Raw genomic sequence first — 72,089 nt, forward strand, 5'->3', positions numbered from 1 at the left:
CTTGAGCATACACATTGCAGCCTGTTAAAGGTAGGGAAAGAATAACCACGTAGCCCAGATACTGTACAAGAAGGGCCTTGATTGCAGAATTGATAACCCGAAAATTTGTATTAGAGATCGACACCCTGGACATTTAAGGAAAAAGTTCTCAAATAGGAAAAACTTTGTACTAACATGTGGTAGAACAATCGTTATCTCAGTTATAGAAACTCGCATGGATCCTGATTTTGGTTGGGGTACGTTTCTTCACAACGTTTTATTGTTTCAGAGTTGTTTAATACTAGAACGATAGAAACCTTATATCTAAGCACCTTAGCGTTATGAATAATAAGCCATCAACAACCATGAGAGTTAGGTATTCTATAGGACCAGCAAATGGTAAGCTGGCAGAGATAGAGGAATAATTTAAGGTGGTACTTTAAGATTAACAGGTGGGTCATTTGGAGATGACCTCATGTTAACCAAACTTGGGAGTTTTAATGTAGTAGTTGAGAAGGATTAGTTACCTACGTACAGGCATATGCTATTTGAGAAGATTGATAAAATTTTCACAGCAGTATAATAAGATTAGTTGGAATGAACCCTAAGATTAACCTACCACCCATCAATTTGGGAAATTGGATGCAATAGTTGGGATGAACTTTGGGATTAACCTAATACTCATCAGGTTAGGAAGCTTTAATGAAATAGTTGGAACGAACTGACTTTCAAGGATGAAGGCGGAATTTATTTATAATGAGGAAAATTTATTCGTATACCTCGCAAGAATGGTGAAACTGTTATGGGAAGGGATGTAGCCAAAAACTGAACCTTATTAGTTACATGAAAACAACTCGAAATCCCACAATGGAAATGTGAAAAAAATTCATCACTAGCTAACAGAGACGGTAGGCGGTTAGGACATCCTCTGGGTTATTATTGACCATCTCGCCAAAACTGCTCACTTTCTAGCCATAAAAGAACTCGATACAATGGACAAACTTGCACAACGATACTTAAAGGAAATCGTATTCCGTCACTTCAGTAATTCAAATTCTATATTATTGATTACCCAAGAATCTTATTTGATACTAATTCTTACACGACTCTAAACCCTCACTTACTCCTAGAGATTCCTTATTCGATGATAACCACACTATCATCCTTCTTACTTCGATATTAGTCATAACAGTTCGAAATTTTCATACAATCAATGAGTGGTTAACTCTCATCCTCATACTCTCCCATTCGTATCTCACTCATAAGCAACAACTTCATACTTAAGCATTTTTGGTCAAGGGATTTATGCCCTACTAATAGTTGTCAATCTCGTCTAAATTCAATGGTTTTTATTACCTCAAATATCACTCGAAATTTTCAAAAGTCTTTTACTCGATTCTCATCAATCTTTTCCAACTTCTAATCTCCGAAATATGAAAAGTTTTGTTTGCCGAAATTTTGCACATATTATTTTACTGTGCTACCCTCTCAAAGCTTTATAAAAATAAATTTATTTTATCTGCCATTCATGCAAATTTTAAAATCGTATCCGTTATGTAAAATAAAGTAAATGATTACTTATTTTTGACAAATACATATGAAACTTTACTTTCACTTTTACAAATCAAATCTTTTATTCAGAAGATATTATACTTTGAACGGTACGTGTTGTATATAACTCTAATTTACTAAGAACTTCATTTTTTCTCTTACATTGTCACCATAAACAATTTCTATAAAACTTTTGTTGCTTATTATACAAAACTTTTCGTGTTATTCGTATCCAAGTCATCCTAAAGGCTTTATAACTGTCGAAATCGAAAGATTCATGTGTATGTGATAAAGGCACTGACTACCACGTCATGAAAGGCCTTCGGGCATCCGCTAACACTTAAACCATTCAAAACTATTACGTTACCCCCTGGATTTATTTCACCACACCTCTTGGAATAATGCTCTTTCTTACATGGCTCTATGACCTGACTCATTCCAAGGGATTCTCATTTAGTGGTATTAATACCATCATTATTCCGGCTTTAATACTAGTCATAACCTGTTTGGCACTTTGCAAATTCAAGAAGCAATTAACCTCTCATCCTTGTGCTCTATCCTTCGTACCTCACTTTTTAGCAACGGCTTCGCACGCAAATATTTTTGGCCCAAAGACTTGTGTCCTGATAATTACCAAAACTACATTTATGTCATTAGTTTTCATTACCTAGTAACTGGTCACCTTAGGATTCCAAGCTTTTTCACTCAATCTTTTTCAACTCGTAACCTTTGAGATACGAAAAACTATGTTTATCAAAATTTTTACACATTATTTATTTGTGTAGTCCTTACAAGATTTACAGACAATGAAAGTACTAAAAACATTTCTGTCACTTATACGATTTATAAGATCATATATGTATAAATTTATACTTACTTATTTTGATACTAAGATATATCTTCAAAATATTTAAAGACCGCTTCTTTACAGAGTTATTCAACTTAAGTCAAATAGTTTTGTGCAAAATGGTACACGTTGTACCTACTTCTTAATTACTAGGAACTTCGTTCCGTTTATGTTGTCACAACAAATGGTTAAAGGTTTTGTTTTTCAAAACTCCATTGGTTGATTTTATTAAAGGTTTTCATATTAGACTACACCATGTATGGATCACACTTTTTCTCGCCCGCTGTTAGAGATGAAACTTACTATTAAGATCTTTGTTAAAAACTCTTGAGCCACTTTGGATGGCAGTTTTATAAAATTTGTTAGAAAATCTTTGCACCCATAAAATGTTCTTTCTAAAGCTAGACATGACAAAAACGCGGACCGATAAATCAGTTTTCTGAGGTACACTCATTGGTCATCTTATTATAGGAAAGGTGCTAGGTGGGTTACTGTTCTCAATACTTCACGGTTAAACGCAACACCCTCGTAAACATCATCTCTATGAATCAGTATGTTGAGATACAAGAATCATTTTGGAGATTATTTTCACTCAGAATAAACCATTCTTTAGGACCAAGAGTTCACGTATCTTCTCATCCGCTTGTCCCCTTAAGTACGCAGATAAATTCAGAACGAACCACACGAAGAGTTCACTCTCACGCCTTTCGTGCGACTTTCTTTTGGAAATGCAATATAAGATACTTGAGAACCTAGGAATCTCGTTATCCCTTTTGGGAAGAGACTACTTAAAACATCTACGTCACTCAGATGGATACTCTATATATTTCTTCCCTCATTGGTTGCAACTGTATGTTGCTCTAGTTAACGTTAACCCTAACTTCAACATGTAATTGAAAGGATGAAGTTACATTGCGGAACTGTGTTTTCATTTGATCCAAGGATAGGTTCACCTGCAGTATGGTAAACTAGGTGATATCCCTCATTGTTCGTTCAGACAGTTCTGAAGACACTATGAATATTTATGGCTTGCAAGTCCGATTGGTCACATTTAGCTAAAATTTCAATTCACTTATTCAAATGAAACGTTCTTAAGTAGTGGATTCCTTATGCCTATGGTCTCCTTCCGAAATCAAGGGGTTAGTAAAATCCGTGGCTAACACTATCCAGACATCCAATCGCATGGTTGTGATCACCATGTTTTCCATTCTACCTGTAAGCTTTGTATTACGACATAAACGCTCGATGTTTTAAATGAGTTTAGAAACATTCATGATGAATTTCACGCATCTAGCTCACCAAAGATGCCTGTAAGGCTAAACACACCATCTTTCCTTTGTGGATATTCATTCAGATGACATACTCATGTTAGTCAGAAACGAAATCGATTTGTTGATCTCTTAGGACAAGAGACTTAGTTAATGGCATGTACCCATCCATACTTTTATACACAGAAATACCTTTCAAGGTAAATAACACACTTCTGAGCCACGAGTCTCACGGAACTTTGATACACCCTTCTTATTCGAATACGGTACCATTGTTTGGTCACTCCTCAAAATTTCGGGACGAAATTTTCTTTAACAGGTGGGTAATGTAACGACCCTAGATTTTCCAACATTTATTTATTAATAATTATTATTATTAATACTTGTGATTAAACGAATGCATGTTATTACATTTACATGTTGCCATGATTGCCCGTACTTGACTTTAATTGCCCGAAACGTCTTTGTGACACACGAAACTTTCACGAATAATATTTTTAGAATATTATTTACATTCATGATTAAGTTTTATTAATCATTTTGACTAACTAAGGTTTCTAGTTAGTTACTTGGGCTTTAATTGGATTAACTTGTTAATTACTTGAACTTGGGCCTTGATTAATGTTAATGGACCTAAGAGGCCCACCCTACTTCTTTAATGGACTTAATTACCCCATCTTAATGTGTAAGTATCATTTAAGTTACAACTAGATGGATTGAATTCAAATAGAATCTAGTTACTTGTTCATTCCCATGTAAACACACCATATAACCAACTTTTAAGGCTTTACATACAAGAACCTTATGGACAATCTTCTCTTCCTTTCCCCTTGATCATGGCCGACGGTTTGGCACTCCTTGGGGAGTGTTGTAGCTTTCAAATTTTGTTACTTACTTACTAGTTTCATTCACTTTCTCACACACACAATTTACTTCTCACTTTTCTCTCAACTTTTACTCTCATCTTTTCTCTAAATTCTTGTAAGTAACCAAGATTTTTCTCTCCTCTTTTTCCTTGAAAAACCGTCACCTAAACACCATAATCATCATCAATTGTTTGTTTGTTACTTGTTATTGTTTATGGTTTACTTACTTACTAGTTGTTAGTTGTTTACTTACATGTTACAAGAAATCAAACTCTTTACTTTAATTCTTCATTTTATCTTGTTCATAACAAGAACACACAAGAACCTAACTTACTAGTTATGTTCTACATTTAATTTCTTAAAAGATTGTAAGTTCATGTGTTAATTAAAATCATACTTGAAGTTCTTGAAGTAAACTTAAAGTTTACTTTACTTAAAGATCAAACCTTGGTTGAATCTTTAAAAGTATGAACAAACCATGAACCTTTTACTTGTTTACTTAGTTTATCACTTCATTTTATGCACTTTAATTTCTTGTTTGTTGGTTGTGATTGGTCAAATGTTACTAGTTAACTTTGATCTCATTAATCTTGAACTAAAAGTAACTTTAAAAGTTCAAGAACATGTAAATAAAACTTTTTAATTATAACTTTGTACACTTATGTTAGATCTAGACTTTTGAGTCTTGGATCTTCAAGATCTAACTAAGAACTATGTTCTACTACTTAAGATCTTGATTTCTTAAGTTTACTTCAAGTTTATAACTTGTTATTACTTTTACATTTCATGTATGTGCTAAATCTAAGACTTTGATGAAACTTTGGTTCATCAAAACACTTGCAACACTTAAGTGAGTTGTGCTTCATGTCTTAGACTTGCACTTGGGTTATGATGGTCGAACCATGGTAAAGATGATGTAAACACATCAAAGAGTTGTACATTTGAAGCTATATGCATAAAGGATGATAATCATGATGAACATCAAGCACCAAGACCACCGGAACTCACTTTTAACTTCCTGTTTTCTGTTTACAGCCCTCTGTCCTACTGTTTCTATAATAGACCAATAGACCTGGGCTACTGAGACCTTTATTTTCAAATAGATCTTTTCGAGTAGATAATTTTTCATATAAGACTCGTCTTAATCCGAGTTACGGTTTTGGATTTATGGCCCTCCGATCGTCACTATGTCCTTTTAACGTTGTGCAGAAATTTCTGACCTACTTGCACTTAGACCGTCGCCACGGTCAAACGAAGACGAGTTTGCTTCTGTAAATTTTACCACACTTAAAGGACTCATATATGGAGCCATTTCCACTGGTCTCATCTTAATTCAGTAAGGGTATACGCCGTGGCGACTGACTGAAGTCAGCCTTTGTTTTAAACTACTTTCATAAACGAAACTTACTTTACGCCTTTTGTTTGATGATGAATGATGATGACCCTTAAGACCTTATTTACATACTTTTAAACCTATTAAGATGATTTACTGACTTAGTACTATTTGCCTTAGGTTGAGGACTTTCCGGACCTACGTACTTGCTTATTTCCCGACTCGACTTTACCGCTACTTTATCATTGTGAGTTATAGCATTCCCTTTTTACTTTAACTTATTTTGAGAACTGAGAATACATACGGATTTTATGTTTTACATACTAGGCACGAGTACTTAAACTTATATATGTGTGAGTTATACAACGGGATAAACATTCCCTTTAGCTCGGTAACGTTTAATCATTGGTTTTTGAACCGTGAACGCGAATCTTAGATATGGATCCATAGGGTTTGACATCCCCACTCGAGCTAGTCGCGCTAGCATTTAACGAGTGTTTAATACTTTGTAAACATACGCACTTGCCAAGTGTACTTTCAGGGGGTATAAACGTTAAGTTAGTTACCGAGTGCCCACGGTTGAGCATATACTTAAACATACTGATTTGGGTTACTGTTTTGAAACGCTCTTTGTAGCACTGAAATCTCGTGGCCTACGTTACATACTGTTATACTTAAACTATAGCTCACCAACCTTTGTGTTGACATTTTTAAGCATGTTTTTCTCAGGTGCTTGAGGTTAGCTTCCGCTGTGTACTAGTCGTGCTGTAGACACCCGTTGCTTTGAGTTGTCGTCGCATGAACTACTTTATCCTGCATTCATACTTTACTAGTTTTGAACTATGACTTGTAATGACCGTTGTGGTCACATACACTTATTATTTGCTTCTACTTAGTGAAGCATGTTTTTGGATTGTAAAACAATTGGCGTTAGTTATGACGTCACCTTTTATTGATGAATGCAAACTCTTTTTGAAAACGCATATAGTACTTAACCTTGTAATGATCCTGTTGTTGATGGTCCGTACATGATGATTTAGTACGGGGCATCACACTCTAACCATAGCATGCCAATGAGTAGCATTTGGATTACTAGTAAACCTACTCAGTTTTTCCATTATGAAAGCAATATCGGGGCGTGTGCTTGTCATAACATACATCAAACATCCAATTTCTCGAGAGTATTCAAGCTGTGATACAGCTTTACCCGAATGGGGCATAAGCTTCACAGTTATGTCAATGGGAGTATTCAAGGGAGAACATTGATCACACTTAAACCATTTCAGAATCTTCTCAGTATAATGAGATTGTGTGATCGTGATACCTCTATCATCCCTTTAATCCTTATACCTAGGATTACATCCGCCACTCCCATGTCCTTCATGGAGATCTTAAAAGATAAAAACTCCTTTGTTCTATCAACTTGATCTTGGTCAATACCAAAGATCAACATGTCATCTACGTATGAGCAAACGGTCACACCTTTTCTGGATTGTTCGAATTTTCTATATACACATCTATCAGATTGATTTAGTACAAAACCATTAGACAACACCACATCATCAAACTTCTGATGCCACTGCTTAGGAGCTTGTTTTAGCCCGTACAATGATTTAACCAACTTGCACACCTTATGCTCTTGACTTGGCATAACAAACCCTTCTGGTTGTCTCATATACACTTCCTCTTCCAAAATCACCATTCAAGAATGCTGCTTTGACATCCATTTGATGGATCACTAGATCATACGTAGCAGCAAGTGGTATTAACAATCTAATAGTAGTGATACGAGCAACAAGAGCATATGTATCGAAATAATCAATACCCTCCTTTTGTTTAAACCCTTGGAAAACCAATCTAGCTTTAAACTTATCAATTATGCCATCGACTTTCATCTTCTTCTTGAAGATCCACTTATTTCCCAAAGGTTTGCATCCAGGTGGTAAATCTGTTAATACCCAAGTATTATTCTCCAAAATAGAACTCATCTCGTCTTCAATTGCTTCTTTCCAAAAAGCAACGTCACGAGATTTCATAGCCTCGTCAAAGGTTCTAGGATCATCGTCTATACTATAACAGTAAGAAAATTGTGATTTAACACAATCTCTCGATCCTTCAACTAGGTAAAGTTGAAAATCAGAACCATACGACTTGGGTGTACTAGTCCTAGAGCCCCTACGAGGTTCTAGTGACTCACTTGGAATTTCTTCCAAGTTAACTCCTTGTGTAGTCTCATTTGAATGAGAAATCACGTCCCTTGGTCTAGGTATTGATGTAAAGCGGGATTCATCAAATATTGCATCTCTTGATTCTATAACGGTGTTAATCGAAATAAAATCATTAGGTTCTATCACATAAAACCTATAAGCTTTGAAATGCTCAGCATATCCAATAAAGATGCAATTAATAACTCTTTCACCCAAAGTTTTCCTTTTGGGTTCGGTTAGTCTTACAATCGCTCGACATCCCCAAACTCGTAAATAATGCAAGTTTGGTTGTTTCTTGTACCAAAGTTCATAAGGAGTCATGATTCCTTTGTTATTAGGAACTCTATTCAAAATGTAGCAAGCCGTTAACATGGCTTCTCCCCGAAAACCGTCACTCAAACCTGAGTAGGACATCATAGAATTAACTATTTCCTTGAGAGACCTATTTTTCCTCTCTGCTACATCATTTTGTTGTGGTGTATAAGGAGCCGTAGTTTGATGGATTATCCCTACAGACTAGAAATAGATCGGATCATAATACTCACCACCTCTATCAGTGTGCAAAGTTTTAATTAAACTATTTTGTTGTAATTCCACTTCAGTCTTATAGATTTTAAATTTGTCTAAGGCCTCATCTTTAGTATGCAAAAGATAAACATAACAGAACCTAGACGCATCATCTATAAACGTGATTACATACTTCTTATTACATAAAGAAGGTGTAGCATGAAAATCACAAAGATCACTATGAATTAGTTCTAAATTCAAAGATTTCCTGTTTATGGTATTAAAAGGATGTCTCGTAATTTTATTCAACACACATGTATTACATTTGTCAATACACTTTTCAAAAGTAGGTATTAAATTCACTTTAGACATGTTTTTCATTCTTCTTTGATGTACATGTCCTAGTCGAGCATGCCATAAACTATAATCATTTGAATTAGAACTAATCATGCAAGCAGAATTATCAACAACAGGAACATTCTTAAGATTCAACATAAACATACCATTATTATAGTATCCAAGTCCAATAAACATGCCACCCTTCGACAAGATATACTTGTCGGATTCAAATACTTGTTTATAACCACACTTATTTAATATAGGATTGGAAATCAAATTCTTTCTCAACCCAGGAACATACACAACATTATTTAAAGTAATTTTCTTATCAGAACTAAATTGTAAAACAACATCTCCACGATCAAGGACAGGAGTGACTGATTCGTTCCCCATGTGAAGCACATCATCATCAGATTAAAATTTCTTAAACCAACAACGATCTTTACATGCATGACATGTGGCCCCGGAATCAATCCACCATGCTATGTTATCATCCTGCATATAAAATGCTTCAGAAATATGTGATACATAATTCTGAGCAGAATTTATAATACAATCAAAATTCTGACCTTGGTTAGAAACTTGGTCCTTAGACCCGTTTCCCGAACCCGAACCACTTACTCCATCCTTGTTCTTTCCGACACGACATTTTTTTATTAAAGTAACCAGTTTTGCTACAAATCCAACAAGATTTCTTATCCTTCTTGTTTGAACCATCGTTGTTCCCTTGAAACTTACATTTCTTTCCATTGAACTTTTTGTTGTTTTTGTTCCCATGTTTACCATCCTCAATCATGTTAACAGAGGATTATGCAACATCCTTTTCTTTAGTCTTACCATCCTCTTGAACCGTATTGATTCCTCAATACGTAGGGTGTCTCCCAATTCAGTCAAGGACAATTCTTCTTTCCTATGTTTCTACATGTGTTTGAAAGTCTGCCATGATGGTGGCAATTTATCTATAATTGAAGACACTGAAATGGATTCATCCATTTTCAGATTGTGTTGTGTAAACTGTCCTCAAATTCGAAGAATTTCGTGGAACTGTTCCATAACAGGCCTTGAATCTACCATTTTGTAATTATTGAAATTACTCACAAGAAACTTCTTACTAGAAACATCTTCGGTGATGTATTTAGATTCAAGTGAATTCTATAGTTCCTTAGCAGTTTCTACAGATTGGTAAACATCAAAAAGAGAATCAGACATACCATTTAGAATGTGACCACGACATATGAAATCATCATTATCCCACTTGTCTCTTCTCCTGATTTGATCCAGAGTTGCATCATCAGTAAGTTCTGGCATGAGGGTGGATAGAACATGAACAACCTTCAACGTTGTTAACAGAAATCGCATCTTCTGTTGCCATCTTCGAAAATTAACCCCTTCATATTTTTCCAGTTTTGCAAACTGCCTTGTCATCTCTTTCACCATTTTCCCAGACATGATTACAAACTAAATACTTATAGATTTGTTAGAAATCGGGTATAAATTGACTACCAGATTCGTTCTTGAATCGTGTAATCACTGTCTCTATAAAGTATTTCGACCCTACGATTGCCTTGGCTGCATGAAATCTTTACAGGGATAAGACAAGAATGCAATCAGTGTTTTTGGAAATGAAATCACTGATCAAATTGTTAGAGAATTTTTTTCTTTTTGTTTGTTGATGAATGCAGAATAATTGATAAAACGTCCAAAATTTGTTATGTAAAACAGTTAGACAAATGAAAGGATGTATCCCTTCATTTTAGGTGGGAAAAACTGTTATACCGAAAAGGATGTATCCCGCCAGGGGCGCTTCCCCTTGGACCCCGCAAGGGGGCGCATCCGCCTTGACCCCCGCATTTTGCGCGACAGTTAGCAGCCAACTCTTACGGGCGTGTATTCCACACTCTCCGAACTCGTTGTTAAGTATAACTAGCTAACACCTGCATTCAAGTAAATCGCAAGTAACTAAAATGCACTTTGGATGACACTAAAATCACCAACAAATTTAAAATCAATAAACCTTCAATTAGTTATAAAATATGTGTAGAAAAGGTACGATTACATTAAAACTAGCTAAGGTTTTTTCTATTCTAAGTTAACTATTTTTACTCATTTTGTACACCGTCAAACCAAATCTATAATCTTCTGAATCATTTCTTTGGTCAATCAAAAAATACTTCGAGTAAAATTTAAAAATAAAGACTTTTTGAGTATATCATAATTTCAACTACTAGAGTATCATTTGATAGATTTTTTAATATGAGTAAGCATGTTAACGAATAAGATATTTTATGTTCAGATCGACAATTCAAAGTGTGTAGGATCGTGTAAACAGGATTAAACGATCTAATCTTCAATATCGAGTGCGGAATAACTTGATATTTGGTTTATACCAAAAGCAATCAAACAAACAATGATCTTATGTTATTAATCGATTTTAAGATGGTTAAGATCAATCTACAAGAATGCTAGACGACCAGGGATTCGGTTATGACACTTAGAGAGGTTTAGGATACGTAACCGTAACAATGAACCCGAATTGGCCTCTATATCAATCAGCACGTGCAACTGTGTGGTTGCAGGTTGCAACCGTGCGGTTGCCCAATGGACCCGTACGGATGCATTCTGCATCTGTATGGTTGCACTCCAGGTGTGTAAACTAAACATTAAAGCATATTAACTCGTAGACTATTACACGCCGTCTACCATAATGAACTCGGGGACTAACATTATGCACCAACAAACTACCCCAGGACCCAGTTCATTATCTTAACCAATAAAATCGATATTCACCTGCAATAGACAAACAAACAAGCATTCTATCGTATCAAATAACAAATAACTCATACATTTACGTCACGTTATTACAACCAAATCAAAATTTTAAAAAAATAAACGTTCAAGTCCTGAGTTCCAAAGTTTACTATCTAAAGTAAGACATTAAGTGCAAAGATTATATGCATAACAAGTGCGAACGACCCTGTTGAACTGAATGGCCTGTTCCATGTTGTGCAATTTGTGAAAAATCGGGTGTCGTCGCAACACCTTGATATCCACCCTGCAAAGATTCCTGATCCACCTCGGATCAGTAATCCTAATCTGGTCCAAGGTATCACCAGATTCCAGCAAAATCACAGCTTCCTCAGTTCTCCCATCATAATACCACCATTTGAATCTTTTACCAAAATTCTGTGGCATCTTGCGAACTGGATCATACCTCATCGTCTTCGCACGCTTATATTTCACCACTTTAATCCTCCTTCCAGTTTCTTGTTAAACTCGATATGATATCTTTTGAAACTGAGGAGCCAACACTGACCATCCATACTTGAATTCCTTCTTAATCTTAAATTGCATCCACTGACCCCATCCATCAGACTCATGATAAAGCAGTGGCAGTGTAGCTAATTCCATCATTTCAAATTGTGGGAGAGACTTCATGTCCACATCATACTTAAAGTAATCAACTTCATTCTCCCTTCGAACAGTAAAACAATTAAGATCCTTCAAATACGCCCAGCTGAGAATCTTACCACCAGTAACATTACCAGTTCAATCATAAAACAACTTATACTTTGGTTCCAACGGCAATTTCTTGAACCAGGACTTAGTGGATTTTTGATATTCTCTCCATTCATGATTCTTCTACTTAATAACAGTTTCAAGATTCTCACTGTCCTTATTTACACCGGAAGACTCACCCTCCTCGGTAGTTCGCTTCTCATCAACTTTAAAATTCAAAACATTATCACTCTGTTGTTTAAATAGATCTGTAAACTCTGGTAAGTCTTCCTCATCAACACTATCCACAGTTTCTTCATCATCAGAAGCATCTTCAATGATAACTTCTTCAGCACTGTCATCACCAGTATGTCTGTTTTCACGTGTACCAGTTGTATTTGGTGTTTTCTCTGCAGCAATTAATTGTTCCAACTCTATACCAAACATCTTTGCAATCTCCTCTTCACTCATAGTATGTACAATTTCTCCCTTTTTGACATCATAGTTAAGTGAGCTAATCACTGTACCTTGATTGTCCAGAAAATAAGTTAACATATGAATATCAACAGATAGAGGTTTAGGAAAATACACCTCTTGAATTTGACTTACTTGCTCAGGACCATCAGAAGACGAATCCGAGGAGAATTAACTTTCGGTAGAGACTAGATCATCACCAATATGTTCAGGCTTTTGACGTATAATACTGTCATGAGGATCCGCCACCAATCTATTCTTAAACCTACGCTCACGACGATCCAAGCACCTGATCCTCTTAGCCTATTGTTCAGTTAGTTTCTTAAGCTCAGCAGCCTCTTTCTTCGATTTCTTAAGTTCACTGGTAAACGAATTTACCTTAGCTTCTAAATTAACCACCAGCTTATTCTTCTCCTTGGTCTTAGCTTTCATAGTTGCCCGAAGACTTACCAAGGTAGAATTAGGAACAGTGAGAGATGTAGAGTTGCCTGCCTCAGTAGTAATAGCCGGTGGTGGTGGTGCTTGTTGAGTTTGTTTCTGAGTTGGTTGTACAGAAGGTGCCTGAGAGGGTTGAGTAGGCTGAACCTCAGGTCTTTGCGTTGATGATTGAGTATCTGCAGTAGCAGCAGCAGCAGACGAACACACATCAGTCCTCTTCTTGAACCTTGTCCTTTTAGGTTTCCTTAACGGTTCATCATCCGCAACTTCCCTTCATTTCAAAGATAATAAAATATCACCACCCTCAGTTACATCAACTTCATCCTCCAAACTATAGTTGTCCATATCTTCTCTAGTTCGAGCTGACTGAGAACCAGCTTCTTGAACTTCTTCTTCTTCCTCTGATTCAGTTGACACCAGAGCAATATCCTCTTTACCGGAATCGCAATCATCATTTCTCCACATCCTCAGGTTTTGGGCCACATAGTGGACCTTGAGTAAATGTCCAAACAACAGACGGTTTGGTAGAGAGGTCTTTCCTTTATAGAACATCATTCTCCTCACAGCCTTATCTGTCATGATATTCAGCTTGATACAATCCGAGCCCTCCTTAACAACCTCGTTGTGTTGAGAATCAATGATGAGCTGCAGAAATTGAGGATACAGCAGATATGGATCAGATTTCAACTTATTGTTCTCCACCATGTAGTCAAAGATCACACCAGAAAAATTCAATGGCAGGTTCAGAATCAAAGCCACCATCACTGACTTCATGACAGAGTTTAGTTCATCATGTCCTTCTCTCCACGAGCTCAGACAGTGAATGATAACATGAGCTAAGTAACGGAAAGTCGAACAAAAACCAGACTTCAGCACCTTAGACTTGGTTAAATCCCCATTATACCTGCACCTTTGGAGACAACCTTTAACCAATCCCATATTCAACCTCGTTTTCATCTCAGACGAGTCACCAAAATTCCATAACCTCCTTATATGCCCTTCAGTAACAACGATGGGCTTCCCTTGAACTGTACTGTTAATAACATCAATCCGACGATCACCATCCATCATTTTAGACAGCTTAGAATTTTTCCAGAACTCACGCTGGTGTGAGATGTAGGAAGGCACATCATACGAGATAGCCTTGTACATACGATACCTCTCTAAGAACTCTATGATCCCGTGATAGTCAGCCAAATACTCATATTTGTTCAAATTTGCAAGCATATTGTTGTTGATGCCAACCTGAAGCTCATTATTATGCTCTGTTGCCTTCTTAGAGCGAGATTTAGTCACTCGCTTAGGCTTAGACCTCTTGTCAGCACGTGGCCGACCGGAACCAGGGCCAGTGTATCCAAATTCCATCTGACAGCGTATTAATCATAGGTCCCATAGTAACAGTTCACGCCCTCTACATATGACGTTTGAAAAGTATTCATATTTAATTTTATTAAAAACATTTGACTTTAAAACACTAGTCAACAACCAAAAAGAAATACCATTGTGATCGTAACCACAAGCCAAAAGTATTTAACAAGTGTAAAAGTTTAAATGCGAAAATAATTATTGTCTTTAAATAAATCATGCTGACTCCACAGCCAGACCATGCACTAAGCAAACAGCGAAAGCTAATACCTCTATGGACCTGAGAACAAACAAGTAAAAACATATCAACAATAATGTTGGTGAATCTACATGTTTAAGTAATATAAAATAGTATCTGAAAAACAGTATTCAGAAAAATAGTTTATTTGCATTTGACCATGAGATTTCAATAAGCACAACCCAAGCGTTGCAAAAATGTACATACATCCATGAGCACCTGAATACTAGCATAAAGACCTGCGTATAATATATAACTACACTTATCCTTTACCCCATATATCGTATACACTTGTTCGAGTGTACATATAGTTCAAAGTAAATGCACCACAGTTATAGTAGGGTGATGTTTGTCTAACCTAATGGATCCTTCCATCTAATTTGTGCTTACCCGAAGGTAATTAAAGTATTCAAGCTAGGGGCTTTGTGAACAATAACTCAACATGTATAATAGTACTCGTGTCAAAGGTAAAAGCATTTATAATAATGTAAATGTAACCAGCGTGTATTCTCATCCCATAAAATATGTAAAAAGCGGGACTGTAGACTCACCTTTGAAAAGCTCGGTATGAAAAGTAAGCAAAAAGTAGCTTATATGAATTACGGTCGAGTAATGCAACCTAGATATACGTTTTTAGGTTAGTTAATAGATGTATCTTGTACAATAGTTATTTCATAAAGTAATTTATCTTATTGCTCAGATCCAACGGGTTTCAATGTAAAAGTCAACACATAGTCAACTAGTTCATGCAAGTCAACAAAAGTCAAACTTGGTCAAACAAAGTCAAAGTAGTCAACTATTTGACCAACATGACATGTACACTACTAATGTGTTGACTATGTTGACCTTGTTTGAGCCTGGTTGACTTTTAATTGACTTGCATGAATTAGTTGACTTTTATGTTGACTTTTACATTGAAACGCGTCGGTCTGAGCAATAGGACAACTTACTCTGTGAAATATCTATTATACTAGATACAACTATTGACCAACCTAAATACGTATGCCTAGGTTGCATTACTCGACCGTAATTCATACAAGCTACTTTTTACTTACTTTTCATACCGAGCTTTTCAAAGTTGAGTCTACAGTCCCGGTATTTACATATTTTATGAGATGAGAATACACGCTGGTTACATTTATGTTATTACAAATGCTTTTACTTTTGACATGAGTACTATTATACATGTTGAGTTATTGTTCACAAAGCCCATAGCTTGAATACTTTAATTAACTTCGGGTGAGCACAAATTAGATGGACGGATCCGTTAGGTTAGACAAACCTGTAGATTCACCAACATTATTGTTGACCTATTTTTGCGTGTTTGTTCTCGGGTCCTTAGAGGTATAGCTTCCGCTGGTTTACTTGATGCATGGTCTGGCTGTGGAGTCAGCATGTTTTTGTCAAGACTTTATTTCTATTTAATTCGCATTTAAACTTTTCATGTTCACTAAATACTGTTGGCTTGTGGTTACGATCACAATGGTATTTCTTTATGGTTGTTGACTAGTGTTTTAAAGTCAACTATTTTTAATAAAATTAAATGCGAATGCTTATGAAACGTCCCATTTAGAGGACGTGAACTATTACTGTGGGACCTATGATTAACACACCATCAGATGGAATTTGGCGGGGTGTTATAAGCACATAGACAAGTCGCGAACATGATATCTGGGCGGGACGTAGTAAGATACATTAACGAACCAATAATAGCTCTATATAGGGTCGGGTTTACTTTTGCCCCTGTATTTTTTAGTGCAATCCCGTGATTCATCGATAGAGGATTCTTGGCAACTCGTTCATCTTCCATCTTGAACCAGCTCAAGATGTTAGCTACATACTTTGATTGATGTAGAAAGATGCCTTTTTCCATTTGATCAACCTCAGCCCCAAAAAGAAATTAATGGCTCCTAGTGACCTCGTCTTAAATCATTTCTGCATAACATCCTAAAACTCATCTACCATTTTCTGATCTGTAGACCCAAAGATGATATCGTCCACATACACCTGTACCAACATTATATCGTTGCCCTTTTTCTTTGATAAATAGAGTTTGATCGATGACTCCTCTCCTAAAACCATTCTCTATCATATAGTTTGACAGAGTTGCATACCAAGCTCTCGGGGCTTGGTGAAGACCATACAACGCCTTTTCTAAGAGATACACCTTTTTCGGATGATGTGGATCAACGAAACCTGGTGGCTGAGTCAGATACACTATTTCCTGAAGAGCGCCATACAAGAATGCATTCTTAACATCCATCTAAAAAACCTTAAAACATTTAAACGAAGCAAACGCCAAAAAAATTCGAATAGCCTCCAGTCTAGCAATCGGAGCATACACCTCATCATAATCAATTTCTGGAATTTTCTGATAACCTCTGACAACCAATCTTTCTTGTCTGATTCAAATGAGTATAAAAAGCAGTAACAACATTTGTAGAGGGTGTGACACGCTCATCTGAAGTAGAAGTTCCGCCGGTCTTAGCACCTGAAACACCTGCAGGATCAAAATGTTTGCACACGCACATCAGACATGCGTTCAGCGAAGATACGCATGTTATAAATCATTTGTGCTACAATCTCTTCATCCTCATGGTTATCCTCAGGTAGATGGAATGACTCAAACAAATGATCATAATCAAACTGCCACGAATACCCTTTACCAGCTGGAATAGAAGCATTCCTTTGAATATTGATTTCGTACGTTCTTCAACACACCGAGAATCCAAATTATATACCCTTTTACACGCATTCCCATAACCAAAGAATCTTCCTGTAACTGCTTTTGGACTGAATTTCTCACCTGTATCTCGAACCATAATGGTACAAAGAGAACCAAACGGTTCAAGAGATGTTTGATATATGGTTTTCTTTTCAATAGCAGCTCATAACATGTCTTGTTGTGACGTTTCACAACAAGAACCCTATTCATCGTATAACACGCATTTGAAATTGCTTCACTCCAAAACATTACAGGTAATTCTGAGTCAGCCAACATGGTTCTGGTAGTCTCAATTAGGGTTCTATTCTTTCTCTCAGCTACACCATTCATCTGTGGAGTGTAAGGTGAACTGAACTGTTGTTGAATACCTCTATCGCTACAAAACTCTTCCATCTTCTGATTCTTAGATTCGGTCCCATTATCTGTCTGGATCCTTCTTACTCTTAATTTGTATGATGTATAAAGTCTCGTGATCAGCAAATTGATTTGATCAAACATATCAGCTTTACTTTTCAGCATTACTACCCACTTGAAACACGAGTATTCATCGGTAACCAATAAATAATATGAATGACCAGTGATACTCTTCTTGTTGATTAGACAAAAAAGATCCATATGAAGAAGCTCAAGAGGAGTATCAATGGAATGATGTTTCTTAAATTTATGGGGCTTCTTGGCTTGCTTCCCTTTCTTAAATGGCAAACATCCATCAGGAACATGTGATGTGTGCGAGGTGTACTAGGAAATAGTATTATTTTAACAACGAAATAATATTAAATACAATACAATTTTACACAAGATATTTATTTATTTATAGAATGGATATACCTAAACCTTGCTACAACACTTATAGGCAGTGTACCTAATCGTACAGTAGTGTAGTTTTTAGTAAGTCCGGTTCATCCACAGGGAACTCTTAAACAAGCTTAACGCTATAATTTTAAAAACTATATTTGTAAAAATACAAAAATATATATAAGTAGTATTATTATTATAAAAGGGGGTTTTTACCGTTTAATGACCGGTTTGTCGATTTTAAAACTTAAGTCGCAGTTAAAACCTAATGTAAAATACTAAAAATAAATACAACTTAATTTAAAGCGTAAAGTAAATAACGATAATGAAATTGCGATAAAAAATGCGATAAAATAAAATTGCGATAATTAAAGAGTACGAAAATTAAAAGTGCAATTAAATACAATGACAATAAATAAAAGTACGATAATTAAAAGTGCAATTAAATATAAAATAAAGGAAATTAAATATGAAATAAAGGAATTATGCTTATTTAAACTTCCGTAATCATGATGTTTGACGTGTTGTTTTTAGTTTATTCCCATGGGTTAATTGTCCTTTGTCCTGGATTATTCGATATGTCCATACGGATTTGTCCATAATAGTCCATCAGGCATAAATATAAAGTGCGAAAGTCTTCGTAAAATTATTCTTATTTCCGAAGTCAAATATTCCAACTAATTGGGGATTCGAATTGTAACAAGGTTTTAATACTTTGTTTAATGAATACACCAGGTTATCGATTGCGTGTAAACCAAGGTTTTACTACTTTGTTAACAATTACACCAATTACCCTTGAATCTAATCCACCCCTGTTTCAACAAGTCTATTGACTATTAATCAAGTTCCGTGTCCGGTAAAATGAACAATTATTGGTATTTATAGATATCCCGCCCACCGTACCCAGTCAAGCGTATGTGGTTATATATAAATACGTCAAATTATAAGTCTATATATTAATTTAACGAGGTATCGTTTAGTAAATATGAAACCCATTAATAGCCCATAGTCTAATTTCCACAAGTGTCGTTCTTTTGTCCAAAACCCAATTATGGTACAAAGCCCAATTACCCAATTTTAATATTTAGCCCAACATCATGATTACTTCGTTTTAAATAAGCATAATAATAACTTAGCTACGAGACATTAATTTAAAAATAACATTAACCATAACTTACAGTGATTAAAAATAGTGTAGCGTTACACGGACAGAATTTCGACTTACACCCTTACAATATTTGCTAACATACCCTTATTATTAGAAATTAAAATTAAAATTAAAATTAAAATATAAGTAAATATATATATATATATACGTTTATAGATAGAGAGATGGATGATATTGATTATTAAAAACTGAGCCAAAACCGCGAATTTTATAGAACCTGGGCTGTCACCTACTGCCATGCGATCGCATGGCTTTTTGCTTTCCAGGCCATGCGATCGCATGGCCACTTTTTCCAGCTCACAAGACTTTGTTTCTTTGTATGCCGACGGTTTTTATAAATAAATATAATATATAAATAATTATAAGAATTATTTAAATATTATATTATATTTATGTGCATAGTTGACTTGTAATTTTTAGTCCGTTGCGTCGAGAGTTGAGAGTTGACTTTGGTCCCGGTTCCGGTTTTTCGAACGTCCTTGCGTACAATTTAATATCGTGTATTTTGCGTTTCGCATCTTGAACTCTTGTAATTTTGAGACGTTTCATATCAATAATTGGAACCACTTTGATTGTATTTTGTACTTTTGAGCTTTTTGGTCGTTTGCGTCTTCAATTTGTCAAATCTATCTTTTGTCTTCACCTTTTATTATTTAAACGAATATCACTTGTAAATAGAACAATTGCAACTAAAAGCTTGTCTTTCTTGAGGGATAATGCTATGAAATATATGTTCGTTTTTAGCATTATCAAATATTCCCACACTTGAGCGTTGCTTGTCCTCAAGCAATATAGTCTTGAAATAAAAATACTAGAATCACTTCTTTATTCTTCACACTTTGTACATCAGTGATTTCTATACGGCGGTATAAACAATGGTAGTAACGATGTGGTTTACAGTCCCACATGACTATAAAAATTTAGATCCTTTAAGGAAATTGGATCTTTATGAAAACATTGGATCTTTTGAAAATTAAATCTAGCTTTCATCCTAGATAAGTTTTCTGGAATAACCCTTCACCGGTGTTTGCAAATTATTTTTGTGGGTTTGGTGGGTTTCAGATTTGAAAATTTTAGCTCAAAACTTGTGGTTTTGTGTCACCCACTTGCTAACATTGTATTGGGAAAGCAACACGTCCAGTATACTTGCTCTGTATATTACCTTTCGGTAAACTACCGTCCGATTGTAAAGGAAAGCGTTGAACAAGCAACTGTTAAGGCAATGTCCCCTGACATGCTTTTAATTATGGTTTATAACTTGTCGGATGCAATTACTATCCTTGGTAGGAGCAATAGTAAAGCTCACCCTTATAATTTTTCTGTCTGGCACAAGGTCCTGTCTTTGACCATGCTATGCAACCACCGTTCTTACTGTTGACACCCGATTTGGTTCAGGTGACCTAATGAATTCCAGGTGAATTTCTAGGATTTTACGTTCAATGGTAATGAACGCATTGAAAATGGGTTTTCAGAAAACAAATCGGTTTGTAATTTTGATCAAAATATTTTCTCATTCAAGCTCGAGTTTAGATATCATCGAATTCCATGAGTTTGTAATTCTCAATCTTTAAGATCAATCTCTAGGATTGAGTAATATCAGGCTTAAAAGCTGATTTTTGATCTTTTAAGGAGATTATCCTTTCTGGGGATCTGATTCATTAGTCTTATCAAGCTAATTTTCACGGCGTCCTCCCCATTTTACAAGAAAGATCCTCTAATGGTTAGGATAAGACTGACCACTTGGCGACCCTGTTTGATGCTGAGGTCCGTGGATTTCCTGCTGATTTTAGAGATGACTTTTCTAGATTTTTCGTCAACCTACAGCTGGTCTGGACGAAAACTTCATGACCTAAATCAAGAAGCGCGTTTCTTTTTGGAAAGACTTTACTTTCTTTTAATGATGGAATTGATTCATCGTGTAGATCCATCTTTCTTTTAAATATATTACAATTTTCCAGGTAAAATGGTTAATTTTGTCCAAAACAAAAGTATCTTTGTACAAAATATGTGATATATGTTTTAAAGAACTTGGTAAAATTTTTCCACACTTGGCTTTTATTTTTCTTTCTTTGCCTTTTTATTGTCCTCTATTCCATTTTAAATAAATTCTAACATTTTGGGTTGTTTCTCAATTTATGTCCTTTTCGAGGTAACAATAATTTTGGTGTTAACACCTAGTTTTATCGTTCATAAATATGTATAAACATGATTTTGAGTTCATTTAATTGAAAATTTTTTACTAGAATTGGGTAGTCAGTATATAAGACTAGGGCTGTTATTTATTATCAAAGAGCACTAGATTCTAATACAACTACTGCGTTACTAGTATTTTTAATGGTAACCAAGTGTATAAGTTAAAATTTTTTAAAAAATCCGAAAGAATTTAACCCCTTCCCACACTTAAGATCTTGCAATGCCCTCATTTGCAAGAAATCAGTAACAATTTAAATTATTAAGGGTGATTAGCATAGACAAATGATTAAATTTTACCAAAGTTTCCAAACATATTGGCGTTTGTTTTTTTTTTTTATTTATAAAAACCTTATAACTTTTAAAACATATAATTAAATTAAATTTTAAAAAATTTGTTTCTTTTTAGGATGAGGGCGTTTCAGATCATCGTCCTAGTCCGTCCCTCGACAAAATTTTAAAATTTGTCATTTTTAAGCGCGATTTTAAAAATAAAGATTTTTGGGTTTTTTTAATGTTTTTGGCATACTTTAATTCAATAAGATTAAAAATAATGATAATAAAAGTTCTCGTCCCTCCCTTGGGTAGAGCAATTTCGGTTCAACGACCTAGTTTTCAACTCACGACGAATTTTAAAAATCATATTTTTAACTTAATGAAATAAAGTAAATTTTTGTTTTTAAATTCACACCAAACTTAAATTTAAAATGCATAAAATTAAAAATTTATACTAAAATTAAAAATTCACACCAAACTTATATTATATTTTTGTTTTTATACATACAAACTTATATTAAAAACATAAATTTTCAAATATTTACAAACTTAAATATATTGATTTTAAAAAGTTACATTAATAATTTTAATATTAATTTTAAAAACAAAGTAAAAAAAAAATTAAAAAATCTTTTTGGTCTTTTATCCCACTTTAATCAATCAAATATTATCAAAAATATACGCCCCTCTTTTCGGTAAAGTAATTTCGACTATATTACCTAGTTTTACTCCTGACGAATTTTTGAAATATTTTGGGTTGATTGATTAAAGATATTTATACCTTAAGAATAAACGGTAAATTTCGCAGTGATGTAATAAATTTTTGTATGATATCAATAATTTCGGTCGCAAAACCTAATTTTATTAAATACCAATTTAATACTTTATAGCGAACGATTTAGCGTTTATTATCAAAAGGTTAAAAGCAATAAAAATAAAAATAAAAACTGTACATACTTACCTATGAAATAGAATTCTTAGTAACCTGCTTTAGCCCACTCATAAGATAGTCGGACTAATTGGTTTTCCATAGCTACATAGGCGTAACCTCGAGCATTCAATGTTTTTTCTTCGAAATATATGAACGGTCCATCTCTGCATAAAGTAACGAATTCGGTATTGGAATATGTTTGATTATTTGAACATTTACCTTCGTGTGACCATTTCCGCATTTGTGACATCTTTTAAGGTGTCGTGCTCTTTTTTTTGCTGCGGATTTTAATTTTCCTTTACCAAACTGTAACTTATTATTTTCGTTCCTGGATTCTTTTCTTACTCCGTCCAATTTACCTCTGATTAATGATACTATTTCACTTGGAAGGGTGTCATTATTCCGTTTAGTTATTAAAGCGTGTAGCATTAGACCATGGTTTAGTTCACAGGAAGTCTTCATCTTGTAAAACCTAAGAAAAATAAAAATTCAGAATGGGGGGAGAAGACTAGTTTTTTAGGGTCTGCTAGGGAAAGACCATTCGGATTCCATTCTCGAGAACTACACGAAAACAGAATATCTAACTCTAACAGAAATATATATTATCCTTTAAAGACTTGATTCTCCCCACACTTAGTTAGCTGTGGTGTTGAAATTGTGATTAACTTCGTTGGCAACTTCCATCGGATCATGTATGTAATGTTTAACTCTGTGACCATTAACTTTAAATTCAATCCCATTTGAATTTATTAATTCTACTGTTCCGTACGGGAAAACTCTTTTGACTATAAATGGTCCAAACCATCTTGATTTCAATTTTCCAGGAAATAGCTTGAATTGTGAATTGAAAAGAAGAACTATGTCTCCTACTTTAAATTCTTTTGAACTTCTGATTCTTTTATCATGCCATTTCTTCGTTCTTTCTTTATAGATTAATGAATTTTCGTATGCTTCATGTCTCAATTCTTCTAATTCGTTTAATTGACTTAACCGTAGACGTCCAGCTTCATGTAAATCAAGATTACATGTCTTCAAAGCCCAAAATGCTTTGTGTTCAATTTCTACTGGAAGATGACATGCTTTTCCGTAGACGAGTCTAAAAGGTGTGGTTCCAATTGGAGTTTTGTAGGCTGTTCTAAAAGCCCAGAGTGCATCCTCCAATTTCATGGACCATTCCTTCGGATTTGATCCTACGATTTTCTCTAGAATACGTTTTAAAGCTTGGTTGGTATTTTCAACTTGTCCACTTGTCTGTGGATGATAAGTAGTGGAGATTTTATGAGTTACTCCATATCTTTTGAGAACTTTTTCAAGTTATTATTACAGAAATGAGTACCCCGATCACTTATTAAAGCTTTCGGTGTTCTAAACCTTGCAAAAAGACGTTTTAAAAAGTTGACTACAACTCGTGCATCATTAGTTGGGAGAGCTTGTGCTTCCGCCCATTTAGATACATAATCAATGGCAACGTGAATATAGAGATTATTATGAGATTTTGGAAATGGACCCATAAAGTCAATACCCCAAATGTCAAATACTTCACAAACTTGAATGACATTTTGTGGCATTTCATCACGTTGACTTATTTTTCCGGCCCTTTGACAAGCATCACAGGATTTGCAAAGAAGGTGTGCGTCTTTGAAAATTGTAGGCCAATAGAATCCAGCATCGTAAACTTTTCTTGCTGTGAGTTGAGGCCCATAATGCCCTCATGTTGGTCCTGTGTGATAATGATTTAAGATTTGACTGGCTTCATCTCCGAATACACATCGGCGTATTATTCCATCGGGACAACTTTTAAACAAATTTGGATCTTCCCAAAAATAGTGTTTTATATCACTAAAGAATTTCTTTCGTTTTTGGTACGATAATCCTTTTTCAAGGAATCCACATACTAAATAGTTTGCATAGTCTGCAAACCATGGAATTTCATTATAATATATCTTCAATAGATATTCATCAGGAAAGTTGTCTTGTATGGCCGATTCATTTAGAACTTCTAATTTAAGATTTTCAAGACGAGAAAGATGATAAGCGGCGAGATTTTCTGCTCCCTTTTTATCTCGGATTTCAATATCAAACTCTTGTAAGAGTAAGATCTAACGGATTAATCTTGGTTTGGCATCTTGTTTCAAAAATAGGTATCTAAGAGCAGAATGATCGGTATAGACCACCGTTTTAGCTAGAACGAGATATGATCGAAATTTATCAAAAGCAAAGACAATAGTAAGGATTTCTTTTTCAGTAGTTGTGTAGTTCGTTTGTGCTCCTTGTAACGTCTTACTAGCATAATAAATGGGTTGAAATCATTTTTCAATCCTTTGTCCTAAAACGGCTCCCATTGCAAAATCACTTGCATCGCACATTAGTTCAGACGGTAGATTCCAATTTGGTGTTATCATGATCGGCGCATTAGTGAGTTTTTCTTTAAGAATATTAAAAGATTTGATAATTCATCTGAAAAGATAAATGGAGCATCCTTTTCTAGGAGTTTATTCATAGGAGTGGCAATTTTAGAAAATTTTTTTATGAAACGTCGGTAAAAACCGGCATGCCCTAGAAAACTCCTAACTCCTCTAATATTGGTGGGATGTAGAAGTTTAGTAATTACATCTACTTTAGCTCTATCCACTTCAATTCCTTCCTTTGAGATTTTATGTCCAAGAACGATGCCTTCTTTAACCATGAAATGGCATTTCTCCCAATTAAGTACTAGATTTGATTGTTCGCATATAATAAGCATTCGTTCAAGATTAACTAGACATGATTCAAATGTATTACCGAAGACTGAAAAGTTATCCATGAAAACTTCCATGCATTCTTCTATCATGTCATGAAAAATCGCCATCATACACCTTTGAAAGGTTGCAGGGGTGTTGCAAAGTCCAAATGGCATGCGTTTGTAAGCAAAAGTACCATAAGGGCACGTGAATGTGGTTTTCTCTTGGTCCTCGGGTGCTATTGGAATTTGAAAATATCCGGAAAAACCATCAAGAAAACAATAGTAACTATTTCCGGCTAATCTTTCCAACATTTGATCAATGAAAGGTAAGGGAAAGTGATCTTTTCTGGTGGCATCATTTAATTTTCTATAATCAATACAAACACGCCATCCTGTTACAGTCCTAGTAGGAATAAGCTCATTTTTTTCATTTGTGATGACAGTCATGCCACCCTTCTTAGGTACGCATTGAACTGGGCTTACCCATGGACTATCAGAGATTGGATAAATTAAACCTGCATCTAGCAGTTTAATAATTTCTTTCTTAACAACATCTTGCATATTTGGATTTAGTCTTCTTTGGCGTTGCACATATGTTTTATGACCTTCTTCCATAAGGATTTTATGTGTGCAATACGAAGGACTTATTCCTTTAATGTCATGAATCTTCCATGCAATAGCTGGTTTATGAGCTTTTAACACAGAAATGAGTTGAGATTTTTCATTTTTAGTAAGAGAAGACGATATTATTACAGGTAATTCAGATTCACCATGTAAATAAGCATATTCCAAATGGTTTGGAAGTGGCTTTAACTCTAATGTCGGTGGTTCTTCTATCGATGATTTATATCGATATCTGCCTTCTTCTTTTAGCATTTGAATTTCTTCTGTTGTTGGTTCATATCCATTAGCCATAAGTGTAGCTAACATTTCAGTTTCATCAATTGGTTCAGTTCCTTCTCCTAAAGAACATTCTCCCGTTCCTTGTAATTCTGGAAATTCTTCTAACAATTCTGCATGTGAATCTATAGTTTGAATATAATAACATGTATCATCTGCAGATTGCGGTTGTTGTATGGCTCTATCAACAGAAAAGGTAACACTCTCGTCCTCTATACTTAGGGTCAGTTTCTTACCAAACACGTCTATTATTGCTTTAGCCGTGTTTAAGAATGGTCTTCCTAATATGAGAGGTACTCGAGAATCTTCTTCCATGTCCAGAATAACAAAATCTACTGGAAATACTAAAGTACCAACTTTAATTAGCATGTTCTCCATTATCCCTCTAGGATATTTTACCGATCTATCGGCTAGTTGTATGCTTATTCTTATTGGTTTCAATTCTCCAAGGTCTAGTTTAGCGTATAGTGAATATGGCATTAAATTTATACTAGCACCTAAGTCTGCCAATGCTTCTATTGAACTAAGACTACTCAAAAAACATGGAATTGTGAAACTTCCTGGATCAGATAATTTTTCTGGTATCTTATTCAACAGCACTGCAGAACAATTAGCATTCATAGTAACAGCCGAGAGTTCTTCCGTTTTCTTTCTATTTGTGATTAGATCTTTCAGAAATTTAGCATATCTAGGCATTCCTGAAATCACATCAATGAAAGGAAGATTGACATTTATTTGTTTAAACATATCCAAGAATTTGGATTGCTCGGCTTCAAGTCTCTCTTTTCTCATTTTACTCGGGTAAGGAAGTGGTGGTTGGTATGGTTTAACATAAGGTTTAGCCTTAACTGTGTTATCTTCATTAACCTTTGCAACTACCGGTTCTTTTTCCTTATCTTGTTCAGATTGTGGTTCTTGTAGAGTAGGAATAGCTTCATCAGAAATTTCAGGTATTTCAGGTGGTTTAAGTGTAATACCACTTCTTGTGGTAATGGCTTTAGCTGTTTCATTTCGGGGGTTAGCATTTTTATCACTAGGTAGACTTCCCGGTTTTCTTTCACCTATTAACCTTGCTAGGTTACTTACTTCTTGTTCCAGATTTTGAATAGAAGCTTGTTTATTTCTAAATGCTTGAGCGTTTTGTTCATTGGTTTATTTCTGAGATGTGAAAAACTGCGTTTGAGATTCAACTAGCTTCGACATCATGTCTTCTAAATTTGGCTTTTTATCATCGGTTTGTGGTAGTTTGTTTTGAAAAATAGGTCTTTGCTGATTGTAAGTATTATTGGATACTTGTTGATTACTAGGACCTTGTTGATTGTTGTATGGAACATTTCGGTTATAATTCTGGTTTTGATTATAGTTTGGTCCTGGCGGTTGATAATTACTCTGATAATTATTTCCAGGCCTTTGGTTTATGTATGAAACATTCTCTCTTTGTTCCATTATTAGTTCAATACTGAGACAATCTTTTATTAAATGTGGTCCTCCACACTGCTCACAACTAATTCGTATTGAGTGGATATCTTTAGTCATCTTTTCCATTCGTCTCTCGACAGCATCTATCTTTGCTGAAATGGAATCAAAGTCATGTCTAGAATCGGCTCTAGCTGCATTAGATGATCTAACGATATCTTTTTCTTGGTGCCACTCATGTGAGTGGGAAGCAGTGTTATCAATAATTTTATAAGCATCAGTTGCTATTTTCTTCATAATGGAACTACCAGCTGCTATATCGATGTCTTTTCTTGTAGTGATGTCGCATCCTTGGTAGAATATTTGTACTATTTGACAGGTGTCTAAACCATGTTGCGGACATCCTCTCAATAACTTTCCAAATCTTGTCCAAGCCTCATATAGAGTTTCATTTAGCTTTTGTGTGAACGTAACAATTTCTCCTTGAAGTCTCACGGCTTTAGATGCCGGAAAGAATTGTTTGAGAAATTTTTCAACTAAAACGTCCCATGTATCAATCGCCCCTTCAGGTAACGATTCTAGCAAATCTTTGGCTTCTCCCTTTAAAGTCCAGGGAAATAACATGAGATATATCTGTTCATCTTCCACTTCTCTTATTTTAAATAGTGTACAGATCCTATTAAAGTTACGAAGATGTTCATTTAGATCTTCCTTCGGTGCACCACTAAATTGGCATTGATTAGTTACCATGTGTAGGATTTGTCCTTTGATTTCATAATCTGGCGCATTAATGTCAGGTTGAGTAATTGTGTGACCTTGGCCAGTGCGTTTAGCCCTCATTCGGTCTTCCATACTTATAGGTTCCAGATTTTCCATGATTGAATTTGTTGAATCTGAATCACTATAGGATTCTGATTTAATGGTAGGTTCCTCAACAATCTCTGTTTGAATGATTGGTGGTTCCGGAGGAAAGATTAATGGTTCAGGATCTATGAATTGTCCCTGAATATTCTCCAGATTCTCAATTGTGAGGTCGGGTTCAAAAATGGATTATCGAAAATTTGAATTGGAGTACTTGGTTGACTAGGTGACGATTCTAAAGAAAAATCAACGGCAACAATATTTGCTAGATGTCTTGATCGAGTTACAGGTGGTGAACGTACAATAGGTGGTGAACGTTTTGCTCAGTGCATTCACTGAATATCCTATTAGTTATAAAAGTAAGAAAAATTATATAAGTTATCAAAGTAATAGACTTTTCTGATTTTGCCCACGTTTCGAATAGCCAAAAGATGCAGCAGAGGGTCATGATTCGTTTGGTCTCAATATAATTGAGTACTGTTTGGCTCCAATAACCCGGTCCACGTACAAATCCAACTATTACTACGAACCAGAAAATTTTGATGTCTATCAATTTAACCACTTAAAATAATTTTTCGTTGAAATTTAAGGAAATTTTAGATAAGAAATAGGAAAAAAAAATCTAAGTCCTAAAAACTAGATCGGCGAGAAATAAGAAAGAAAAAGAGTGCGTCGGAAAATGTCGAAAAATAAAAAGTAGAAAAATAAAAATAAGAAAGTAGCGCGTCGAAACTTAAAAAGGAACTAAAAACTAAGAATTAAAAGTTGCGTCTAAAAATATTAAAGCTTAAAAGAAAAACTATATCCCAAAACGGCAATAACTTAAAAAGCTACTAAAATATAAAAAACGGCGTCGCAAATTTCTAAAGCACCTAAATCTTAGTCTAAAGAAAAAGCACTTAAGGAATTTTACGACAAATCCTAAAAATCTAAAAAAATAAAAATAACTATGGCAAAAACTATATCTTAGAACTAAATACGAGCGAAAAATACAAATATTACGCTTAAACGATTAAAAGGTACAAAATATAAAAAAAAATAAACTTAAAGTTGTAAAAAGTACAATTTTTATAAAAATATTATTTTTATATTATTTATTTTATAAAACTATTAATTTTATAATTTATTAAAACTTATTAAACTTAAAATATAAATTAATTAAAACTAATACCAAATATTATATAATTAAAACCCTAAACCCTAATTAGGGTTATAAGTAAATAATAATAATAATATTTACCCCGTAATGATTGCTGTTTGGCAGTCAACTGTGGCGTGTCTGACAGGGCCATGCGATCGCATGGTCCTCACGTTAAAAATCCATGCGATCGCATGGATAAGGATTTCGGGCCAGGGTTGGGCTGCTACAGTACGGGCCTCGAGTTTTTATATTTTGACAGAGATGCATACCAAGCTCTCGAGGCTTGGTGAAGACCATACAACGCCTTTTCTAAGAGATACACCTTTTCCAGATGATGTGGATCAACGAAACCTGGTGGCTGAGTCAGATACACTATTTCCTGAAGAGCGCCATACAAGAATGCACTCTTAACATCCATCTAAAAAACCTTAAAACCTTTAAACGAAGCAAACGCCAAAAAAATTCGAATAGCCTCCAGTCTAGCAATCGGAGCATACACCTCATCATAATCAATTTCTGGAATTTTCTGATAACCTCTGACAACCAATCTTTCTTGTCTGATTCAAATGAGTATAATAAGCAGTAACAACATTTGTAGAGAGTGTGACACGCTCATCTGAAGTAGAAGTTCCACCAGTCTTAGCACCTGAAACACCTGCAGGATCAAAATGTTTTCACACGCACATCAGACATGCGTTCAGCGAAGATACGCATGTTATACATCATTTGTGCTACAATCTCTTCATCCTCATGGTTATCCTCAGGTAGATGGAATGACTCAAAAAAATCATCATAATCAAACTGCCACGAATACCCTTTACCAGCTGGAATAGAAGCATTCCTTTGAATATCGATTTCGTACGTTCATCAACACACCGAGAATCCAAATTATATACCCTTTTACACGCATTCCCATAACCTAAGAATCTTCCTGTAACCGCTTTCGGACTGAATTTCTCACCTGTATCTCGAACCATAATGGTACAAAGAGAACCAAACGGTTCAAGAGATGTTTGATATATGGTTTTCTTTTCAATAGCAGCTCATAACATGTCTTGTTGTGACGTTTCACAACAAGAACCCTATTCATCGTATAACACGCATTTGAAATTGCTTCACTCCAAAACATAACAGGTAATTCTGAGTCAGCCAACATGGTTCTGGTAGTCTCAATTAGAGTTCTATTCTTTCTCTCAGCTACACCATTCATCTGTGGAGTGTAAGGTGAACTGAACTGTTGTTGAATACCTCTATCGCTACAAAACTCTTCAATCTTCTGATTCTTAGATTCGGTCCCATTATCTGTCTGGATCCTTCTTACTCTTAATTTGTACGATGTATAAAGTCTCGTGATCAGCAACTTGATTTGATCAAACATATCAGCTTTACTTTTCAGCATTACTACCCACGTGAAACACGAGTATTCATCGGTAACCAATAAACAATATGAATGACCAGTGATACTCTTCTTGTTGATTAGACAAAAAAGATCCATATGAAGAAGCTCAAGAGGAGTATCAATGGAATGATGTTTCTTAAATATATGGGGCTTCTTGGCTTGCTTCCCTTTCTTAAACGGCAAACATCCATCAGGAACATGTGATGTGTGCGAGGTGTACTAGGAAATAGTATTATTTTAACAACGAAATAATATTAAATACAATACAATTTTACACAAGATATTTATTTATTTATAGAATGGATATACCTAAACCTTGCTACAACACTTATAGGCAGTGCACCTAATCGTACAGTAGTGTAGTTTTTAGTATGTCCGGTTCGTCCACAGGGAACTCTTAAACAAGCTTAACGCTATAATTTTAAAAACTATATTTGTAAAAATACAAAAATATATATAAGTAGCATTATTATTATAAAAGGGGGGTTTTTACCGTTTAATGACCGGTTTGTTGATTTTAAAACTTAAGTCGCAGTTAAAACCTAATGTAAAATACTAAAAATAAATACAACTTAATTTAAAGCGTAAAGTAAATAACGATAATGAAATTGCGATAAAAAAATACGATAAAATAAAATTGCGATAATTAAAGAGTACGATAATTAAAAGTGCAATTAAATACAATGACAATAAATAAAAGTGCGATAATTAAAAGTGCAATTAAATATAAAATTAAGGAAATTAAATATGAAATATAGGAATTATGCTTATTTAAACTTCCATAATCATGATGTTTGACGTGTTGTTTTTAGTTTATTCCCATGGGTTAATTGTCCTTTGTCCTGGATTATTCGATATGTCCATACGGATTTGTCCATAATAGTCCATCAGGCATAAATATAAAGTGCAAAAGTCTTCGTCAAATTATTCTTATTCCCGAAGTCAAATATTCCAACTAATTGGGGATTCGAATTGTAACAAGGTTTTAATACTTTGTTTAATGAATACACCAGGTTATCGACTGCGTGTAAACCAAGGTTTTACTACTTTGTTAACAATTACACCAATTACCCTTGAATGTAATCCACCCCTGTTTCAACAAGTCTATTAATCCAGTTTCGTGTTCGGTAAAATGAACAATTATTCGTATTTATAGATATCCCGCCCACCGTACCCAGTCAAGCGTATGTGGTTATATATAAATACTTCAAATTATAAGTCTATATATTAATTTAACGAGGTATCGTTTAGTTAATATAAAACCCATTAATAGCCCATAGTCTAATTTCCACAAGTGTCGTTCTTTTGTCCAAACCCTAATTATGGTACAAAGCCCAATTACCCAATTTTAATATTTAGCCCAACATCATGATTACTTCGTTTTAAATATGCATAATAATAACTTAGCTACGAGACATTAATTTAAAAATAACATTAACCATAACTTACAGTGATTAAAAATAGTGTAGCGTTACACGGACAGAATTTCGACTTACACCCTTACAACATTCGCTTACATACCCTTATTATTAGAAATTAAAATTAAAATTAAAATTAAAATATAAATAAATATATATATACGTTTATAGATAGAGAGATGGATGATATTGATTATTAAAAACTGAGCCAAAACCGCGAATTTATAGGACCTGGGCTGTCACCTACTGCCATGCGATTGCATGGCTTTTTGCTTTCCAGGCCATGCGATCGCATGGCCACTTTTTCCAGCTCACAAGACTTTGTTTCTTTGTATGCCGACAGTTTTTATAAATAAATATAATATATAAATAATTATAAGAATTATTTAAATATTATATTATATTTATGTGCATAGTTGACTTGTAATTTTTAGTCCGTTGCGTCGAGCGTTGAGAGTTGACTTTGGTCCCGGTTCCGGTTTTTCGAACGTCCTTGCGTATAATTTAATATCTTGTATTTTGCGTTTCGCATCTTGTACTCTTGTAATTTTGAGACGTTTCTTATCAATAATTGGAACCACTTTGATTGTATTTTGTACTTTTGAGCTTTTTGGTCATTTGCGTCTTCAATTTGTCGAATCTGTCTTTTGTCTTCACCTTTTATTATTTAAACGAATATCACTTGTAAATAGAACAATTGCAACTAAAAGCTTATCTTTCTTGAGGGATAATGCTATGAAATATATGTTGTTTTTAGCATTATCAACATGGAACCCTTTGACATTAACTCCTTCAACCAAATTGTTGTGAACTACGTAGTTCATCTTCCTGAAGCTTAAATGACCCATCCGTTTATGCCATAAAATAGACTCCTGTTCAGTAGCTTTGGACACGAAAGCCTGATGCCCTGTTGCTGCTTTAACATAAGCCTTTGACATATCCAGAATATATAGGTCTTGAAATCTGGGTGCCGTCATAAGAATCATGTTTCAGGAACTTTGTACTCTTTTCTCATAGTATAACAGTGCTGCTCGTCAAATAGAACTTTATGCCTCTTATCACACACTTGAGAAACTGACAACAGGTTAATCGACATCTCTTTAACATAACTCACTTTATCAAAACTGACCGAGGAATTAGAAATCATTCCTTGAGCAGTAATAAAACCTCCTTGATCACTCGCAAAAGAAACGGGTCCTCCTTTTATAGATTTAACATCGTGAAGCAGTGACATGTTTCATGTCATGTGCCTGGATGCCCCAATATCAACAATCCACGTATTTCTGTTTGGACTGTAGGCGTCCTGCACAAGTAGAATTAAATGATTGGTTTAAGGGGGATACCCATGCTTTGTCATCAATTAGTTTCCCGTTAACATTAACAACTTTTTCATCTTCCCTGTCATTAGCAGCACCCGAGCTGCTAGCCCCACCCATCCTTAGTTTTCCACATTTGATTTTTATGTAAAGGTTTCTTAAAATAAACGTTGTTTTGATCAACCTTTAAATCATTTACAGATTTGGACGGATGTGAAAGGACCCGTTCATATACATTATAAACGATTCTCAATAGTTGATTACATCGCGAGGTATTTGACCTCTATATGATACATTTTTCAGACATTGCATTCGTTTTTAAAAGATAAACTTTCTTTACATCGAAAATTGACAGGCATGCATACCATTTCATAATATCCAACTTTAAATGACCTAATCTGTCATTTACTTAATAATAATCTCTATTGAACTCAATGATTTGAATGCAACGTCTTTTGAAATATGCCATGAATGACTCCAATTAATATCTTTAAAATGAGCAAATGCACAGCGGAAGCTTTCTTTAACACCTGAGAATAAACATGCTTTAAAGTGTCAACTAAAAGGTTGGTGAGTTCATTAGTTTATCATAATCATTTATTTCCATCATTTTAATAGACCACAAGAATTTCATTTCCAGTTCTCATAAATATACGTCCCATGCATAGAGACAAAAATATCATTCATATGGATTGAATACCTGGTAACCGACATTAACAAGATGCATATAAGAATATCCCCTATCATTCTGGGAAATCCTTCGGACATGATAAAAATAACATCGAAGTACTAAAACATCCTGTACTTTGGATAGGGTTCGCTAGGCCCAATAGATCTATCTTTAGGATTCACGTCAATTAGTAGATCGGTTTACTAATTCTTAGGTTACCAAGCAAAAGGGGCATATTCGGCTTCGATCATTCACCCATATAATGTAGTTTCAATTACTTGTGTCTATTTCGTAAAACATTTATAAAAATTGCGCATGTATTCTCAGCCCAAAAATATAAAGGGTAAAAAGGCAAATGAAACTCACCATACTGTATTTCGTAGTAAAAATACATATAACGTCATTGAACAAGTGCAAGGTTGGCCTCGGATTCACGAACCTAAATTAATTATTAATTATATATATTTATATGTTGGTCAATATTTGTCTAACAATTTAGGTCAAGTCATAGTGTATCACAATCCTAATGCTAGAGTCTAGTATGCAAAAGTCGACAAAAGTCAATTTGACTTAAAATGATTTCCAAAATTTATACATGATTATTATATAGTTTAAATATCATCTTTTTATATTTTTAAATATTTTAAAAGTTTTAATAAAGTAAATAATATAATTCATTTATTAATAATTAAAACTTTATATAAAAAAATATACTTTTATATATCTTACGTAATAAAATTTATAAAGTTCATAAAAATATTATGATAAATCTTATTAAGGTAATTATATTATTTGTATTACCTATTTATTTGATAAAATAACATTGATGATAATAATAAGTAACAGTTGTATTATTTTGTAATAATAATTATTATTATTCTATTAATAAAAATATCAATATTTATATCTACTCAAATTGATATTATGATAAAATGATAATTATAATTATAATAACTTTAATATTTACGACACCTTTTAATATTAACTTTAAAATAATAATTTTATTTAAAATAATAATAATATTGATATTTTATAATAACAATGACATTTCATTTAAAATGATAATTTTTGTTAAAATGATAGTTTCAATACTAACGATATATTTAATAATAGTAATGATTAAAATACTAAGAACGATAGTTTTATCTAAATCAATATCTTACAATATTATAATTTCATCATGATACCCATACTCATTATTTCCTAATTGTTTCGTTTAATAGCTTTTAATCGTCTTTTATATTGTGTTCATAATAATGATAATAATAGTAATCAAAATAATTAGGTGTTACTAATATTATTTTTAATTACAATAATACTAATAATGATAATTACTATAACATTATTAACGATAATACTAATAATTATTTTAATGATAATATAATAATAATAATAACAATAACAATAACCATTTTTAAATAATGATGTATATATATTAATAATGATAATAATAATAATGATAATAATAATAATAATAATAATAATAATAATAATAATAATAATAATAATAATAATAATAATAATAATAATAATAATAATTAGATAATAATAATAATGATACTAATTATAACTTTAACGATAATAATAATAATAATAATAATAATAATAATAATAATAATAATAATAATAATAATAATAATAATAATAAAAATAACAATTTTTAATGATAAATATTTTTATTGATAAAGATAATAATAATAAGATAAAACTAGAATGACGATAATAACGACGATAATAATAATCATTTTTAATAATAATACAAAATTTGATTGACTATAACTTCAAATCCGTTCATCGAAACCATTCGATATCTAAAGGAAAAGTTCTTAGTTTTTCGCTAGCTTTCCAACGACATGCATATCTTATATCTTATCTTAACCACAGGTGTAACTAATTTAAGATTTAACATAACCTATCTAAGGGTAATATCAAAGGTACAAGCATGCATAATCCTATATACTCGAGCACTAGTCAGGGATACACTATTAATATGTAAAAATTAATTTACGAGTGCTTACGTATCAATATTGAGATTCAATATTGCAGGAAAGGTACGTAGATGCAACGGAGACGATAAATACCCAATTGACCTCATGAGCATACCCATGATTCATACCCATAACCTCCATAGCTATAACCCATAATTTCTTTAGCCCTATGCCACTCATAAAAAATCATTTTTAAAATAACTCGCGTGTACCCTTGTCGTAGTATTTTATGTATACTACTAATAATATTACTAATACTACTAATAATAATATTTGGATTAATAATAATAATCTTTAATAATAATAATAATAATTATTATTATTATTATTATTAATATGAGTAATACTCCGTAATATGAAGATGAAAGAAAAAGAATGAATGAAAGAATGAAACGAATTCGGTTATAAGGATGTTAGCCACCAACCCTTACCATGCGATTGCATGGTGGGTGTGTGGAGTTGCCATGCGATCGCATGGGACATGTTTCCAGCTCATATGCACGTTCAATTTGGCTACCGACACTTTCATTTAACATATGATGCATATAGTTATATATTATTTAATATATAATATATTTAATCTAGAGAATTAATTAAATATTATATTATATTATATTATATTTATGTGCGTAGTAAAAATGAAATTTTTACTAAAATGAATCGTACGTTGTCACTCGACTCATGTACCACTTTTGGTTTTTCGAGCGCACTTTCGTACGTTTAGAAAACTAGCCTTTTACGTTACGCGATGTGTACCCTTATAAATAAATTAACTCACTCATCAATAAATTACCTTATAAAAATGTAACTTTATAAAATTGAGCGTTGTGGTCATTTGCTTCTATAAATCAGTGGCTCGTTGTTTGTCAAAATATTTTATTTTAAATCAGGACGTTTTATGACTAAGTTAATATATATATATATATATATATATATATATATATATATATATATATATATATATATATATATATATATATATATATATATATATATATATATTTATTTAAAATTGTAAATTTGTACATAATATATATGTTCAAAATATTTATCTAATGATATAATATTTAGTCTTTCAAAACCAATTATATTTCAAAGTTCGTTTTATATAATTTAACTCTTTTTAAATATTAGTAGTTATTCTACCAAACAATGTTTTTAATATGAAAAACTAAATGGTTGATTTATCAATGGACACTAGTTAATCAAAGTAAAGTACACTTTTGAAATTTAAATGAAAATGATTACTAACTTTTGACTAACTCTCGTTAATGACACTTTTGTAAATCACTTTTAACAAATATTCCGGATACCGTTAAAAAGAAAAGGTTTTCTAATTCAAAGTGGACCTCTTAACAGAGACTCATAATCATAATTCAATGTATCTAATATTTTAATCTCTTTATATTATCTTTTAATTCCAGCGATAATTATTCTAAATATATTTTGAAACAAATACGTTTATATAAAGTATTATACGTCTAATACTTTGTTAATTTTTTCAAGTTATAATATATACACATATACATATATAATCATATCCGTTCATATAATGGTTCATGAATCATTGGAATTTGGTCGAGGTTAAATGAGTGTATGAACACAGTTTAAAATTCTTGAGATTCAACTTACAAACTTTGCTTATCGTGGCGGGAATATATATAAAGATTAAAGTTTAAATTTGGTCGAAAATTTCCGGGTTGTCACAGGATGTGTAGGAATCACATATTTTTCAGACTTCCCATATGAAGGTCTGGTTAACACATGATTCTTTGGAGCAGAAAATGATCTATAGTTACGAAATCGTTTGGGTGGACTCAGCTCAATTCTCCTCCTGGGTGTAGTAAACTTCTTAGGACAATTAATGGCCTTGTCACCTCCCAACCCACAATGAAAACATGAAATTGTTTCCAAATTATCACCCCTGTTGTTATAGTCAAACCTAGGGTTTGTCTAATTAGGGATCCAGGTCTTTGAGGTCTGGGTGGAGACCTTCTATTCACAGGAGATCTTTCGTTAGTCCTAAATAGAAACCTTTTAGGTGGAGGAACATACTTTGGCGGTGAGTTAAACGCTGGTTTCAAGAAATCCACCTCCACAAAACCAGGACCTTTAACAAATTTAATGAAATGTCCCGTTCATATTGATTATAAATGTTCCATATTAATTGATTTCGTTAGTAGGTTTTGACCTCTATATGAGACGTTTTTCAAAGACTGCATTCATTTTTAAAACAACCATAACCTTTATTTTATCAATAAAGGTTTTAAAAACATTACGTAGATTATCAAATAATGATAATCTAAAATATACTGTTTACACACGACCATTACATAATGGTTTACAATAGAAATATATTACATCGACATATGTTTCTTGAATGCAGTTTTTACACAATATCATACAAACATGGACTCCAAATCTTGTCCTTATTTTAGTATGCAACAGCAGAAGCTCTTAGTATTCACCTGAGAATAAACATGCTTTAAACGTCAACAAAAATGTTAGTGAGTTATAGGTTTAACCTATATATATCAAATCGTAACAATAGACCACAAGATTTCATATTTCAATACACATCCCATACATAGAGATAAAAATCATTCATATGGTGAACACCTGGTAACCGACATTAACAAGATGCATATATAAGAATATCCCCATCATTCCGGGACACCCTTCGAATATGATATAAATTTCGAAGTACTAAAGCATCCGGTACTTTGGATGGGGTTTGTTAGGCCCAATAAATCTATCTTTAGGATTCGCGTCAATTAGGGTGTCTGTTCCCTAATTCTTAGATTACCAGACTTAATAAAAAGGGGCATATTCGATTTCGATAGTTCAACCGTAGAATGTAGTTTCACGTACTTGTGTCTATTTTGTAAATTATTTATAAAACCTGCATGTATTCTCATTCCAAAAATATTAGATTTTAAAAGTGGAACTATAACTCACTTTCACAGATATTTCCTTCCTCGGAAATAAGACTTGGCCACGGATCGATACACGAACCTATACAAATATTTACATATATATATCAAAGTATGATCAAAATATAATTACAACCATTTTTATTATGTTTTAAAGATTTGAGTGTATTAAGTCAGCTGTCCTCGTTAATAACCTACAACTAGTTGTCCACAGTTAGATGTACAGAAATAAATCGATATATATTATCTTGAATCAATCCACGACCCAGTGTATACACGTCTCAGGCTAGATCACAACTCAAAGTATATATATTTTTGGAATCAACCTCAACCCTGTATAGCTAACTCCAACATTACTGCATATAGAGTGTCTATGGTTGTTCCAAATAATATATATACATGGGTCGATATGATATGTCAAAACATTTGCATACGTGTCTATGGTATCCCAAGATTACATAATATATTAGAATACATGTATAATACAATATAAGTTAGCTAGGATATGATTTGTATAGATTTGTTAAACATTTCCCGTAGCTAAAAAGATCAAAAATATCCAATCTTGTTTTACCCATATCTTCTTCATTTTAAATCCGTTTTGAGTGAATCAAATTGCTATGGTTTCATATTGAACTCTATTTTATGAATCTAAACAGAAAAATTATAGGTTTATAGTTGGAAATATAAGTTACAAGTCATTTATGTAAAGTTAGTCATTTCAGTCGAAAGAACGACGTCTAGATGGCCATTTTAGAAAACATACTTCCACTTTGAGTTTAACCTTGATTTTTGGATATAGTTTCATGTTCATATGAAAAATCATTTTTCCAGAAGAACAACTTTTAAATCAAAGTTTGTCATAGTTTTTAATTATCCAAACCAAAACAGCCCCCGGTTTCACTACGACGGCGTATATCTGATTTTATGGTGTTCATCATGTTTCCAGGTTTTAAATCATTAAGTTAGCATATCATATAGATATAGAACATTCGTTTAGTTGATTTTAAAAGTCAAGTTAGAAGGATTAACTTTTGTTTGCGAACAAGTTTAGAATTAACTAAACTATGTTCTAGTGATTACAAGTTTAAACCTTCGAATAAGATAGCTTTATATGTATGAATCGAATGATGTTATGAACATCATTACTACCTTAAGTTTTCTGGATAAAACACTGGAAATGAGAAAAATGGATCTAGCTTCAAAGGATCCTTGGATGGCTTGAAAGTTCTTGAAGCAGAATCATGACACGAAAACAGTTCAAGTAAGATTTTCACTCGAAATAAGATTGTTATAGTTGTAGAAATTGAATCAAAGTTTGAATATGAATATTACCTTGAATTATAAAGATAACCTACTGTAAATAACAAAGGTTCCTTGATCTTAGATGATTACTTGGAATGGATTAGAAAGCTTGGAAGTAGATTTGCAAACTTGGAAGTATTCTTGATTTTTATGAAACTATACTTATGGAATTTATGAAGAACACTTAGAACTTGAAGATAGAACTTGAGAGAGATCACTTAGATGAAGAAAATTGAAGAATAAAAGTGTTTGTAGGTGTTTTTGGTAGTTGGTATATGGATTAGATATAAAGGATATGTAATTTTGTTTTCATGTAAATAAGTCATGAATGATTACTCATATTTTTGTAATTTTATGAGATATTTCATGCTAGTTGCAAAATGATGGTTCCCACATGTGTTAGGTGACTCACAAGGGCTGCTAAGAGCTAATTATTAGAGTGTATATACCAATAGTACATACATCTAAAACTGTGTATTGTACGAGTACGAATACGGGTGCATACGAGTAGAATTGTTGATGAAACTGAACGAGGATGTAATTGTAAGCATTTTTTTAAATAGAAGTACTTTGATATGTATCTTGAAGTCTTTCAAAAGTGTAAGAATACATATCAAAACACAATATGTATATACATTTTAACTGAGTCGTTAAGTCATCGTTAGTCGTTACATGTAAATGTTGTTTTGAAACCTTTAGGTTAACGATCTTGTTAAATGTTGTTAACCCAATGTTTATTATATCTAATGAGATGTTAAATTATTATATTATCATGATATTATGATATATTAATATATCTTAATATGATATATATACATTTAAATGTCGTTACAACGATAATCGTTACATATATGTCTCGTTTCGAAATCCTTAAGTTAGTAGTCTTGTTTTTACATATGTAGTTCATTGTTAATATACAAAATGACATGTTTACTTATCATTTATCATGATTAAACATAGTGTAAGAATATCTTAATATGATTCATATGTAATTAGTAAGACGTTGTTATAACGATAATCGTTATATATATCGTTTCGAGTTTCTTAATTCAATAAACACAATTTTATGTATATAAATCATTGTTAAAATACCTAATGAGATACTTACTTATCATAATATCATGTTAACTATATATATAATCATATATATGTCATCATATAGTTTTTACAAGTTTTAACGTTCTTGAATCATCGGTCAACTTGGGTGGTCAATTGTCTATATGAAACCTATTTTAATTAATCAAGTCTTAACAAGTTTGATTGCTTAACACGTTGGAAACATTTAGTCATGTAAATATCAATCTCAATAAATATATATAAACATGGAAAAGTTCGGGTCACTACATTTAATTGGGGAACGGTTCCTAAATCTGATTTGTGTCTGATTAGCAGGGTTTTTCAAAATAGTCACTGGCTTGGGGTTAGGTTTTCCAGTACTATCATTCTCTGAGGTTTCTACCTTCTCAGTCTTTACAACTCCTACCTTAATACTCTCAGAACTATGTAACCCTTTACCCTTATCCTGTTCCGTCTAAATGGGTTGAATCGGAATGTAGTCCTCTCTGAACTGTTTCTCAGGAGGTGAGAAACTATAATCATGCTCAAAAGGTGGAGGACACTGATTGTAGTCACTACTAGATTCCTTTCCTCCTACATTCTGACAATACTCTAAAACAAAAGCAGACCTCTGGAAAATATATGCCTTATCTCTTTTAGATTCAAAACTAATCCTTAATGATTCTTTTTCTCTCTTAAGGGCATCTATCTCAGCAATCTACCTCATTATGGTCTGAGTATTAAGCAAAATATTAGACTTTAAATCTGTCACCTAGTCCTTTAGGGTTTTAATGATTTCCCTAAACTCTTTCTCTCTAGTTTTAAAGATCAAGTTATCCTCGTATTATCTCTTAAGTTTCTCATTGCATTTTCTAAGTAGCTCAATTTCATGTTCTAAAGCAGTACAGTTATTACAGTTTAGGCAAATCTCAATCAATTTCTTAACATGTTCTTCTAAAGTAACACATTTAGGACATGTAGTTACAGATTCTCTAAGTTCTTTAAGTTTCAATTCTAAACTAACATAATTTCCACAAACAGTATTAGTTTCAGATTGTACCTTTGCTTTGTTAGACGAATCTTCCATAAAAGCATAGAGACGCGTGACTTTCTCCTCAACCTGACCAGATTTCAACTCGGACTCTGACTCTGATTCAGAACTCGAGCTATCTGACCCTATCTCAAAGTTACCCATCTTTTCAACATTAAATTTCTCAGCAACATTACTAGTCGTAACACCATCTATACCAGAACTGCTTCCAGAAAATTGACCATCATTCTCACACGACTTCTAAGATTCGTCGTCTGAAGATGATGACTCACTGTCCGTCCATACGTCCCCATCATTGTGAATGGCCCACTTAAACTTTTCTTCCACCCATTTATTCATAATCACTGGACGCAAGTAATTAGCCCAGTACCACGCTCGGTCAATTCTTTCTTCCATTTTGCATCCAAGGCATTTGCAAAACTTGTCTCGTCCAACACATCACATCTTCTCTCTTTCAGCTTTCTCTTTCTCGATCTCTTCCTCAGTCATCTGAACTCTCACAACATTAGCATTATGATCATAAGTATTAGTCACATTAATAGACCAATCATACACTTCATCTTCATACGTTGCAGCCAAGGCTTTAGAAGACTCTTCTTCAATCGGTATGTTGATCTTAGCTTTAGGTTCTCGATTCTGATTGTGAAATGGATTATGAAAATCTGGCTGCTTCGGCTTACTACAGTTTCTCTTGAAATGACCCAACTCATTACAATTGTGACATATCACTTTATTCATATCAAAGCCAAACTTGGTGTTCTACTGCGCTAAGTTCCATAGGAGTCTTAGATTCACCATGATCCTTGATAGGAAACTTGTATTTAACCTTTAAGATGTTGTATAGTCGAGAATCAATACCATTCAGCGTGATTAAAAACCTAGGTTTCTATTCAGCAAAGTCATCAAGAGATTCAAGCCTAGGTACTCTAAAGGTACTCCCTATTTCATTCTCAATTTGAAGCAATTTCTGAAGACCCAACGAAGAGGCACCAACTAAAGCGGATTGTGTTTCGGAAGTATTAACTTGATCTGACATTGTAACCGTATGATTACAATACACGGATGCATAAAAAGATTACTGTTGCAGATCTAACACGGATGCACAAACATGATTGCAAGGGTACACGGATGCAGGTGTAACTGGTTAATATGTATACGATTGCAGTATGTATCCGGACGGGTACAAGATGTATCCATACGGTTGCAATGTTACACGGTTAAAGGTTAAACGGGTGGGATTTACACGGATGCAAGGATGTATCTGTACAGTTGCAGTAACCTGGTGATGTATCCGTACGGTTGCAGTGTGTAACCGTACAGTTGTGTTCTTGATGAATTCTGGACAGAAAACTGCACCAAAATTAGGGTTTTGGGTTTGATCAGGTCTAGCACTCAATCTGGATCAAAAAGCTTAATTCTTACGTCCAAAACAATTATTTTGACCAGATTAACTCCTATTAGTAACAAAGACACGTATTAACACGTAAACAATTTAAGATTTGGTGATTTCTTTGCAAAAACACCAAACCCAAACTTTCAAAAACGATTTTGACACAAAATTCGATCGATTAATCACACTGATATCGTTCAAATTATACATATATTACATCGCGATATCGGTTCTTTATTGTTATTTATTTGCGGGAATTTTAAGACTTTTGTGATTATTTGAGAGAACATGATAATTCTAGCTCCAGAGGTCTTTGGTTTAATGTTTTGGTTATTTTCTGCCGAGTATTGGTTATATTTAAGCTCAAAGTATGTTTGAAGGCAAGAAATTGAAGTTTTACTGAGTCTGGAGCTGATCACGGCCACAACTGGTTGAATCCCGGCTGTAATACATTGACAGAACTTGAAGGAATCAAAAACAGCTTGATCACGGTCGCGACTCCCTTGATCACGGTCGCGATGCCTCCATGTGATCCCGGTCGCGATTAGCCTATTTCGGTCGAGATGCGGGCCCGATCTGGTGACTTTTTGAGCAACTATAAATAGTCGAGGTTTTTACCCTAATGGGGGTGTGCAGTTTTCCAGTTACGAAAAGAAGAGCTTTTTGAAGACCTCAACCCTACCATTGAAGACTAGTTCATCTTTTACTTATATTCCATCATTTATAACTTCCGGTACTCGTTTTAATAATTAGTTTATCATTGTAATCATGAATACTCGTTGTTTTTATTGTTTCTTTGTTTCTTGCTACTTTAATATGCAAGGCTAAATAGTTGAGTGTTTGCTTAAATGTGAAAATATGGATATTGGATTATTCTATCATTTGGATTTAATGTTTTGTGATTGAAATTGATTGTTTTTGATTAAATATCCACTCTTATGCATGTTCTATATTCTTAATTCAATTACATAGGTTGTTAATCGTTTAATGTGAGTTAAATTGAGATGCAATTTATGCTTCAACACTTAGGTGATCTAGACAATTAGATAAGTGATTTCAAGTGATTGTGTCAATGATTTAATTGGTAATTGAAAGGCTTGTGAACTGTATAATAGTGTAACTATTGCAAGTGATTGGTATAGTTAGGATTTTACACGAGTTTAGTCCAAATCAAGTCTCATTGGTTTCTATCAAATATAATTTAATCTTTTGAAGTGTGTTTATGTGACTTTACTTACTTTGATTGATTAGAACTTTGTGAGAAGTCATACAACTATATTAAAGACATAATAATCGGTAATAATCGCAAGAACAATCCATATGAGTAGTGAATCATTCAAGTGGACACTGATTTGTCTTAATTGTTAATTCATTTCATTTGCTTCATGTTGATTGCGTGAATTAAAATATAAACCAAACCTCTTTATTAAACTTCTAGGATAATTATTAGTTTTAAGATCTTAATTAAACTACTCTCTGTGTAACGAACTGGTAAAATTACTTATAGGTTACTGCATGATCAGGTTATAGTTGCCTGTAATTGTGTGATAATTGTTAAGTTGTTAGTTAGTTATTTTAAGATACGATATCACATATCAACTTTTTGGTGCCGCTGCCGGGGAGCGGTTCTACATTGGGATTTTAAGTTTGCTTTTAATTATTTGACCCTTTTGTGAGAAGCAATTCTTACAAAAGTTACTTTACTGTTATTTTATTCGGATTTACGCGCAGTTTTGTTGTGGTGTGATTACAGGTTAGGTACAAATAACTCTGGAACCGTCAAGAGTTTACCATACACGCAGCAAAGCTAAAGAAGAACAGGAAATCGTCGAAGGTTTTGCTGAATTACCTTTTTATATTCTAGATTTTGAATATATTAAGGAAGAAGAGGTTATAATGGCTGAAGGAGGAGAAGGTCAAACGATGGAAGCAATGATGAAAGCTACGAGGGCTGGTAATAGACATGCCATTAGACAACCGGCAGTCACCACGTATTTTGAGGTTAAGGGACAGATTTTTAATATGATAACTCACAAGTGTCAATTCAGGGGAACACCAAAAGAGGATGCATTTGAGCATCTTTGAAACTTCAAAAGCATCTGTAATTTATTCACGATTGCAAATGTTGCAGATACGGTTATCTATTTGAGAGTTTTTCCTTGGTCCTTAAAAGACGATGCCAAAGACTGGTTAGAATCATTGCCCGAAGGTGAAATTGATAGTTGGCCTACAATGGAAGATAAATTTCTGCAGCGTTTCTTTCCAGCTTCTAAGGCTGCTAAACTATAGAGTGACATTAATCACTTTATTCAGAAGTCAAACGAGACACTCTATGATGCATGGACACGTTTTGGTAAAATGCTTCAAAATTGTCCTCAACACGGGTTGAACAATTTTAATAAGGTCCAGATTGTCTATAAGGGTGTTAATGTGCCGATAAGAAAAGAAATTGATATTGCTTTAGGTGGTTCGTTAATGAAAAAGACTCTGGACGAAGCTTATGACATCATCTCCGAAACTGCTACTCACTCTTATGATTGGCATCAAGAGATGGATGTCTCTCCCTCTTCTCGTGTTGCTAGTACCGAAACTAGTGACGAGCTTGCTTCAGTTAAAACTCAACTTGCAACTGTTAAAAGACAGATGGAATCTATGACTAAAGAAATGCACACGATAAAGGTTGGTTATGAGTTATGTCAGGGACCACATCTTACGAAAGATTGTGATCAAGCATCAATGGAGGAACATGCAAATTATTTGGGTTATATGAAGAAGGGTGATTTTGCGCTTAGTGAATTTTTGGGTGGAAGGCAGTTTTTCAACCAAGTGGGTAATACGAGTGGTAATAATTATCAGAGTGGTAATCAGGTTTTTCAAGGTAATCAGAAGACGTATCCATATAGGCCACCTGGATTTAATAACAGAAATCAACAAGCACCACCTAGAAATTTTCAGCAACCTATGCAACCAGTTCAGTAACCAGAAAATAAGATGCCTCCGTTGGAAGAATTATTAAGGGGTTTCATTATGAAAACGGATGAGAGTATTATTACTTTGAAGCAAGATGGTGAATCAACTAAGCAGAAAGTTAGAAGTCAGCAGGCCTCAATTCAGAATATGGAAAGGGATGTGGGCAGTATTGCTCAGTCTTTATCGAAGAGACCACCGGGTACTCTCCCATCTAACACGCAGTCTAATCCGAACAACAAAGGACCGGTTAAAAATGAGCACGTGAATGCCATAACCACCAGAAATGGTTTGGTCATTAATGAGGAGACTCTTAAGTCTCCACCTATTATTTCTCCTACTGTTTTGCAGGTACCAAATGATGAGGAGCCAAAGGATGATAATTCTAAGGACGATGAGCCAAAGGTTCAGGAGCAAAAGAAAGATGATCCACCGGAGATCATAACTAAGCCACCATTGAAGGTGTACAAAGCACCGATCCCATATCCTAAAGCTCTAAAGAAAGACAAGCTGGCAAATCATTATGAGAAATTCCTAGATATGATTAATCAAATCAGCATCAATATGCCATTGGCGGAGGTGATAAAAGGAATGCCCAACTACGGGAAGTTTTTAAAGGACCTAATCTCTTCGAAAGGTAAATATCAAGAGGTGTCGGCCACATTCCTCAATGAGGCATGTTTGGCCATTTTGCAAAAGCAAAAGATGCCTCCAAAATTGGGAGACCCGGGTAGCTTTATTATTCCTTGTTTATTGGGTGATTCGGCGGTGTACGATGCACTAGTTAATTTAGGGGCAAGCATTAATTGAATGCCTTATTCATTATACTTAAAGCTTGGCTTAAGAGATTTAAAACCGACTAGAATGGGTATCCATTTGGCCAACCATTCTTTTGATACTCCTATAGGTATTGCCGAAGACTTAATAGTAAGAGTTAGCCACCCTTGTCCAAATAAGAAACCATTAGTCTTTCCGGCCGACTTTGTGATCCTTGAAATGAAAGAGGACACTAAAGTACCAATCATTCTAGGTTGACCTTTTTCGAAACACCGCTGATGCTATTATCCATGTTCAATAAAACCAACTTAGCATAGGTGTAGGTGACGAAAGAATGATTTGCCATGTAGACAAAGCCATGCAACAACCCAAGTCCACTGGTGTTACTTGTTTTAAACTTGATATAATAAACTTGTGTGTTGAGAATGATATGCGGGAATCCTTGAAAGATGATACCACAAGTTTTGTTTCCGTTGATGGTAGTGATGATACTGATTTAGATGTTGAATTTGAGAAAATGGTTCACTTTAAGCTAAAGGAAGTTCATCAACTTATGACAATTCGGGTCAACGAACCGAAGAAGTGTGAAAATAAGGGGAGAATTGATGAATGGCTTGATAACAATGTTACTATTAGTAATGTGGTTGATCACGATACTTGGGATTATGATGGACGATTTGAAGGTGCGCCCGATGATGCGGATTCTGAGGTCATTTCGGATGAGTATTTTGGTGAATTCAACGAAGAGTCGTCCTCGAAAGAAAAAGTTAGTCGAAGACCGGTGATCCTTCGTCAAGAAGCAGACCCGAGTGAGGTCTTGTTTGAATTGAGTGTTATCGGGGCTCTACCTCATTTTGCTAATGATCACCGTGAATTTAAAGTAATAGCCGATTCAGGATCCTCAATTAATATCATGTCCTATGAGATGTATAGATGATTGTTCCATGATAATTGTACACTTTGTTCTTTGGGAGAATCTAATTCGGTAATTACGCTAGGCAATAACACGGAGTGTAATGCAGATGGGTTGCCTATAGGGATGGCAATGGATCGAATATGGATCGGGTGATGCCGTATCCATATCCATATCCATTTAGTTTTTGTTTATCCATATCCATATCTATATCCATTTAGTTTCAGGTCATCCGTCCATATCCATATCCAGTGGATTAAGCGGGTTAATGGATGTCCGATATTAAAAATAATGGTATAATATTTATTAATATGCGATTAAACAGAAACGTAGTATATCAAAAATAATTATAACATGACATAATTAAATTCTATTCATAAGAATGTGTAATATTTATCGAAAATATAACTAAATTTGTTAAATTTACTATAAAACATAGATTATGAAAAATTAAATATGATATTTGTAAGTTTATTTTGTTAGATATACCTGTTTTATTATAATATATTATAGTTATTTTATTATAGGGTTGAAAGAAAAATGTATATCTAACGGTAAATGAGCTTGTAATAGTAAACATGTAAGCATATCTCTATATTTATGTATTTGTATATGTATTTCAGGTGGTAATGGATATATCCATGGATGACAATTTTCATTCATGTCCATATCCATATCTATTTAGGTTCATCCATATCCATATCCATATCCATTTAGGTTCATCCATATCCATTATGAAGCGGGTGGATCAGGTGGATATCCACCGGATCGGGTGGCCATTGCCATCCCTAGTTGCTTAGTAACATGATGGTAAGTGTCAAGGGAGTTTTTCTTGAAGTTCTGTTTTCTATTTTCAACATGCCGACGGATGAGGAGGTTCCTTTATTAGTAGGACGTGGTTTTATTGTGACCGCGGGTGGTAAAATAGATCCGGCAGCAGGAGCTATAACTTTTGAAGGAGGTAAGGGCACTTTCAGATTCTGTAATACAGAAAATATGCGGTTCCCTTTGGCATATATAGTTGAGAGGGAATTTGAGGATGGTTATTGGGAAAGTGATGAGGATTCAAGTAAGGTTGAAACTGTTTGTATGAACACGATAAAAGAGACACCTAAATTGGAAAAAGAACCAGATGTCAATGTGAAAGAGATTCGAGAAACTCTTGAAAATATGTGGGGTAAGAAAAATACGGACAAGTTCATGAAAAAAAACCATAAGCTCATTTGTTGATGATGAGGGTTGGACTGTCGAATAGGTTGAGTACGGTTAAGCCCACACCACAATGCAAATACAAGCCTCGTAGAAGACTTATGGATCCGGGAGAATTTTCGGTCATATGTCGGTTTCAAAATGAAAAGATTTATTTGGCGTTACTAGATTCAGGTGCGAGTGTTAATATGATGCCACCTAAGATTGCAAATTCGTTGGGAATTAAAGAGTTAGTCCACACTAATACAACCATCTGTTTTAGGAATCAAACCGTTGATAACCTGATAGGAATTGTGGTAGATGTTCTTATTACCATTCACGGTACTAACTATAAAGAAGATTTTTTTCATAATGGATTGTGCACTGGACGAGAAAACACTGATAGTATTGAGCCGGGGGTTCTTGGCAACCGCGAGAATGACATTGGATTTCAACACGGGAACATTGGTAATACGGGATGAAGATATAATGACCACTCTCAAATATCGATTTCGGTATGGATTTGACTCTAGCAACATCGGAGTCAAGGATCCCAACGATTGCTAAGCATGGAAGAGGAGTCGAGTGCGCGACTCCAAAATAAACATTGCACAACCGTGTAAAGTTTGTAAGCTTGTTCATTTCATTTTATTTTATTTTTAATTTTATTGCATGAATCTCTAAAACATAAAACCCATAAAAAGTATAAAACCTTTTGAAAAAAAAAGGCTGGGGACTGAATCACGGCCGCAACACTAGGTGTCGAGACCGCGATCCAGTGACAGAAGTTGGGTCGCCAGAAAAGAGCTCAATCGCGACCGGGATCCAACCCATCACGACCGCGATCCAAGGTTTCAGAAAAACTGGCACTAGATACGTATCAATCGCGACGGGGATCCAACCCATCGCGACCGCGATTCGGCCCCTGACCCAAATTTTTATTTCTTTTAATTGCTGTTTTGTTTTCAAATTCACACACACACACACACACACCCGCCGAATTTTTGAGCTACCACACACAAACTCTAATCGATTTTACTTCAAATCAACATCAAATCCATCTTTAATCATGCCTTCTAAGACTAAGGTAATGATTCTAACACCCGTTTTAATTGCAATCTCTTCTAATTTTTAATTTTAATTGGGTGTTCATGTGGGTTTTGTTAAAATCAAGTGTGGGGGTGTTAATTGGTTTGATTTAGGCTGAATTTGTTATGTGTTATGATTATGATTCTATAACATGCTTGATTCTAGTTTCATATGCTTATTGATCTAAAATTGCTAGTTTTGATTCTAGGGTTCTTGAGTATGTGAAATTCTGGGCTTTATTTTGATTTTGATGTTTAATTGCTATGAATTGATGTTATTCATGCTAGTTATTGAGTTTGTTGGTTGTTGATTGTCTTGAATCCTTCGATTGCTTGATTTTTAAATTTAGGGTTCATGTTAATTTGGGTAATTGTGGGTTAGTTGACTGAGTTTGACTCAGTTTGACTTTTGAATTAAGTTTTAATTGTGAGTTTGTAATATGCCTAATTTCATGTGCTATGCGTTTATTTAATTATGATCATCATTGCATGAAAGATTTTTTTTGGCATTGTAGAAGTATGAGTTCATATGTTTATGAGGTGATGAAGTATTTGTTGGTTAAGTTTATGAACATGAAGAACACTTGTCAAATATGAAAACGAATGTGGTAGTTGAACTATCATTTTCTTTTAACTAACGCTAACATTTTTCTTTTCCCATTTGGTTTCTTGTGTATGTTGGTTATTTTTGTAGGGAACTAAACGACCAAGTGCTTCACAATCTGTGCCTATGGCACCCATTCATCCAAGAGCTCATAAGCTTCCTAAGGATTTACATCCTTATTTGGTTTAGGATCGTACTAATGATAATTATAAGGGATGGATTGATGTTTTGATCGAGATTGAGGATCGTAAGTTCTTGTCTACCCGTTATCCTGACTGGGAACCTCTCGAGGAGGTTGGTTTAGCTGATGAGGTTCGCGACATGTTGGTTCAGAAATATTATACAAGTGCTCGGGAACGTATTGGGTTTAACGATTGGTATGAGTTCTCCCATCTTGATCGTCCGATTTATAAAGTGTGGTGTTTAGAGTTCTTTTCAACCGTGAAGTTCTTCCCTACCGCAACACGTAGCAGTGATATATTGATGAATTTTCAATTGGGGGTGTCAAATGCGTTCCATGACTATCATGGACATGGCTAATGCACTTACGATTTATGAGGACGAACATGTGAATGCAGATATTTTAAAGGATTATCTGGATACGGGCAGGCGTTTAACTAATTCATTTGAGCATGAGGTAGCTTGGTATAATATGACTCATCAACGAAGTTAAAAAGCAAGTAGCAGCTCCTATACTTTAATCAAAGACAATGTCTTCGCATCATTCAGCGGTTCATTGCAAATATAATTAATCAGAGATGGCAGAATACGGAGGAAGTCTGCATTGTTGATTTATTTTATCTTAGTTGTTTGCGAGATGATGTTAATGTCAACATTCCCTATGGTGTTGCTAAGTCTCTTTGCGGGAAGGGTCACAATCTAAAACCCAACAACCCCTTGATTGGTGGAGTTTATGTTACCTTGATTGCTGAGTTTCTGAATCTTTCTTTGACGCCTCTGCATGTTAGGCGTATTCAGGTTGCTAAGACTGAGAATGAGGGTTGATGTGCATAGAGGTGTATACGAAATAGTTATATTTTTATTGCGAAATACTATTAAATACGATACAATTTTACACAAGTTATTTATTTATTTATAGAGTGAAAATACCTAAACCTGGCTACAACACTTATAGACAGTGTACCTAATCGTACAGTAGTGTAGTTTTTAGTAAGTCCGGTTCGTCCACAGGGAACTAGCCAAGTTTAACGCTATATTTTTAAAACCTATATTTGTATAAATATATATATAAATATAAGTAGTATTATTATTATTATAAAAAAGGGGTTTTTTACCGTTTAATGACCGGTTTGTCGATTTTATGTCTTAAGTCGCAGTTAAAACCTAATGTAAAATATTAAAAATAAAAATAACTTAATTTAAAGCGTAAAGTATATGACAATAATTAAAGTGTGATAAATTAAAGTGCGATAAATAAAATGATGATAAATAAAATTGTGATAATTAAAAAGTACGATAATTAAAAATACAATAAATAAAATGACAGTAAATAAAAGTGCGATAAAATATGAAATAAAGGAATTATGCTTATTTAAACATCCATAATCATGATGTTTGACGTGTTGATTTTTGTTTATTACCATGGGTTAATTGTCCTTTATCCTGGATTATTCGATATGTCCATACGGTTTTGTCCATAATAGTCCATCAGTCATAAATATAAAGTGCGAGAGTCTTCGTCAAATTATCCTTATACCCGAAGTCAAATATTCCAACTAATTGGGGATTCGAATTGTAACAAGGTCTTAATACTTTATTTAATGAATACACCAGGTTATCGACTGCGTGTAATCTAAGGTTTTATTACTCTATTAACAATTACCCTTGCATGTAATCCACCCATGTTTCAACAAGTCTATTGACTATTAATCCATTCCCGTGTCCGGTCAAATGAATAATTATTGGTATTTATAGATATCCCGCCCACCGTACCCAGTCAAGCGTATGTGGTTAGAGCACTCGGTGCCCGAAAAAAATTTCACCGTCCATCTAAAATCGACGGCGAGATCGACCGTCGGTCGACACAGTGACGGCGTCGATCTCACCGTCGATCCCCAACCTCCCAAAACCGACGGTGACAAACAAGGATCCGTTGGAAATTTTTTAAAAAAATAGCCGTTGGAAACGGCTAGTTTCCTTTTTTTCAGTTTTTTTTTTTTTGTATTTCTTTCTTTTTCTATATATACACACATTCACTACAAATCTTCTTCACAAACCATCTTCCCAATCATCTTCAACAAAATGAATTTCAATTCTTCCGACCCAAATTCACCCAACTACGTTTACGACGAATCAAACCCGATGGGTTCTAATTTTAATTGGCACGAATTTAACGTAGCTCATCCCGAACCCGAAAACACACAAACCCGAATACCACAAATGTCATCCGAAGATTACGCTAGTTGAATGGAGTGGCAAAAGGAAAAAAGTTTGCAATGATCCCAATAATCATTCACTCGATCTTTTGAAGACGAGGTTCCGACACCCACATCCGAGAGGGCACGAGCAAAGGCAAAGGGCAAAGGAAAGGCTAAAGAAGTCGAAAAAAGGCCAAGAAACACACCCGTAAACATCACTCAAAACACTTGGAACGAATGGGATGAGTTATGTTTGGTAGAAAGTTGGCTTTTGGTTTCCGAAGATTCGTTTGAAGGAAACGCACGGACGGGTATATATATTATTTATACATATTCGCGTATATATATATATATAGTTTTTATACATATTCGCGTTTATATATCTATTTGTATACATATATATTATTTATATTTATTTGATTCGTTGTACGGCAAAGTTTTTGGCAAATGGTGTGGCATGAGTATCACACACGGAAACCGCCATTTGATCGATCAAAGGATGCTTTGTCTTCCAAATGGACAAAGTTGAATGCGGAATGCAATAAATATAATGGTGTTTATAATCGTTTGAAGAATGATCGAAGAAGTGGCGAGAATGATCTTGATTTTCGTGATCGGTGTGACACACAATATAGAATTGAAGAGCACAAAAAGTTCACTAGTCATCGGACTTGGAGTATTTTGAAAACCAAGCCAAAGTGGCTACATCCGGATCCGGGAGTAATCGGTACTCGAAAAAGGAAATTTATGCCGACGGTTGAAGAAGAAGTTGGAAATAGTTCGGTTAACTTGGATGAAGATGTTGAAGCCCCAAACAAAGAAATGTATGGTCGTGATCCAATACCCCGTCCACCGGGTAAACCGAGAAAGTCAAGGATAAAATCAAGTGATTCTACACCTTCGGGATCTTCACGTGAGTCGTTACATTTGTCGATCAAGGAAAATCATGATGAGGTTGTGGACCGGAAAAAACAGTATTATGAATCAAAGAAAGTAGAAGTGGAAATGAGGGTGCTAGCAATTGATATGAACGAGGAAGACAAGATGATCATCGAGAGGCAGAAGGCGTTGATTAGATGCAACGCGTTGAAGAGGTTCGAGGAGGTCCAAGAGTTGTCTACGGACACGGACGAGGAGTAGTTTGTTTCTTTTATGTCTTTGTTTCAATAAGCGTGATCGTAGTGTTTTTTTAATTTGTATTTTAGGAATGTACGTTTTTTTAATCAATGAATTATGTTTGCTTTATGTTTATTATTATTTGAGTTTTTTTAACAATTAAATACAATATTTAAAAATCAATTAAAAAAATTAAATAACAAAAATCGACACTGAAATTGACACTGAAATGGACACTGTTGACACCTCCACCTTACACACCGTCAGTCAATTTCACTGTCAAAAATGGACATTGAAATTGACAATGAAAAATTGACACGGACATCTCGTGCTCTTGTATATAAATACGTCAAATTATAAGTCTATATATTAAATTAATGAGGTATCATTTAGTTAATATAAAGCCCATTAATAGCCCATAGTCTAATTTCCACACGTGTCGTTCTTTTATCCAAACCCCAATTATGGTACAAAGCCCAATTACCCCGTTTTTAATATTTTAGCCCAACATCACGATTACTTCAGCTTAAATAAGCATAATAATAACTTAGCTACGAGATATTAATTTAAAAAGGTTGAACATAACTTACAATGATTAATAATAGCGTAGCGTTACACGGACATAATTTCGACTTACACACTTACAACATTCGCTAACATACCCTTATTATTATTAATCTTAAATTAAAATTAAAATTAAAATTAAAATTAAAATTAAAATTAAAATTATATATATATATATATATATATATATATATATATATATATATATATATATATATATATATATATATATATATCTGTGAGAGAGAGATTGAAAAAGTGTGTATCATATTCGACTAAAACTGCGCCTTTTATAGCAATGTGACCAAACTTTTTGCTCCATGCGATCGCATGGCATTTGTGCCTTCGGGCCATGCGATCGCATGGCCTGGGAATCCAGCTCAGAATTATTTGTTTGCTAGTTTACCGACGGTTTTAATATATATATATATATATATATATATATATATATATATATATATATATATATATATATATATATATATATATATATATATATATATATATATATAATTTTAAGAATTAATTATATATTATATTATATTCATGTGCATAGTTGACTTGTAATTTTTAGTCCGTTACGTCGCGCGTTGAGAGTTGACTCTGGTCCCGGTTCCGGAATTTCGAACGTCCTTTCGTACTATTTAATATCTTGTACTTTGCGTTTCGCGGCTCGTACTCTTGTAATTTTTAGACGTTTCTCATCAATAATTTGAACCTCGTGATTTGTACTTTGTACTTTTTAGCTTTTTGGTCGTTTACGTCTTCAAATCGTCGAATCTGTCTTTTGTCTTCACCTTTTAATATTTAAACGAATATCACTTGTAAATAGAACAATTGTAACTAAAAGCTTGTCTTTCTTGAGGGATAATGCTATGAAATATATGTTCGTTTTTAGCATTATCAAATATTCCCACACTTGAGCGTTGCTTGTCCTCAAGCAATATAGTCTTGAAAAAAAAATACTAGAATCACTTCTTTATTCTTCACACTTTGTACATCAGTGATTTTGATTTGGCGGTATGAACAATGATAGTAACGTTGTGGTTTACAGTCCCACATGACTATGAAAATTTAGATCCTTTAGGAAAATGGATCTTTATGAAAACATTTGATCTTTTGAAAATTCAATCTAGCTTTTTCCCTAGATAAGTTTTTCGGAATAACCCTTCACCGGTGTTTGCAAAATATTTTTGTGAGTTTTGTGGGTTTCAGATTTGAAAATTTTAGCTCAAAACTTGCGGTTTTGTGTCACCCACTTGCTAACCTTGTATTGGGAAAGCAACACGTCCAGTATACTTGCTCCGTATATTACCTTTCGGTAAACTACCGTCCGGTTGTAAAGGAAAGCGTTGAACAAGCAACTGTTAAGGCAATGTCCCGTGACATGCTTTTGATTATGGTCTATAACGTGTCAGATGCAATTACTATCCTTTGTAGGAGCAATAGTAAAGATCACCCTATAGTTTTTCAGTCTGGTACAAGGTCTTGTCTTCGACCATGCTACGCAACCACCGTTCTTACGGTTGACACTCGATTTAGTTCAGGTGACCTAATGAATTCCAGGTGAATTCTTAGGATTTTACGTTCAATGGTAATGAATGCATTAAAAATGGATTTTCAGAAAACAAATCGGTTTGTAATTTGATCAAAATATTTTCTCGTTCAAGCTCGAGTTTAGATATCATTGAATTCTATGAGTTTGTAATTCTCAATCTTTAAGGTCAATCTCAAGGATTGAGTAATATCAGGTTTAAAAGCTGATTTTTAATCTTTAAGGAGATTATCTTTAACACCCCGTCCTAATCCATCCGGACGAAGTCCATATCGATTATAAATGATTCACAACAATTGATTACATCGCGAGGTACTTGACCTCTATATGATACATTTTACAAACATTACATTCGTTTTTAAAAAGACAAACTTTCATTTCATCAAAAGTTGACAGGCTTGCATACCATTTCATAATATATCCAACTATAATTGACTTGATAATAATCTTGATGAACTCGATGACTCGAATGCAACATCCTTTGAAATATGCCATGAATGACTCCAAGTAATATCTATAAAATGAGCAAATACACAGCGGAAGATTTCTTTTGTACGTGAGAATAAACATGCTTTAAAGTGTTAACCAAAAGGTTGGTGAGTTCATTAGTTTAACATAAATAATCATTCTATAATTTTAATAGACCACAAGATTTCATATTTCCATTTCTCATAAACATACGTCCCATGCATAGAGACAAAAATATCATTCATATGGATTGAACACCTGGTAACCGACATTCACAATATACATATTAGAATATCCCCATCATTCCGGGATCCTCCTTCGGACATGATATAAATTTCGAAGTACTAAAGCATCCGGTACTTTGGATTGGGCTTGTTGGGCCCGATAGATCTATCTTTAGAGTTCGCGTCAATTAGGGTGTCTGTTCCCTAATTCTTAGATTACCAGACTTAATAAAAAGGGGCATATTCAGTTTCGATCATTCAACCATAGAACGTAATTTCGATTACTTGTGTCTATTTCGTAAAACAGTTATAAAAGTTGCGCATGTATTCTCAGCCCAAAAATATAATGGGTAAAAAAGGTAAATGAAACTCACAATACTGTATTTTGTAGTAAAAATACATATGACGACATTGAACAATGCATGGTTGGCCTCGGATTCACGAACCTATATCAAGTATTAACACATTATAGTATAAATCAATTAAGTTTATATATTTGTTATGTATTAATTATTCTTATAATATATTATGATACTTATTTGATATTTAATTAATGTTATATCAATAATATTAGTTGAAACATAATTTTATATAATATTAGTATATTTTATGTAATAATATATTTACATATATATATCTTTTGTTTTGCAAAATTAATAATTGTAGAAATACCCGACTAAGGATAATAATAATATTAATAATAATAATAATAATTTTTAAAAGTATCAAACTACCTTAGGAGTCAGTTTTAAAAAGATTGCACCAAGCCGGGCTCGAACCCGAGACCTCTCGCTCACTCATCAACACCCTTAACCATTCCTCCATTTCAGTTTTTCTGATTTATAATACAAACCCAAATACTTATCTATTACATGTTTCAACCCACTTCATCTTCTTCACCAAAATCTAAACAATCAAACAACTTCATTTTTAATAGTCAATCATCAAAATGGTTTTAGGACTTCTAAACAAACATGAAACAAAAAATAAAAATGTGTTCATGATATAAAAAAATGAGAAAAAAAAAACAAAAAAAAATCCTACTGCTTGTCGTAGCTAGAATAAAAAATTTTGTTTTCAATTTTGAGTTCGTTTTGGACAATCTTTACAACATGAAACATGTTTCAAATCATTCCTAAAAACTATTGAAATCGTCAATTGAATTTAAAACATCAAAACAAGCTCTAATTTCTCCAAGAACAAAACAGTTGACTTTTGACAATTTAACTTTGACTCGCAAATTCGAATTCGTTATTAAGAATTGGAACTTGAGATTTTGCAGGAAGTTTAAGTAAATGATTCCTAACAACTCTGAATTTTTAGTTTTTGAAATTTGTTTCGAATTTACGTTAGTGTATATTACTGTGAAGAACTCAAGAACTCAAAAATTGATTTTTAGATTAAGAGTGTTATAGGTTATGATTACAACATGAATTGTGTTGCAAATCATTCCTATAAACTTTATGGATCATCAAATTATCTGGAGATATCAAAACAAACTCGAATTTGATTCAAGAACACTTAGTTGACTTTGAAAACCAAAACTTTGACTCTCAAATTAGAAATTGATAGAAAGAATTGAAGATTGAAAACTTACAGATAGTTTAGATAGACGATTCCTAACAAGACTGCATTATTACATTTTGGAAATTCATTCGAAATCCAAAAATATGGTGAAAAAGATGAATGTACAGGGTGTCGAGCTTATTTTGTGATTTTTTTATGTTTTACTTAATGAATTGCAGAATAATTCTTTTATAGAGTGATTGCATTGATCCTAATTGAGTTGTGAAATGGACATCTAACAGATTACAGACAGAAAACAAAATTTGAAAAAGTTGGATTGAAATGGGTAACGGAATGGTACTAGTTCTTGACTTTTTTTTTAGATTAATATTAATAATTAATAAATATATTAATAATAATAATAATAATAATAATAATAATAATAATAATAATAATAATAATAATAATCATCCTCATTATATCCATAATAATAATAAGTAATAATGATACAAAAATCATAAAAAATGATAATAATATTATTAATGATAAAAAAATAATGGTTTCTTTAATAATAATATCTAATTCATGGAGTATTATATTGTGTCCATTGCTAAACAGTTAACATATAAAAGTGTTCCTAAAAATCCCAATTTTTTTGATTAAACATATTTAATTATTTCACTCATTACCTGTTTGAAACCTGATCAAAAAGGTTCGAAAAATATTTATTTTCTGTTCCAATTTATATGTACGGAGTACAAAAACTTAGATTGAAATGGTAAAAAAAATATTTATCAAAACTATTGTCTTTTTAATCAAATTTTGAAACAACATTTATTTTAGAACTTCTTATATATATATATTAGGTCTATTTTAAAATAATTAAACATCAACCGAAAGTTACAGACATTTACCATTTAAGCTCAAAATTAAATATATTTAATATACACTATGTATATATATAAACAGTTTAAATAACAAAATTTACTATTCACATAAATATATATTAAATGATTAAAATATATATACATATAAAATAATAGTTTTTATTACAATGTATTTTATTGTACATATTTATTTATAACAATAAATGTATATAATAGTTTATTAATGTTCATGTTATTATATATATTATACATATATTTATATATACACATATTTATATATATCCACATATTTACAAGCAATGGTTCGTGAATCATCGGAAACAGTCGAAAGTCAATTGAATATATGAACATTGTTTCAAAATTTTCTAGACTCAACATTACATACTTTGCTTATCGTATCAAAATCATATCAAGATTAAGTTTAAATTTAGTCGGAAATTCCCGGGTCGTCACAGTACCTACCCGTTAAAGAAATTTCGTCCCGAAATTTGAGTGAGGTCGTCATGGCTAACGATAAATATGTTTTCCTGACGAATATGAGCTGATAAATAGAGTTTTATCATTATTGCATAATACAGATAAAATAATTCGATTATTCGAAGAGCACGAATGAAGCTATCACCAAAGAGTGAAATAGGAAAGTAAAGATTCATCTTAACTTTTGACAGAGTCTGGTTGAATTTAGAAAATAAAGTTTGTCTTAACTTTTGACGTCGTCTTGATTAAATTCCGGAATTCAAGGGATATAAAGAAAATCTTCGAAATCTAAAAGATTTGATTATTTGGCGAATAAGGAAATTAAGATCTCTATAATTAAATGCGACGATTTGTCCCGATTACTACATCTGATATTTCCATTATAAATTTACCTTTTCCGTTCCATTAGTTTTCACCACTTCTATACTCAATTCCCAAATCCAGAAGATTGTGAAAATGCTTAATCCAATTCTAATCCTTGTCCTTATCCTGACTGTCGTAACAATCATTCTCCTTTTCCAACTTCCACAGAATGAATCTGTTTATTTCTACTATGCTCTAGGGATTATTGTATTTATAATCCTCCCGTGTCTTTATATTGCTATACGCACTGATATCCACAGTTTGAAATTTCGGTGTTGTTGTTGGGCTTTATATTCTTCCTTATATTTCAATGTCCCTATTCCTGTCTCCTATAATCACTGTCATCCACAGTTAATACTTCCCCCTTATTTGCTGCGATTTATACTCCAATTTATACTTCGGAGCCTTGTCCCTTCGTTTCTTCTTCTTCTTGCGATTGTGCATCTCTGGTAATGGTCCAGAATTCGCAGATATAAGTTTCAGAATGAACATTGTTAGTGTCCTAAGAAAGAAACGGTAATAGCACAATTTGATTTGTTAAATTACCAAAATTCAAGGAAAGATAGGACTATCAAGAAAAATATGTTCTTAATATGTTTATAGATTAGACAGAACGTAAGAGTCGTGTAACATGGCACATGATGACGTTATGATCTGTGAATCATCATGTTCCATTTAGAAACTCAGCATGACTTATTGTAATATAATCACGTTGATTAAGTGTCATTATATTATACTAACTCATGCTTCGGTTCCGAACATTACTTCAATAACATTCATATTTTAAGCTCAAACGTTTACAGAATATAGAAACTAACAGTTTCTATATGATGTAACACTGATAGCATGAAGAGATTAATGATTTCAGATTAGAATAGTTATGAAAATATCTTCAGAAATATAGAGGATATTTATAATGAAAGATACGATGATATCTTGGAATTTCTAATATCGAAGGGTGGTGAAGAAAATTTATCCGCAAGAGTTTGGAGTCAGAAGCAAGGTATTCGCTAAAGATTTCATCAGAAACAGAATCATCAGAATTCTTAATGTACAAGCTTAGTTCTTGTGATTTGTTCAAAGACTCCTTCGTAGTTTGCTCAATCAGTTTTCCAGTTCTAACTTTTCTGAGCTTTTCCAACATACTATTCTTTATCATCAAACTTCTGATGATTAAGGGTGTTTATGGTTGTCTATGGTTTCTGCTGCTTCATTCAGCTTTTTTTCAACATTCAGAGTATTGATTTGTGACTGAGTGCTTTTCAGAATTTTAGAATGAGAGATCATAATTCTAAGAGATAAATGTCATACATATAACTGTTGATGTAGATATGCTGTGAGTTTTCAAAATACTGATGGCTGATTCCCGGTAATTAGTATGGCAGTTCTCGTTACAAGATGCAGATGAGTATATGATAGGGTTTCAATGAATAAATATAATGATTTGTCAGAGAGATTTAAGCCAAGAAGCAACAAGGTTGCTGGTACGTCTGCTGGTAATATGATGGAATATAAAAGAATTCTCCGGTATCAAAAGGGTAATTGTATATATTAGGATTTATAGTAAGGTTACTTCGAATGAAAAGTCGAAGTTGACCTGCTGGAGCTGTGACAAAATTGGCTACTTTAAAAAGGGATCGCAAAGTTATTTTTGCTAATAAATGCCAAAGGATCTGACGCGGCTACGTGTTAAACTTTTACTCAATTGCCGAGAGTTTCTTAGGTGCATAACTATATGCATAAATCTTTTCTTCCGTAGATGAAGTGTTGTTGGTTCATCCTCTCGATTGAGGTGTTTTCAAGAATCATGAAAGGTTTGAACGCAGACTGTAATCGTCAAGATACAAATGAGGTTTAAGATGAGACTAAGTGGCAAACTTGAAGAAATGTTTAGTTTCATATGTTATAATCAATATTTTAATTCATTTTAATTGTCCAATGTTTATAGTCCACAGTTAGCAGTGTACAAATAATAATTCATATATAGTTTACTATATAATATTCGAATTAATTAATACGTGTCGTGACCCGTATACGTCTCAGACTCGATCACATCTCAAAGTATATATATTATTATAGAATCAACCTCAACCCTGTATAGCTAACTCCCGCATTACTGCATATAGAGTGTCTATGGTTATTCCAAATAATATATATAGATGGGTCGATATGATATGTCAAAACCTTGTATACGTGTCCCGATATTTAAAGTGCGTAAAAATAAATAACAGAAATTAAATGACGATAAATAAAGTGCGTAAAGTAAATAACAGAAATTAAATGACGATAAATAAAATTGCGAGAATGTAAATTGCGATAATTAAATTGCGATAAATAAAGTGTAATCAGTTAGCTGGGAACAATTAGTTAGGAACAGTTAGCGTGGATTCTTAACAAAATTTCTCATAGTTAATTTGTTTGTTTCTAACAAATTTTATTTTGTCAAATGTTTCCTTCATTATGCCACTTGATTTTTGATAAATCAAAATCCAAATATGAAATTGGATGAATATGGTTATTCTGTGGTGAACGGATTTGTATATCGGTGGACGTAAGTAGGATAGTAAACGACTGTTGAATTATATTCGAAGAATGTACAGTGTAACTTATTAATGTGAAATCTAAATACTCCTCGGGTATTACCTACCCGTTAAAATATTTTCACCATTAACAGTTTGTACACAAGAATTTTTAATTACAATCTTTATGAAAATATATATACATATATATTTTCTTCAGATGTAATCATGGATTTAATGAGTCAATATGATATTAAACTCATTTGATTTACCGTTGGAACAAGAATATATAATCTCTAAAACATTAGAGATTACATAATCGCCATGTCGAACGAAGATAAATGATGTAGAACGATACGTAGAACGATGATTATACTTGAGGTACAGAGTGAGATGTTGAGGCATGGATTGTTGATGGTACTGGTACTGTTATTGATGGTACTGTTGATGCCGGTGATGTTGCTGAAGCTGGTAAATTTTGCACTATCTTTTCCAAGGCTACAACTCGGGCGTGAAGCTCGTTAACTTCTTCTATTATACTAAGATGATTATCAATTCGAACGAGTGGATGAATGAGGTTTAGAATCTGAGATAGTATATGATCGTGATGAGACACTCTGGAAGTGAGAGAGAAAATGGTGTCTCGAACAGGTTCGCCGGTAAACGCTTCAGGTTCATTGTCAATAGATGAATTCGTTTGATGGAAGGGATCGCCTTCTTCGCGTCTCCATTGATTAAGTCGACTACAAACCCATCAGATGAATTGGGGATGACTGATTGATTGATTCATTCCGGTGACGCTGATAGGTGAAACTCCATATCGGAATAGCCATCGGAATCCGAGGAATTCGAACTGCTTGAGGAATTCATCTCGTACGATCAGATGAAGGATTTTCGATAAGAAATAGATTATAGGATGTAGATTAGTACCCTGCAATACATAATTTACATATGCATATATAATACTAAAATCCCATAAATTATGGAGGAATCTACTGAAGCTGTCAGGCAAAGGTAACAATAACATATACGCTAAGATATGAACTTATCTATACACTGTCTATGCAATAGAGGCAGTAAGACGTGTCTAGACTTTAAGGATGATAAGCAAATAATTTTCGACACTAAATGATAAGCAAAACTTTTGACATGCAGACACGGTCGAAGTCCAGACTCACTAATGCATCCTAACGACTTATCAGTTAGACACACTAATGCAGACCTGGTTCGCTAACACCACCGCTCTGATACCAACTTTAACACCCCGTCCTAATCCATCCGGACGAAGTCCATATCGATTATAAGTGATTCACAACAGTTGATTTCATCGCGAGGTACTTGACCTCTATATGATACATTTTACAAACATTGCATTCGTTTTTGAAAAGACAAACTTTCATTTCATCAAAAGTTGACAGGCTTGCATACCATTTCATAATATATCCAACTATAATTGACTTGATAATAATCTTGATGAACTCGACGACTCGAATGCAACATCTTTTGAAATATGCCATGAATGACTCCAAGTAATATCTATAAAATGAGCAAATACACAGCGGAAGATTTCTTTCGTACCTGAGAATAAACATGCTTTAAAGTGTCAACCAAAAGGTTGGTGAGTTCATTAGTTTAACATAAATAATCATTCCATAATTTTAATAGACCACAAGATTTCATATTTCCATTTCTCATAAACATACGTCCCATGCATAGAGACAAAAATATCATTCATATGGATTGAACACCTGGTAACCGACATTCACAATATACATATTAGAATATCCCCATCATTCCGGGATCCTCCTTCGGACATGATATAAATTTCAAAGTACTAAAGCATCCGGTACTTTGGATGGGGCTTGTTGGGCCCGATAGATCTATCTTTAGAGTTCGCGTCAATTATGGTATCTGTTCCCTAATTCTTAGATTACCAGACTTAATAAAAAGGGGCATATTCAGTTTCGATTATTCAACCATAGAACGTAATTTCGATTACTTGTGTCTATTTCGTAAAACAGTTATAAAAGTTGCGCATGTATTCTCAGCCCAAAAATATAAAGGGTAAAAAAGGTAAATGAAACTCACAATACTGTATTTTGTAGTAAAAATACATATGACGACATTGAACAATGCATGGTTGGCCTCAGATTCACGAACCTATATCAAGTATTAACACATTATAGTATAAATCAATTAAGTTTATATATTTGCTATGTATTAATTATTCTTATAATATATTATGATACTTATTTGATATTTAATTAATGTTATATCAATAATATTAGTTGAAACATAATTTTATATAATATTAGTATATTTTATGTAATAATATATTTACATATATATATCTTTTGTTTTGCAAAATTAATAATTGTAGAAATACCTGACTAAGGATAATAATAATATTAATAATAATAATAATAATTTTTAAAAGTATCAAACTACCTTAGGAGTCAGTTTTAAAAAGATTGCACCAAGCCGGGCTCGAACCCGAGACCTCTCGCTCACTCATCAACACCCTTAACCATTCCTCCATTTCAGTTTTTCTGATTTATAATACAAACCCAAATACTTATCTATTACATGTTTCAACCCACTTCATCTTCTTCACCAAAATCTAAACAATCAAACAACTTCATTTTTAATAGTCAATCATCAAAATGGTTTTAGGACTTCTAAACAAACATGAAACAAAAAATAAAAATGTGTTCATGATATAAAAAAATGAGAAAAAAAAACAAAAAAAATCCTACTGCTTGTCGTAGCTAGAATAAAAAATTTTGTTTTCAATTTTGAGTTCGTTTTGGACAATCTTTACAACATGAAACATGTTTCAAATCATTCCTAAAAACTATTGAAATCGTCAATTGAATTTAAAACATCAAAACAAGCTCTAATTTCTCCAAGAACAAAACAGTTGACTTTTGACAATTTAACTTTGACTCGCAAATTCGAATTCGTTATTAAGAATTGGAACTTGAGATTTTGCAGGAAGTTTAAGTAAATGATTCCTAACAACTCTGAATTTTTAGTTTTTGAAATTTGTTTCGAATTTACGTTAGTGTATATTACTGTGAAGAACTCAAGAACTCAAAAATTGATTTTTAGATTAAGAGTGTTATAGGTTATGATTACAACATGAATTGTGTTGCAAATCATTCCTATAAACTTTATGGATCATCAAATTACCTGGAGATATCAAAACAAACTCGAATTTGATTCAAGAACACTTAGTTGACTTTGAAAACCAAAACTTTGACTCTCAAATTAGAAATTGATAGAAAGAATTGAAGATTGAAAACTTACAGATAGTTTAGATAGACGATTCCTAACAAGACTGCATTAGTACATTTTGGAAATTCATTCGAAATCAAAATATGGTGAAAAAGATGAATGTACAGGGTGTCGAGCTTATTTTGTGATTTTTTATGTTTTACTTAATAAATTGCAGAATAATTCTTTTATAGAGTGATTGCATTGATCCTAATTGAGTTGTGAAATGGACATCTAACAGATTACAGACAGAAAACAAAATTTAAAAAAGTTGGATTGAAATAGGTAACGGAATGGTACTAGTTCTTGACTTTTTTTTTGTTTTTTTAGATTAATATTAATAATTAATAAATATAATAATAATAATAATAATAATAATAATAATAATAATAATAATAATAATAATAATAATAATAATAATAATAATAATAATAATAATAATAATAATAATAATAATAATAATAATCATCATCATCATCATGATCATTATATCCATAATAATAATAAGTAATAATGATACAAAAATCATAAAAAATGATAATAATATTATTAATGATAAAAACAAAATAATGGTTTCTTTAATAATAATATCTAATTCACGGAGTATTATATTGTGTCCATTGCTAAACAGTTAACATATAGAAGTGTTCCTAAAAATCCCAATTTTTTTGATTAAATATATTTAATTATTTCACTCATTACCTGTTTGAAACCTGATCAAAAAGGTTCGAAAAATATTTATTTTCTGTTCCAATTTATATGTACGGAGTACAAAAACTTAGATTGAAATGGTAAAAAAAATATTTATCAAAACTATTGTCTTTTCAATCAAATTTTGAAACAACATTTATTTTAGAACTTCTTATATATATATATTAGATCTATTTTAAAATAACTAAACGTCAACCAAAAGTTACAGACATTTACCATTTAAGCTCAAAATTAAATATATTTAATATACACTATGTATATATATAAACAGTTTTAAATAACAAAATTTACTATTCACATAAATATATATTAAATGATTAAAATATATATACATATAAAATAATAGTTTTTATTACAATGTATTTTATTGTACATATTTATTTATAACAATAAATGTATATAATAGTTTATTAATGTTCATGTTATTATATATATTATACATATATTTATATATACACATATTTATATATATCCACATATTTACAAGCAATGGTTCGTGAATCATTGGAAACAGTCGAAAGTCAATTGAATATATGAACATTGTTTCAAAATTTTCTAGACTCAACATTACATACTTTGCTTATCGTATCGAAATCATATCAAGATTAAGTTTAAATTTAGTCAGAAATTCCCGAGTCGTCACATTATCCTTTCTGGGGGTCCGATTCATTAGTCTTATAAGCTAATTTACACGGTGCCCCCCATTGTACGAGATAGATCCTCTCATGGTTAGGATAAGTCTGACCACTTGGCGACCCTGTTTGATGCTGAGGTCCGTGGATTTCCAGCTGATTTTCGAGAAAACTTTTCAAGGTTTTTCGTAGACTCTACAACTGGTCTGGACTACAACTTCCTAACCTAAATCAAGAAGCGCGTGTCTTTTTCAGAAGACTTGACTTCCTTTTAATGATGGAACGAATTCATCGTGTAGATCCATCTTTCTTTCAAATATATTATAAGAATATGGGTAAAACTGATAAAATTGTCCAATACAAAAGTATCTTCAATTATTTGTACAAAAATATGTGATATATGTTCTAAATAATTTGATAAATTTTTCCCACACTTGACTTTTATTTTCCTTTCTTTGCCTTTTTATTTTCCTCTATTCTATTTTAAATGAATTCTAACATTTTAGGTTGTTTCTCAATTTATGTCCTTTCCGAGGTAACAATAATTTCGGTGTTAACACCTAGTTTTATCGTTCATAAATATGTATAAACATGATTCTGAATTCTTTTATTTGAAATTTTTTTAAAAATTTTACTAGAATTGGGTAGTCAGTATATAAGACTAGGGCTGTTCTTTATTATCAGAGAGCACTAGATTCTAATACAACTACTGCGTTACTAGTATTGGTAACCAAGTGTTTAAATCAAAAATTTTAAAAATCAGAAAGAATTTAACCCCTTCCCACACTTAAGATCTTGCAATGACCTCATTTGCAAGAAATCAGTAACAATTTAAATTATTGAGGGTGATTAGCGTAGAAAAATGATTAAATTTTATCAAAGTTTCCAAACATATTGGCGTTTGTTTGTTGAATGATAAATGGTGCACATCATTTGTTCATTCCGTCTGTTGTTACATCACATTTGTTTTTCGTTTTGTCGTCAAAATTAGTAGCTTTTGCTGAACTTAATGCCAGTCTTTGAAAATGCGCTGTTTTACCCTGTTGTGTACAATTGACAATATACATACATACAAATAATAACATGCATGGTAATTTGAAATGGGACTTATCATCCCATTTTCAAATCAAATATGAAATATTAGTACAACATAATAAAAATGTTAAAACTTACATAAAAGTATCACAATATTATATGTTTAAACATAAATAAATAAAAATAATAAAAAGATAAAAATCATAGAAATCACCAACGGGAACTGTATCAATCTGGATAGGGGTTCCAGTTCATGTCGTCGGGCGGGTTCCACGGTTGGTTATAGGTGTACTGATAGGCCTGATTAGGGTCGTAGAGAGTAAATGGTGGTCGCATATCGGGCTGGTGTGGAGGATTGTAAGCAGGTCGGGTCAGTACGTAGTTATGTGGTACCTGAGGTGATAGCTGGCTCATGATCTCATGCTGATGATAGTGCCATCTATCATGCTGTCGTTGACTGGAATGCTCGTACACATTCTCGGCGTGCCACTGCTCGAACTGACTAAATCTAGCCTCGTTTGTCATTTCTACCTCATTTATACGCTGATAAATGTCATAACAGCTTCCCTAATGACATCCCTAATGTCATCCGCTTCCTCCATTTCGTCATCTGAACCTATCTCTACCTGTGGATGATGACCATCATATGGTACTTCCTGATTGTGTCTACTCTTTAATACCTTTGCACCCTGATAGACCTTCAATCCTAAAGTATCAACCTGTTCCCTACACACCATCAGTGGACCCCCTCGATCCCTATCTACACCCAAATACTCTCCAATGAGAGTAACAAAAATACATCCTCCTATTATTCCCCCGTCCTGTATTCCTGCCACCATTTTGGACAGATAAAAACCAACACAGTAGGGGATATTAACAAAGCTTCTAGGGTTTTGAATACACTTAAGGTAAAATAAATCATGTAAGGTCATCTTCTCCTTGTTTTTACCTCTTTGTGTAATTGAATTAGCTAAAAATCTATGTATAACACGAAGCTCTGCTTTGTTAATATCTAAATAGGAGTGTCTTCCTCCCAGCATAAAAACATTATAATTTGACATACGCCTCCAGACGGCGTTCGCATCAAAATTCCTATCTACCCGCTCCCCATGATAAATCAAATTTGTACAATCGGGTAGTAGTAATTCACTAGGAGTGTAAATCTGTAAAGTCCTGGCCATGTCCAGCATGGACATCCTGTACATCCTACGGCCAAGTAAAAATCTAAGAAAACTTCTATCATCTAACCTAACTACATCCGCATTAAGTGATATAGTACTCATAAGCTCAACACACCATTCCTTATATACAGGCCTACGAATGGTGAATAAACGTTCCCAATCGGGAAAAGAAGAGCTGCCATACCTTTAGATCAGATGCTATCTAACTGAGTTAACTAGTTGGACCCTTTCCAAAAGCTCCCAATCAATTACCCTCGGTACTTCTACATTTTTCGTTACCAGTTTGAATTTGTTACTTTGGTATGTCGGGTAATCTCTCCAACTTCGATCAAATCTCAAGTTGAGATGCAACTGTTCTTTATGAATCGTTGGGTGTTCTATTATTAGATGAATCGGAAATTGTACGTAGGCATTAACATATTCTTGTTGCGGATCATAATATGGTACGTGTTGATCAGGTTGTTGTTGTTTTTCCTGTTGTTGCTCCTGTTCATATTGCATTTCTGGTTCAGGTTCCGGAGCAGGTTGCCTAGATGATGATGATGCACCATCAGTATCGGTATAACTCTGCAAAACACATTAAACACAAAATTTGTGCATCCAAATATGCATTAGTGTTAGTAAAATAACAACTTGAAACAATTACAATAACATGTTCAATCAAAACTAAACTTATACACATTTTCATAATTTTAACAATTCTACACTTTTTCAAATAAGCATATATGAAAATGTTTACAAAGTTCATAAGTATTCAACTCAAATAACATGTCAAAATAATCATTACTAGCTATTAAACAAGTTTCAAATGGCATTTACATCAATTTAATCAAGTTCATGAATTTTAGACTTAAAAAGTCTACTTTAATTCTCAAAAATCATGTTTAGGATCAAAGTTTGGATCAGTTAGCTACCTAAACATGTTACACTACTTAATTTAGCAATAATTCTTGACAAAAATCGGCCATAACCTGTTTATATCAAAAAGCCCCAAATTGTTCAAGAACACAAACCCTAGATTTCTAAAAATTTTGAAGTTTTTGGCTTCAAATCATGTTAAATAGCATCAATGTAGGTTATACATGCATAATATACTAACAAT

General features: G+C 33.3%; 1 protein-coding gene across 1 annotated transcript; it reads right to left on the bottom strand.

Moving 5' to 3' along the window:
* Positions 1-16,861: 16,861 nt before the first annotated feature.
* LOC139889237 (uncharacterized) lies at positions 16,862-30,450 on the bottom strand. The gene is made up of 5 exons (XM_071872199.1): positions 30,265-30,450; positions 17,649-18,370; positions 17,399-17,407; positions 17,252-17,309; positions 16,862-17,170 (listed from the first exon to the last, which is right to left on the bottom strand). Exons 1-5 carry the CDS (start codon positions 30,448-30,450, stop codon positions 16,862-16,864), a joined length of 1,284 nt encoding a protein of 427 aa, XP_071728300.1.
* Positions 30,451-72,089: the final 41,639 nt, after the last annotated feature.

This window comes from Rutidosis leptorrhynchoides, chromosome 2 (genome assembly GCF_046630445.1).
Source record: "Rutidosis leptorrhynchoides isolate AG116_Rl617_1_P2 chromosome 2, CSIRO_AGI_Rlap_v1, whole genome shotgun sequence".
NCBI classification, from domain to species: Eukaryota; Viridiplantae; Streptophyta; class Magnoliopsida; order Asterales; family Asteraceae; genus Rutidosis; species Rutidosis leptorrhynchoides.

Excerpts from the sequence above, each read along its gene's own strand:
- LOC139889237 (XM_071872199.1), bottom strand. The coding sequence starts at position 30,450 with ATGGATGTTAAGAGTGCATTCTTGTATGGCGCTCTTCAGGAAATAGTG. Across the intron at positions 18,371-30,264 it reads AATATAAAAACTCGAGGCCC|TACACCTCGCACACATCACA; the intron begins GTACTGTAGCAG and ends ACTATTTCCTAG. Across the intron at positions 17,171-17,251 it reads CAGAAATTGATTATGATGAG|ATGGATGTTAAGAATGCATT; the intron begins GTGTATGCTCCG and ends AAGGTTTTTTAG.